General features: G+C 39.1%; 1 protein-coding gene across 1 annotated transcript; it reads right to left on the minus strand.

Annotated features, from left to right (window-relative positions):
- Positions 1-41,648: 41,648 nt before the first annotated feature.
- LOC127082262 (uncharacterized) lies at positions 41,649-45,152 on the minus strand. The gene has a single exon (XM_051022502.1). The coding sequence runs from the start codon at positions 45,150-45,152 to the stop codon at positions 41,649-41,651; it is 3,504 nt and encodes a 1,167-aa protein (XP_050878459.1).
- Positions 45,153-72,089: the final 26,937 nt, after the last annotated feature.

A 72,089-nucleotide genomic window follows, 5' to 3' on the forward strand; every position in this document is an offset into this window, starting at 1 on the left:
ACTCATATCTTCAAGGTTGACAATCCTTTCATTGATGACATCCAAATGGTTTCTCAGGCCAAGGTTAGATCTAGAAGTCATCTCAGGTTGAGACAAAGAGTTCAGGAGGAAACTTTTTGAGATACAAATCTTAGAAAAAAGAGTTAATGAGATGAGATACAAAATGAGAAGAAGAAGGCTCATTTAAATAGTAAAAGACCAACAAAATCCAAGAGATAAAAACCAAAGGATAAAAGAAAGACACAAGCAAATCCACTCCTTTTTTTAAAAAACATATAAAGATATTTTGTAAAGAACAACAAACAACTTAAAGCAAGTTCCAAGGAGAAAATTACATGAATTTACAAGGGAAAGGTTGCAAACAATTTAAAGAGATATGCATCATTACTCCAAAAATTCTACACGCAGTTGTAGAGCATGCATGATAAAGTTTCAAACTCGTGAATTTTTATGTGAGACATATGTCAAAAAGATTTTTCACTTAAGTGCTATTTTAAATTTCTTCTTCCTTTGTTGAGTCTCAGAGTCCGATACTTTTCATAAGTCACACGTAATCAGAGATTATTTCCAGTTTCTGATGAGGCTACTTCTGATCAGCATCAGTCTTTGATACTCTTTATCTAGAACCAGGCTTTTAAAAGATAAAAAATAAAGATATACTCAAATAGCCATAACATTTATCCAAAGGGTATAAATATTATTTTCATAGGTTTGAAAATCCTCACGCGAGTAAGTTGTCTAAACTGGTTATGCACATATAAATCATATACATAGACCAATTGCAGATGACTTATCATGCATAGAAGTTATATAAAGAATGAAGATGATTGACATACCTTTATGTAGATTCTGAAAATTCTTTGTAGGTTCTTGATCATCATGGACTTGAAGTTCAGAAGATTGGAGACAATAGCCTTATTTCCTCTTTCTTCCTTGAGTTAGGATCTAGAAAATATGCTTTCTTCTTGATGTATGTTATAAATTTCCATCATCCAGGCTCCAGAACAAATGCTTCACCTTTTACCTTAGTTTTTGAAGAAACATGGATCTAGAGGTCTTTAGTTTAGGTTTCCTTATAACCTTTGACTTGGAAGTCTTGGGTTATGAATTCCTTTCACCTTTTGACCTACGGATCATAGTGTCTGATTTCTTCAAAAACTACTGACTTTGAAGTATTAGGTTTTATTCTAATCAAAACCTTGTCCTTCTATGTGATTGATTCTGGTGTATTTAGAATCTTGTTACACTCAGCAGTATATACACCAAGGTCTTTATTCCTTTTATCAGCATAGCTTGAAGAAAATGGTTCTGAGGGTTTTTTTCAATGTCAAGATTTTGAAATTAAAACATTTTTTTATGAAAGCTCGGAACTTCTTCTTGCTTATTCCATAGATCATGGATGCAAGCATAGTTCTATTGAGACCTATTGACAAGAAATCTTGGAGATCCATATCTTGCTTATTTAAAGGTTCCTTGGAATCCTTTTTTAGTTTGAGCAACTAGATTTCTTTCCAATGTCTCAACAGTTTCTTTAGAAGATTTCAATTCTTCTTTAAGAAACTCGAGTTATTTCTTAACAACCTTCACATGCCTTGCCTAATCTTGACAATGACTCATGAGATCATGAATAAGACAGAACAAGATAGGTTAGAATATACCTCATATTCCTCACCAGATTCTGAGCCAGAACTTGACTCGGGTTCTGAATCAGAGAGTGTGGGAGCCATCAGTGCAAGGTTGGCTTCTTCAGTTTCTCTGTCTGAATCTTCTTCATCATCAAGTTCATCCCATGTTTCCAAGAGACATTTCTTGAACTTGCTTTTAAAACTCTCTTCCAGAGGACTTCCCTTAAAGGATGTGTCCTTTTGTAGATCAGGACAATCATTTCAGAAGTGACAAGGCTTGTTGCAATTGTAGCAAATCTTCTGATCATCTTCTCTATTTCTGGAACAAAAACCTTTGAAGTTAGAACTTCTACAAGAGAATATCTTGTTTCTCTTAGTCAGCTAAGTTGTCATAACCCAAAATTCTCCCTACTTTTTTTTAATTTTCCTGGCTTATGATTTTGTTCATTTACATACTTTTTCTATTTTTATCATGCACTCATCGACATTTACATATGGTAACAAATTTAGGCCAAAGGTTTGATGATAATGGATTTAATCAGTTTGAGTGAACTTTCGAGGTGGATATTATTTATTAATTATTCGGGTTTATTTCCCGTATTACTTGTGGTGGGGATCATCTCTTTATTTGAGATTCATGGTTATCAGGAGAGATTGAAACAATCATCAATTAATTCATAGGTTTGTTTGGATTCAAAGGAAATGGCAAAGTCAGAATAAAAGGGAAATTTCATTCATTTAGTGGAAAATATAACTTCTCAAAAGAACTAAAATTCATGGGTTAAGCCACTCAAAATTCAAGCCAAAAGTGTTAGAAAAATCAAGGCAAATGAATGAAAATTCAAGTTCAATTACTAGTGACTCTTTCCCTCACATCATAACTTTGTACTTTTGCTAAACTCCAACATCATTGATCTTTAACTATCCTTAACTACCTTTCTCCATAAGCCATCCATTTACCTTATTACCCTTAACTACCATAACTTCTAAACTAACATAAAACCTCCAAACAAACACAAATCTCAACTTCCATTTTTTTCACTCAATCCTATCCACTCTTAACAATTAATCATATGGTTGAAATTAGTGATCCGCAACTTGAGCTTAAATTAATTTATAACCATCGATAAAATCTATTACTTGGATCATAATCCAAGGGTGATCATTCACCTACTAAGTCTATATAAACATGTTATTTTTCATATTTTGGGGGGTTAACTAACCTAACTTAGAAAATTCACAATTAACCATTATTTTTCCATCATTTTTCTTCTATTCTCTCTCAATTTCTCTCTCAATATTCATCTTCTCCCTCACGCTCACTAAAGTTCATATTCATCACCATTTAGAACTTCACATTGAAGTTCTAAAATGGTGGAACTTAGCCATCAACAATTTCTATATTATCATCAACAATTATCAATCAACAATTCAAACATTATCATCAAAAGTTATCCATCAACAATTTTTACAACAATCACCATCAAAAGTTTAGCAAGATTTATCAACAATCATCATCCAAAATTCACCAATTCAAGTTTATTCGTCAATATTCTACATTCATGATTCATCTTCTACATTCATTCATCATCAAGAATAATCATCAAAGCTTGAAAGTTAATTGGATTAATGGAGCTTATTCTTGATGTTTTCCGGGTTTCTTTTCGGCGCTTCGATTTTCAACACTAACCGGAGCAAACCTCCGCTCTGTTGCTAATCTTTTATCTCTTCGACACCTTTGCCATGAATTATTGGATTTTTGCTTGTTGATCAATTTTAGATATTGTTTTGAATGTTGATTATTAAATAAACACTTATTTTGCATAAAACACATAAACTTAAAAATAGTGATTTTTTAATTCTTAATCGTTAATTACGTATGAATTTCTCATTAGAAGTGATTTTTCGTCACAATTCTGAATATGTGATTACTTATTCACGAACCATTATAACAAATGTGAATCGATCTTTTTTTACATACTTTATTTTTCACCTTTTTCGCCCAATTCTTCAAAATTTGTGGCTCATTTGTAAAATTCGCCCGCATATTTGGATTCCTCCCGAAAAATCGAGTCCGATGATATATAATTTGCATATTAATTTTTTGATTTATTAATTTTTAGTATATCAAAATTTAAGATTGTGTGTAATTAATTAATGAACAATTAGTGATTAAACTCAGAACTCCCAGAATCGTGACATGTGTCCTACCTCTTTTTCCTTTTTTTTCACTTATCTAGACAACACCATGTGTCGTAGCATGACTAGTTCAGCATAGCATATAAGACAAAACAACATATAAGACAAAACAGGAATAAGACAAAACTGATTATGTGGGTCTTTTGGGCAATTGGGCCTTATTTTAATTGCTTCTTACACCCCCAATCTGAACTCATTATTCTTTTTGTTTTTGATTCACTTGGTTGCTTTTTGTTTAGTTTTATTTTTATTAATTATGTCATTTAGAGTTTTTTAGGATTAGTTTAATTAAGTTAGATTCTTATGACTAATTAGAATTAGGATTTTTAATTAGAATAAAAATTAGGATTAATTAGAATATTAGTTTTTATTTTTTAGTTTAGTTAGATTTCTAAAAATAATTAGGTTTCTTTGATTTGATTAAAATATTTTTCTTAGAACTTGATTAATTTTTAGGTTTTTGTTAGGATATGGATTAGGACTTAATTTTGTCCTTAAATTGAATATTCATGTGAAATGACCATTTTGCCCCTTAAAGGGCTTATTTTACCATTTTAAATGCATGTTCCTTCAGGATTAGGTTTTGACTTAACATTTTAAATAGTTTTAATCAAGTTTTTGACTAACAAATGCATGTTCCGTTATGATTAGAACTTGACATAGATTTTTTAATCAAGCCATGACCAATTGCATGATCCCTTAGGATAGTTTGGTTAATTTCTAACCATTGGATTAGATTTTAACCTAGTTTTCAAATTATTTCAAACCCTCCGATTCAAATTAATCAAAATAAATTTTGATCAATTAAATCCTTTCATATTATATAAACCCACAGTCTAAATTGAGTGACTAAAAAACCCTTGGTCACTTAATAAGACTTTTTTCTCTACGCTGTGGAGCTCGAAGCCTCAAGTCAAGATCTTCAATCAAGACATTCTCAGTCATACTAAGAAATGGATAATTTAAACACATAAAAGGTGGCATCTTCAAGAGCTTGTAAAATCAAAAGTTAGAATTAGGTGGCATGAGTCTTAAGTCATATAGAAGGAATGGGACTGGAGAATTCTTACCCCCATTATGAATATATTTGGGTATGGGACGACCCAGTACTCATCGTATTCACCTCTATTCATAGAATTTAGCATAATTCAAATCATATGATTGACAAGTCTCTCCCCTCATAAAGCATCATGCATCAAACAAAGGACTACATCAACAACTTATCAATCAAGATTCAAGTTGTACGATACGAGCCTTAAGCAATGGAGAAAGAATGGGACTGGAGAATTCCTACCCCCATTCTGAATATCTCTGGGTATGGGACAAATGACCCAGTTGCTCATTGTATTCACTTTCATTTATAGACTTTAGTACAGTTCGAACCGAACGATTGATAAGATCTTCATCATCACTACAAGAAGCAACAATAAGGATTCTCTTCCAGTCACTTGGAAGTTAGGATGAGAGTTACATGTCACGTGCCTTAAGTAGTAAAGAAGGAATGAGACTGGAGCTTTCTTACACTCATTCTGGATATCTTTAGGCGCGGGACGTTTGACCCATTGCTTATCGTATCCACCTTTATTCATAGACTTTAGTGTGATTCTTATCAAATAATTATCAAATCTATTCCATTTTTTCATTCAATAATTCAATTAATCATCTCTTCTTGCCTCCTTAATCATCTTGCTTTCACCCCTAGTGGGTTGAACTACGAAAGCTCTGATTTCCTTATTGCACTATAAGGATACGTAGGAATGAGAACCCATTTTCTTCGTGAGCTACACTATTTATGAATAAATCATTCTTCATTCATTCAATCAATATCATCTTTTTGAGATCAGATATAATTCTCCTTGGACTCCTTGTACATCCTTTTAGGACGATATAACGACAGTCCACCTCATCAATTGAGAGTTGTTTGGGTCATACCACCAAACATTTAATTCAGTCTTTTGGGTTTAGACACTACCTTGCTCTTCGATGTGGAGTCTATCTCTTCTTGGATCCAAGATACGTCCTTCTTTGATCTCGAACTGTTTGTTCCCTATCCAGTGCTATATTGTTCCTTGTATTCAACAATACTTTCTCTTGGTCCCTTCCTATATACCCTTTTAGGATGATATAACGGTAGTCCGTCTTGTGAATCAAGAGTTGTTTGGCTTGCACCCAGACACTTAATTCAGTCTTTGTTTTTGGCTTTACCCTATAGCGGTAGCTCTGCTAGCCCACGTATTGGTAAATTCCTGTTTACTCTTTGATTCCATGTTTTATCCATTTGTGGGTTTCCTTGATACCATTCTGTTGGTACAAGTCATACTTTTCATCACTCTTCTCTCTCTCTCTTTGTTCTCGTGGTTCCACGAACTACGATTGATCTGACTTTCTCATTGCACGGTGAGAATACATATGCATGAGGATGCAAATCCTTGGCGAGCATACTTATAATTATTCCTCCTTCCTCCTTAGGTAACCATTCATATCTTTCACGATTTATCACCTACCTTCGATCATAAATCGTTCACCCAGTGACATACTATTTCTTTGACTTTAAAACACACTTTCTTTGAAATTCCATATACACCCTTTTAGGACGATATAGCGACAGTTCGCATTTGTACCTAGATTTTCTTGGCTTATACCCAGACATTTAATTCCTTCTTTTTTGGCTAAATATCAGGTAGTGGCAGCCATGCTAGTCCACGTGTCATTTAACGTTGTTTCCCTCTATGGTACAAATCTCATTACTCTTATGGATTCGAATACACTTTCACCTTTGGTTTCAAACAATACTTCCTCAGTCACTTGTTACCAAGTATTCAATTTTGTGAGTTTGGTCACTTCATCCCATTCATCTCCATGATGCACTCATACTCTACCTTCATTCACTCCATGTGATATACCAGTTATCTTTGATCCAAATACACTACCTCTTTGTGCTCCTTCTTGCGTCACTTTGTGAACAAAGAGATGTTTGGGTCATACCCCCAAACACTTAGTTCTTTGTATTTTCGGCATTATCTTATAGAGGAAGCCATGTTGGCCCACACACTGGTAATAGCCACCTTACTCTTGAGTTCACATTTTCACCCTTTTTGGAGTTCAAAACACAATCCTTGGGTTCAGACCATACTTTGATCACAATTCTTTTCATTTCCCACCACTAGTTATTTGAACTACGAAGCCTTGAATTCCTCATTGCACTATGAGGATACGTAGGCATGAGGGCCCCAATCCTCACAGAGCACTTTATCTATTTCCTTTCCTTTCCCATTCTTTTGCGAGTATCTTTAGATATCACACCTATTCGAGCGAGAAAAACCAAAATGGTTTTGATGGAGTACCATGGATGTTAGGGGTGCTAATACCTTCCCCTTGTATAACTGACTTCCTTACCCAACATATCTCTCTCCCCCAGGTTTTATCGATGTTTTCCCTTTCCTTTGGGAATAAATAAAGTTCGATGGCAAATATGTTGTATGTTCGAGCCTGCGTTGCATTCGGGTATATTTCCACTAGCATCAGCTGGCGACTCTAATGGGGAATTACTTCTCGGGGAATTTCCTAGTCGCTAAAAGGAGTCGAGCCTAGTTTTGATTGCTTCTCCATTAGTTTGGGTGTTTAACTTTATGCATTTACTCGCTTTACTTATCATATTTCTTATTGCTTTATATTATGGATATTATCTGTTATACTCCCTGTTGGGTTAGGATAGATTACATGAGAGAAAAGCTTTATACTCGAGCTTAGTATACACACATGATAAATTCATGGATAGTCGTGTACACATGCATTTTGGGTTTTGGGTTGTCACGAGAACCACACCCAGACTAGATTCACTTGGAAGTACTTTTGTCTTGTGAGCATTCACTACGACAAGGTATTTTCATTTCGAGTCGATGACTCTAGGAGACCTTCTAGGGACCATCTTGGAGCATAGAACCTACCTGTGAGGGGGATATGAGATTTTTTTTGCAGGAAACCATAGACTCTACATACCTTTATTCTCATGGACATCAAACTTTTGATCCTGCATCAGGCAGTATATACAAATTCCAGATTATTGGTGTTGTTACCCTATGTTATTGCATTGTTGTGCATATGTTGGAGCTTTGGACTTGGGTTGTTATACCATCAAGGCTTTGAATCTATGGATGATGAATAATTATTTTCATTCCTCACCTAACATATGCATTCATTCATTTGAATTTCATGCATGTTAAATAGAATATTCACCCTATAAATTCCTCCATCAGAAAGACAACGATTCGCTACCACCAGTCATCCAAGGATCATGGAAGAGACTAAGGGCATTGACAGGGCTAACATGGTTTTGGGACTATTCTAGGATAGCATGATAACAGTCTTCTCAAATTAGGCTATGATGGATAAGCAAGCTGAAGATAGTCTGAAGAAAGATAACAAATAGAAGGTGGCTGCAGGTATCCCGCCACTCCTTCCTCAAGAACAGTGTTTGCTACCACATCAGAGGCCTACTCAAAGCAACCAAAAATTGAAACATAAGCAAATCAGTCAGCAGAACAAAGATAAGGAAGGGAGACGTCCTCGCAATGATCAAATTCCTATGAGTTATGCATAACTGCTATCTATACTGGTTAATGTTAGGGCAATTGTGTCTAAACAGAATGAACTTGCTAGATTTCCCTACGATCGTAAGCATGACCCTCATGACATATGTGGATATCATGTCAGACATGTAGGGCATTCTATAGAGAATTATTACTCTTTCAAGACCAAAGTTCAAGAGCTCATCAATCAGAAGCTGTTGAGCTTTACACTTGTGATTGATGAAGTGCCTGTTGAGAAGAGGTTTGAATACAAGGGTCCTCTGATTCATGTGCAAGTTCCTCCACTTATGGTCCAACCTGTTATGCAGTATCCGAATCAAGGATACCACCCTAGAATGTTGTTATCCTATCCTAGGGCATCATCCTTTACTGTTGTTGCACCTCAGTACGCCTATGCTAGGGCACCCTATATCCCATTTGGGGTTCACCATGGTCATACTTCTCATCAGATAGTCAATTCTGGCTTGATGCATTCTGCTCAAACATTTTGACCAATGGCTATTCCTCTGATTCAGCCTCCGTTGCAAGTACCTTTGATGCATATGCCATACTACTCATTCCCACATGGTGTTACATCCCAGTATCAGCAGCCTCCTCAGGCTCAAGCTCTGAAAAGTCAACAAATTGTGCACGTAACTATCAAGGGCAGAGACAGACCAGACAGTTTGATATAAAGCGTCCTTAATATGATCAGATCCCTATGACACATGCTCAACTGCTACCTTACCTTGTCCAGCAAGGACTCATTGAGACAAAGGATATTTCGCCTGCTACTTTTGCATATCATGCAAAGCACAATACTAATGCTTCATGCACCTACCATGTCGGGCATATAGGACATTCTACTGAGCATTGTTGGCCTCTTCAATCAAGGGTATAGGAACTTATAGATCATAAGATTCTGACTTTCACCAAAGAAGGGCCTAATGTCAAGACCGAAAAGGGTGAGTGAAGTCATTGATGAAGAATGCTCAAGAACTGAGGTTGTATCTACAGAAGAATAATGAGGCCAATTATGCCAGCGATCATGTTGCTTTTCAATCTTTTCATTTGTAATGTTTTCTTGTATGTCAATGTACTATTTAATTTTGAATTTGTTTGTTTTTGAATAATGATCATAATGAAATAAACATGGATGTTTTGCTTAAATCCATTCGTGTTCACTCATATTTTATTTTGTCAGTATTAAACCGCTTGGCAAATAAAATTAAAAGAGAATGATGCATTTAAATATACGCAAGATCGTTGCCTGTATGTTTTTGAATAAGACTATGCTAATGATGTAAGGCATTGTTCAATCCCTAAACACCAGAGATATAAGGAAGTTAATCCCTAGTCAACCCCTTTGGGCTTTGAAGTAGGAGTTTCTTTCTTTAAGATATACAACCCTCATGTTTAACTAGGGGCAGGGTAGTTTTCACTTAGTTTAGACTGGCGTTCAAATTTCAAAGGGGGAATATCTCGTCAGGTGATCAATCATATCATATACCTCTCAAGAAGATGGAATCACAAATTCAAAATGGTTATCCCTTATCCATGGAAGGGGTGAGATAGTCACGAATCGTGCAACAAATCGAGAAAGCAGTATCATAGGATTTTCTCCAATACAAAAGAAAAAGATGAAATGAAAAAAATAAAAAAAATAAACGAAAAGCCCGCTAAGTCAAAATCTTGAAGACAATATTGAATTAGGCAAAAGTTAGGGCATCTCGGTGGGCTGTAGACCCAAAGGATCAGCCCAGGAAAAAATCAGGGAATACACAAAAAGAATAAGAGGATCGATATCAAAATCCTTAGCAAAAGCAAATCTTTGTGACTGCAAACAAAAGCAAAAGGCAATTGGTTATCACTCCAAACTCTCAATGGGTTCCTTAACCATCATTGTTGATATTCAAACTCCTTTTCTAAAAGATGAACGCTTGTTTTAAGCTAACTGAACGTAAGACTGGAGAACATCACGGAGAATGAGTGGGTTAGAATAGGTTTTGAGCCTTATATCCTTTCTTTCTGAAATCGTGAACCAGACCACGTTACAACCCTCGAAAGACCTAGTTGAAGCATGGTTTATTTCGAAGGCATACTATGGTAAGGTCGCATTAAGCTGACTCCTAAATATTTTCTTGTCATTTGTATTGATACTGATATGAAATTCTAATCAGTGATTCATTCACTAGATGTCACAATCTTAGTGAACACACTTGAGTTTCAAAACTTGCATGAGCATGACATTACAATTATCATTTTTAAAATGAGCATTTTACATTCGAACAGTCATTTGACATCAAGGATGCTTACATATGGCAAAATGATCAAATTCCTGATATTCCATAGCTCAGATCTCTTCAAGAGTCAGTCAATCTGGGGCAACCACGTCGAGATTCTACAAATCTCTCTTAATCAGCCGGATAGGGCAAAGTTCACTTCAAAGTTCATATTGGGGAAGGCCACCCCAAGAGCATGAGAAGTCAATCACTCCCAAGATGGTTAATCAAGAGAATGCAATTTTAAGACGTTGGGGCAAGCCAGTTTGAGACCTTAAATTGATGATACTACTCCATGACTGGTGATTGGGGGCAATTGGTGCATATACTCAGTATATTGGGGTAGAGACAGGCTACGCAGGTGCAAGCTCTCTCCATGTTTCAGACATAATCCAGAGGTATGACAACAGCGGTTGAGCTTGAAATAGGTGTCAGAGAATCATGTCTTTATGACCATTATCCTAGCCCAAAATTGCCACAGGTCTCTATATGAGCGTCTGGCTTAACCATTGCATAAATTATCATCATATATCCACCATGTCATTTTACTCATGCATATCATTCATAAAGCATGACATGAAACCATGCAAATGAGAAAAGTCAAAAATCCAATTGTTATTGGCACACCTAAAGCCCAATCTTTACTTGGCAAATCACAAAACTCAACTTTATATGCATCATACATATAGTATTCCTTATTGCATTAGTATTTCATCTCTAAAATCATGTGATATATCCATCCAGATGGAATACTACGCCAAAAAATGTATATATGTATAATAAGTCATACATCACATTTGGCATACATATCAGGTTTCCCTTTGCAACTGATCTATTTCCTCAACAGGATATCTCAGTAAATCCCCAAGAGATAAAACTACAAAAAAAAATATTTGGGCAAATTTTTGGACATTCTTGTATTTAATCCTCTTCTACCCTGAATGCCTGAAAAGCTCTTGCAATTCCCGCATTCAGGTCCAAGATGATTAAATAGGGACAACTGTCATACCCTAAAATTTTTCCTACTTTTTTTAATTTTCCTGGCTTATGGTTTTGTTCATTTGCATACTTTTTTCTATTTTTATCATTCATTCATCGACATTTACATATGGTAACAAATTTAGGCCAAAGGTTCGATGATTATGGAACTAATCAGTTTAAGTGGATTTTTGAGGTGGATATTATTTAGTAATTATTCGGGTTTATTTCCCGTATTACTTGTGGTGGGGATCATCTCTTTATTTGAGATTCATGGTTATCAGGAGAAATTGAAACGATAATCAATTAATTCGGAGGTTTGCTTGGATTCAAAGGAAATGGAAAAGTTGGAATAAAAGGGAAATTTTATTCATTTAGTGGAAAATATCACTTCTCAAAAGTAATAAAATTCATGGTTTAAGCCACTCAAAATTCAAGCCAAAAGTGGTAGAAAAATCAAGGCAAATGCATGAAAATTCAAGTTTAATTACTAGTGACTCTTTTCCTTACATCCTAACTTGGTACTTTTGCTAAACTCCTATACCATTGATCTTTAACTACCTTTAATTATCTATTTCTCCACAAGCCATCCATTTACCTAATTACCCTTAACTACCATAACTTCTAAACTAACACAAAACCTCCAAACAAACACAAATCTCAACTTCCATTTTTTTCACTCAATCCTAACCACTCTTAACAATTAATCATATGGTTGAAATTGATGATCCACAACTTGAGCTTAAATTAATTTATAACCATTGATAAAACCGATTACTTGGATCATAATCCAAAAGTGATCATTCACCTACCAAGTCTATATAAACATGTTACTTTTCATATTTTGGGGGGTTAACTAACCTAACTTAGAAAATTCACAATTAACCATTATTTTTCCATCATTTTTCTTCTATTCTCTCTCAATATTCATCTTCTCCCTCGCCCTCACTAAAGTTCATATTCATCACCATTTAGAACTTCACATTGAAGTTCTAAAATGGTGGAACTTAGCCATCAATAATTTCTTTATTATCATCAACAATTATCAATAAACAATTCAAGCATTATCATCAAAAATTATCCATCAACAATTTCTACAACAATCACCATCAAAAGTTTATCAAGATTTATCAACAATCATCATCCAAGATTCACCAATTTAAGCTTATTCATCAATATTCTACATTCATTATTCATCTTCTACATTCATTCATCATCAAGAATAATTATCAAAGCTTGAAAGTTAATTGGATTAATTGAGCATATTCTTGAAGTTTTTCGGGTTTCTTTTTTACACTTCAATTTTCAACACTAACCGGAGTAAATCTCCGCTCAGTTGGTAATATTTTATCTCTTTCACATCTTTGCCATGAATTATTGGATTCTTGCTTGTTGATCAATTTTAGATATTGTTTTGAATGTTGCTTATTAAATAAACACTTATTTTGTATAAAACACCTAAACTTAAAAATATTGATTTTTTAATTCTTAACCGTTAATTACGTATGAATATATCATTAGAAGTGATTTTTTGTCACGATCTGAATATGTAATTTACTTTTTCACAAATCATTATAACGAATGTGAATTGATATATTCTTTATATACTTTATTTTTCATCTTTTCGCCGGATTCTTCAAAACTCGTGGCTCATTTGTAAAATTCGATCACATATTTGGACTCCTCACGAAAAATCGAGTCCAGTGATATATAATTTGTATATTAATTTTTTGATTTATTAATTTTTAGTAGATCACAGTTCAAGATTATGTGTAATTAAATAAAGAATTATTGATTAAAACTCAGAACTCTCAGAATCGTGACACGTGTCCTCCCTCTTTTTCCTTTTTTTCACTTATCTAGACAACGCCATGTGTCACAGCATGACTGGTTCAGCATGGCATATAAGACAAAACAACATATAAGAAAAAACATGAATAAGACAAAACTGATTATGTGGGTCGAGCCTTATTTTAATTGCTTCTTACACCCCCAATCTGAGCTCATTATTCCTTTTGTTATTGATTCATTTTGTTGTTTTTTGTTTAGTTTTATTTTTATTAATTAGGTCATTTAGAGTTTTTTAGGATTAGTTTAATTAAGTTAAATTTTTATGACTAATTAGAATTAGAATTTTTAATTAGAATAAAAATTAGGATTAATTAGAATATTAATTATTATTTTTTTAGTTTAGTTAGATTTCTAAAAATAATTAGGTTTATTTGATTTGATTAAAATAGTTTTCTTAGAACTTGATTAATTTTTAGGTTTTTGTTAGGATATTGATTAGGATTTAATTTTGTCCTTAATTAAATATTCATGTGAAATGACCATTTTGCCCCTTAACGGGATTATTTTACCATTTTAAATGCATGTTCCTTTAGGATTAGGTTTTGACTTAGCATTTTAAATAGTTTTAATCAAGTTTTTGACTAACAAATTCATTTTCCAGTATGATTAGAACTTGACATAGATTTTTTAATCAAGCCATGATCAATTGCATGATCCCTTAGGATAGTTTGATTAATTTCTAACCATTGGATTACACTTTAACCTAGTTTTCAAATTATTTCAAACCCTGCGATTCAAATTAATCAAAAGCAGTTTTGATCAATTATATCCTTTGATATTGTATAATCCTACAGTTTAAATTGAGTGACCAAAAGACCCTTGGTCACTTAATAAGACTTTTTTTTTCTAAGTTGTGGAGCTCGAGGCCTCAAGTCAAGATCTTCAATCAAGGCATCCTCAGTCATTCTAAGAAGTGGATAATACAAACACATCAAAGGTGGCATCTACAAGAGCTTGTCAAATCAAAATTTAGAATTGTGTGGCATAAGCCTTAAGTTATAGAGAATGAGACTAGAGAATTCTTACCCCCATTCTTAATATCTTTGGGTATGGGATGAATGACCTAGTGCTCATTGTATTCACCTCTATCCATAGACTTTAGTACAATTTAAATCATACGATTGGCAAGTCTCTCCCCTCACAAAGCATCATGCATCAAACAAAGGACTACATCAACAACTTATCAATCAAGATTCAAGTTGTACGATACGGGCCTTAAGCAATGGAGAAGGAATGGGATTGGAGAATTTCTAGCCCCATTCTGAATATCTTTGGGTACGAGACAAATGACTCAGTTGCTCATTATATACACCCTCATTCATAAACTTTAGTACAATTCGAATCGAACGATTGATAAGGTCTTCATCATCACTACAAGAAGCAACAATAAGGATTCTCTTCCAGCCACTTGAAAGTTAGGATGAGAATTACATGCCAGAGCCTTAAGTAGTAAAGAAGGAATGAGACTGGAGCTTTCCTACATTCATTCTGGATATCTTTTGGTGTGGGACATTTGGTACGTTGCTTATCATATCCACCTTTATTCATAGACTTTAGTGTGATTCTTATCAAATAACTATCAAGTATATTCCATTCTTTCATTCAATCAATCATCTCCTCTTGCCTCCTTAATCATTTTGCTTTCAGCCCTAGTGGGCTGAACTACGAAAGCTCTGATTTCCTTATTGTACTATAAGGATACGTAGGTAGGAAAACCCAGTTTCTTCGCGAGCTACCCTATTTATCAATCAATCATTCTTCATTCATTCAATCAATATCATCTTTTTGAGATCAACTATACTTCTCCTTGGACTCCTTATACATCCTTTTAGGACGATATAGTGGCAATCCACCTCATCAATCGAGAGTTGTTTGGTTCATACCCCTAAACAATTAATTCAGTCTTTTTGGGTTTAGACACCACCTTGCTCTTCAATTCAAAGTATATCTCTTCTTGGATCCAAGATACATCCTTCTTTGATCTCGAACTTTTTGTTCCCCATCCAGTTATATATTGTTCCTTGTATTCAACAATACTTTCTCTTGGGCCCCGCCTATACCATTTTAGGACGATATAGTGGCAGTCTGTCTAATGAATCAAGAGTTGTTTGGCTTGCACCCAGACACATAATTCAGTCTTTGTTTTTGGCTTTACCTTATAGCGATAGCCCTGCTAGCCCACGTACTGGTAAATGTTTGTTTACTCTTTGATTCCAAGTTCTATCCATTTCTGGGTTTCCTTGATACCATTATGTTGGTAGAAGTTATACTTTTCATCACTCTTCTCTCTCTTTATTCTTGTGGTTATACAAACTATGATTGCTATGATTTTCTCATTGTACAATGAGAATACGTAGGCACGAGGATGTGAATCCTTGGCGAGCATACTTCTAATTATTTCTCCTTCCGTCTTAGGGCACCATTCATATCTTTCACGATTCATCACCTACCTTTGATCATAAATCATCCACCTAGTGACATACTATTTCTTTGACATCGAAATAAACTTTCTTTGAAATTCCATATACACCCCTTTAGGACGATATAGCGGCAGTCCGCATTTGTACCGAGAGTTGTTTGGCTTATACCCATATATTTAATTCCTTCTTTTTTGGCTAAATATCAAATAGTGGCAGCAATGCTAGTCCACATATCGTTTAACGTTGTTTCCCTCTATGGTACAAATCTTATTACTCTTATGGATTCCAATACACTTTCACCTCCGATTTCAAACAATACTTCCTCAGTCACTGGTTACCAAATATTCAATTATGTGACTTTGGTCACTTCATTCTATTTATCTCCATGATGCATTCATACTTTACCTTCATTCACTCCATGTGATATACCAGTTATCTTTGAGCCAAATACACTACCTCTTTGTGCTCCTTCTTGCGTCACCTTGTGAACCAAGAGATCTTTGGGTCATACCCTCAAACACTTAGTTCTTCGTATTTTCGACATTACCCTATAGAGGCATTCATTCTAGCCCATGTACTGGTAATAGACACCTTACTTTTGAGTTCGCGTTTTCACCCTTGTTGGAGTTCAAAACACAATCCTTTGATTCAGACCATACTTTGATCATAATTATTTTCATCTCTCACCACTAGTTCTTTGAACTACGGAGCTATGAATTCCTCATTGCACTATGAGGATACGTAGGCATGAGGGCCCCAATCCTCATCGAGCATTTTATCTATTTCCTTTCCTTTCCCATTTTTTTGTGAGTGTCTTTAGATATCACACCAATTAGAGCGAGAACAATCAAAATGTTTCCCATGGATGTTAGGGGTGTTAATACCTCCCCCTTGCATAACCGACTTCCTTACCCAACATATCTCTTTCCCCCGGATTTTATCGATGTTTTTCCTTTCCTTCGGGAATAAATAAAGTTTGATGGCGACTATATTGTATGTTCGAGCATGCGATGTGTTCGGGTATATCTCCACTAACATCAAAAGCCTTTTCCTCATTATCAGAATCCCAATTAGAATTTTCTCTAACATAAGCTTCTTATGGTATTTTTGACTTTTTAGAATCTGGAAGTTTAATCAATCTTCCTTTCGAACAAGCATATCAAGATTAAACCTTGATTCCTACAACAAGCACATTTTCCCACGAGTCAGTCTTAAAGATTAAAGAATCCTTTCATACTCACAAAGAAAATGACTTAAAGCAGAAAAGGTTTCTTGATTTCTTCAACAAGCACACTTGTCCCATGAGTCAGTCTTAAATATTAAAAATCCTTTCATATTCACAAAATAAATGACTTAGAGTAGAAGCAAGTTTCTTGATTTCTTCAGCTTGTCTTTCTTTACCTTCTGTAGTTTCCATTCTGTGACTAATGGAAGAAACTTCATTGAAAGCTGAAGCACTGACTAAATAGTTTTTCTCATCGGATCTTTTCTGTTTCGTTATTAAGTGAAATAAGCATAGACGTTATTAAGTGAAATAAGCATCGAATCTTTTCTCATCGGATCCATCCAAGTTTGTTAGACAACGAAATATAAATGCAGAAGTAAATAAATAGACACACAATATATCCTAGTTCCTCTCAAACCGAGAGTAGTTCATTCCCCTTGAAGCACAAGAGGTTTTCACTATAATCAATCAGATTACAATATGCTCAATCAAACTAGAAAGAGACTTCTACTTAAGCCCTTAAGCAAGATACTTCATTACCTGAACAACCTGTTCAGGACTTCCTACTCAATCCCACGAAAAGAGACTTCATGCTCAAATAAACCCTAAAATAGACTTCTTGCTCTTCCCTCAAGCATGAGACTTCAATGCTCAACCTATTCAGAAAGAGATTTTTCGTTCTTCCCTCAAGCATGAGACTTCAATGCTTAAACCCTTGGTTCAAGAATTCTTTGCTCAAGCATTCAACAAGTGACTTCTTTGCTCAATCTAACAAAAAGAGGCTTACTCTGAGCATAACGGCTAGAGTCTTCAAATTCTCTTAACAAAAGAGTCTGGTATTAACCTTGTGCTTATATGTGTGCCTCTTAGTTAAGTAGATACACAAGGTTTTACACTCTTGAGGAGAATATAAGTTGATTGCTCCTAAGTATGGAAGAATGGAGTTTTCAATCTTCTTCTCTCCATGCACATATTTTATTCTTAGTTGTTCCTTTTTGTTATGTTGATCTTATTGATCATATTCACTATACTCTCACACACTCTGTAACACCCCATTTTTTATTAGATATTTTATTATATTTTAATTGTTTGAATTATGGATTTTGATGATTTATTTTATGCCTGGGTGTTGGAGGATTATGTATCCTTGAGTTAGGGGTAGAGAGGGATGATAGAAGTAAGTAGAATAATTTAGAATTGTTTTGATAATTAAAAATAAAATTTTATTTATTTTTATTATATTAATTAGTGAAGATAGAATAATTTGGCCAAATATGAGAAATTGAGAAAGTTGGTGGGAGGAAGGAATATGAGATAATTAAGTTTGGGTCAAGTTGGTGATTTAGAAAAGTTTACCCTAAAAATAAAAAGTTAAGAGGGACCTAGGCTTAGGGAGATTTTCATAGTAAGTGACATTTGAGAAAAAGGATCAAAGAGAAAATAGGAAAGATGATCAAGGGAAGAGAGTGAAGGTTTCAATTCATACATTTTACAAGGAATTCAGGTAAGGGTGGAAATTTGTTCCAATAGTAATGGATATAGTAGATGGGTAGAATGGAGGAACCTTTAACCTCTTTAGGGTTGGATGTTTTGATTCATAATTTTGAATTTGGATGATATGATGGTTGTTATATGATGATTATATGATGAATTTTGTGTCCCTTACGTGCGTGTATTTTTCTATTTTTATGATTGAACATATATCCACCATTGTTGCAATTTCGAAGGTTTTAGGCATAATCTTATAAATATGATTAAATGATTTAATTGTGTTAAAACTGTAAATTAATTTTAGATAATTAGAGTATTGTATGGGTTGTAATTTTATGAGCGTTTGGGTTTTTACGGAATTGAAATCGGAGGTCCGGAAGACCTCAAACGATGAAAAACGTATAAAATTATGCATTTTATCCGTCACAGCCGCGCTCAGCGCGAGAGCCTTTTTTTGTGTTTTTTGGTCGAAATCATTTTGGCCATAACTTTTGATCCGTAAGTCCAAATTGAGTGTCATTTGAAGCATTGGATATATGAAACAGAGGGCTATAACTTTGTTTCAGGAATAAAATAATTTTGGGGATTATTTCATGGACGTTTTGGGGGTTAAAGAAGATGAAAATTGTGTAGGAAATTTTAGAAAGCAACAACTTTTTAGTAATAACTTCGTGCACGGTTTTGATCATAACTTTCAACTCGTGAATCATTTTGGGTCGGGGTTTGAAGCATTAGAAAGATGACTCTCAAATATATAAAATGATGGTGATAAGTGAATTGTTTAAGTATTATTCGTATGCCTACTGTATTGGTGAAATTTTTGTTCATACGTTTGATTAATGAATTGTTGACATATCCCACCAACGATTTTGGTCATAACTTTTATTTCGTAAGTCCGACTTTAATGCCGTTTAAAGCATTTGAAAGCTAAAACTCAGACCTATAACATGGTAGTAATTGTTGAGATGTTTTAATAATATTCATATGCCTACTATGTTAATAAATATATTGGTTTATACGTTTGGTTTATGAATCATTGCATTATTGTAATATCACGGTGTGATAATTATGTTGTTATGTCGATGATGTTAAGATGTTAACGAGTTGCTGCTGTTTGTTGATATTATTCATGTGGTAACATGAATTGGTTATTGCATGATGAATGATGTGATGCATAAATGATGAGATGTGTGTGGGGATCCTTTAGGTGAACCTTGTTGTGTTAATGCATGTCATTTGAGAGTTATGCATCTTAGCGTACGGGCTTCGGTCCAATTTTGGTGAGCATCGGTTATATAGTGATGGATCGGGTGCAAGTATCTAATTCTTATTATGGGGGATTATTGAAGCGTTACTTATGTTGATGGTAACTATTTTTGGTGAGTCTCGATCCCATTATGATGGATCGAGTGCGAGTAGCTAATTCCTATTATAGGGGATTAGTGAAGCATTATCTATGGTGATGGTAGCGATTTTGGTATGCTCCGGTTCTAAGATGGAGTCAATCCTATGGTGGGGATCATGGAGTGAGATGAACCTGAGTGTTCATATTTGGTACCATGTGCATGTCGAGTCGGTGTTGAGTATATTGCATAAGTGTTACATTTGTATTGGTTGTTATTGATGTGTTGTTGGATGCGATGTTGTTGCATATGATGTTAATGATAATTGAGATGTGGTTGTGTATGATGTTGATTATGACTTGGATGTAAGAATGTGATATATTGTTGTCATTGATTGTGTAAATGTTGTACTCTATTCTTCTTTTTATATCGTTATTATTGAAATGAATTCTCACCCATTTTGTTTGAATGTTGCCTTTACATGGGCATCATGCAGATACTCAAGAGTAGTATTGTTGAAGTAACTGGAAGGTAGCTCTCGGATTACTTCTTTATTTTGTCGCTTTTACTAGTGGTACCTTGCTCTGACCATGTAACATCGGGTTGGGTTAAACGCTTATTCTATTCCTTATGCCTGATTATGTTAAAGTCATAAGACTAATTTTATTATTGAGAATTCTTAAGATGTTGAGTTGATTGATTATAACTCTCTTATTTTATTATTACAATTGAAACTGAGACTAGATGTTATTACTTGCTTTATCTTCCATAACTGTGATGATAATTCCGCTGCGATGATACTTTAAAATGGAAGTGAGCATGCAGTGACAAGTTATGAATATCTTATTATGTGAATATATAATACTGATCAGATGAGATGGATGTCGTGTAAACATCCCAGGTATGATTCAGATAAGTGGGATATCGTGTAAACATCCTTATTACAAATATGTGTATTAAAATTCACTTTTGAAACCCGTGTTACGGAGTAGGTCATGTGTGTTATGAATGTGTGACACCCTACATGGTTTTATTTTATATTTAATTTACGCGATAAATTATGAGCGGGGTTTAGGGTGTTATATTAGTGGTATCAGAGCAGGTTGGTCTATCCGACCAGGTTGTTTAATTACATTTGTTCAATAGTATACGACATGCGTGTGAGAGCACTGTCGATGGTTGTTTTGTTTTCCATTTACAGATTGGGAATAAAACAAGCGGGGGAGAAGCGTCTAATTCTCTTGGATGTTCCAACTGTATAGAGCTTGTATATCATGTTGCTGCATGCAAGAGTGCAGTGTTTGCTAGTTAACCTATTTTGAGAATGTTGTGCTTGTCCTGAACCCGAAGAGAGGTCAAATTCGAGGATGGTGTCGATTAGCAAAATGGTGTGATCCTTAAGGGAATACAATCAGGTGTTCTCGTTGGTCGCTTCCTTGTGAGGGGGAAGGCGATGTTTTGGCCAGAGATGATCCAGTGGTGTGTTTGTTGGTGTAAGCCCTAGAGGCCAATACTTTTGGTACTTGTATCGAATTATTTATTAATAATAAAAGGCTTTTTTCTTTATTATGTTTGTTTAATAAAGTCCCTAGAATAGCTAGTCCGTTTAATGTATCAAGTATGACTTAATCATGAGATCACATTAAACATAAGGACACTATTCTTAAAGTATCCGTAGTCGAGCTTTATTGTGAAGTGGGATAACATTAAAGCATGAAGACTATTATGTTTATAGACTGATGATCACATCTCATGGATCATGGATAAGGAGTTATCAAGTCTTAAACATAGGTATGAATATTAAGAGTAATATTTATACTGGATTGACCCGCTATGAGAATACTATATAGAATGTTATGCAAAGTGTCATAAGTTATTCTCATGGTGATAATGGTGTATACCACCCTTCGACCTGAAACCACTATGGACCCTAGATGTAGAGTCGAGTGCCTTATTGTTGATCAAACGTTGTTCGTAATTGGATGACCATAAAGACAGTTGATGGGTACTCCACGAAGCATGCTAAGGGACATGAGTGACCTAGATGGAATTTGCCATCCTGCGTAACAGGATAAATGTCTATGGGCCCAATATTGAACTGGACAAGGATGACACGGTCTATGCCTTGTGTTCAATATAGACATAAGGGCAAAAGGGTAATTGTGCACATTAGTATTATCACATAAGGATTTGTCATATCACATGACATTTTCGTGTCTTGGGTAGCAGTGATGTGTTGCTAGATACCGCTCACTGTTTATTATTTTAAATACGTGATTTAATATAATTGCCAATGCCGCGAAAACCTACAGGGTCACACATAAAGGACAGATTGATGAGAGATAGAGTAACTAAGGAACACCGTAAGGTACGGTGCACTTAAGTGAATTGTAGAACATCGTAAGATACAGTGTACTTAAGTAGAATACGAAATATGGTAAGGTATCACGCGCTTAAGTGAATTTGGCATATTATAAGATATGGGCCACATACACTTAAGTGGGTTTTTTAGCTTGAAGCCCACACAAGTGGTTCTATAAATAGAACCCCTGTGTAAAAGCATTTAGCAGTTGCAATTTCGGTTCTCTCTCTCTCTCGCTCAAAGCCTTCATTCGTAGCATCTAGCACTGAGATTGAAGGAATCCGTTCGTGTGGACTGAGTAGAGGCGTTGTCATCGTTCAACGTTCGTGATCGCTCCGTAGATCTGCATCAAAGGTTACAATCGCCACAAGAGGTAACGATTTTATCACTGATCATGCCCATTCGTAAGGATCAGTAAAGGAGAATTTTTAAATTCCGCTGCATTTTGGATCGCCCTTCTCCTTCAGTGTTGAGTATCGTGACGTGTTCCCTGAGGATGTGTATAATTTGTATTTTGTTAGAACAAGTTAACGTTATTCTTAGAATAAATTGGTTAGAGTTAAACCAAGTTTTTACCAATTATTTTGATAAGTTGGTGCGGTGTGCTGCTGATTGCAAGAGCTCAAGCGATGGTACAAATGTTTTGTTCCTAACACTGAAGATGTTGTGGATTCGAGATTACTGTCTGTCGGTCAAGTTGGGAAGTATTTAGGGAAAACGATCAGGTATTATTAATGTTATTTCTCAGAGAGTAGTGAGCAATGTGATTACTAGTGTTATGCCAGTGGTGTGTGATTCCTGATGTTTTCCTGAAGATATATATGACTTACCTCCAGAGCATGAATTTGAGTTCGATGAACGACAAGAGTTGACGTTTGTATCAGCGAAGCAAGTGAGAGAGTCCTTGAAGGATATGGCACAAGTGTTTGTGATGTTAGCTTCGTTACAAGCTAGAGGAAAGGGAGTAGTTCGTGATCTTCCCGGAGTGTGTGAATTTCCTGAAGTGTTTCTTGAAGACATCAGTGATTTGCCTCCATAGCGCAAAGTGGATTTTTCTATAGACTTAGTACCTGGTACTAGTCCGGTGTCGATGACTCCTTATAGGGTGTCTACTTCAGAGTTGGGGAATTGAAGAAGCAACTAGAAGATTTGCTTGAGAAGAAGTATGTTCAACCAAGTGTTTCTCTGTGGGGTGTGTTGGTGCTGTTATTGAAGAAGAGGGACGGTAGTATGAGGTTATGAGTGATCCGAGAATTGTATTGCAGAAATTGAAAGAGAACCATTTGTATGCAAATTTTTTCCAAGTGAGAGTTATGGTTAAAGGAAGTGAGTTTCCTTGGTCATGTGATTCTAGTAGTGGTATAACTGTGAATCTATCGAAGATAGATATCGTGTTACAATGGGAGACTCTGAAGTCTGCCACTGAGATTAAAATTTTTTTTTTGGATTGACTGGTTACTATAGGAAGTTCATTGAAGGTTTTTCAAATTTAGAATTATCGTAAACTCAGTTGACTCGAAAAGGTCAAGCGTATGTTTGGGATGTTCATTATGAAGATAGTTTCCAAGAACTCAAGAAGAAGTTGACGTCTGCTCTAGTTTTGATTTAGACGAATCCAAGTTATTCCTTTGTTGTATATTGTGATGCTTCGAAGATGGGTGTGGGAGGTGTGTTGATGCAAAATGGTCAAGTTGTGGCTTATGCTTAGAGACAATTGAGATTTCATGAAAGGAATTTCCCTACGCATGATCTTGAGTTGACAACAGTGGTATTCATGTTGAAGATTTGGAGGCACTACCTATTTGGCTCCAAATTAAAAGTGCCCAGTGATCAAAAGTGTTTGAAATATTTATTTGATGAGAAGAGTCGAATATGAGGCAGGGGAGGTGGCTTGAACTTCTGATTTTGATTTGAGTTACCATCCGGATAAAGCTAACGTTGTAGCTGATACGATGAGTAAGAAGTATTTACATAGGTCTATGCTTATGGATTGAGAGTTAGAACTGATTGAGCAATTCAAAGATATGAGTTAGTGGGTGGAGAAACGCCTAACAATGTGAAGTTGGGTATGTTGAAGCTGACTAGTGATATCCTTGAAGAGATCGGAGAAGTAAGAGATCTGATTTGAGTTTGATAGGTCGTCTCACATTAATCAACCAAGGTAACAAATATGATTTCCGAGTTGATGAAAATGATGTGATGATGTTCAGAGATAAAGTTTGTGTTTCTGATGTACCCGAATTTAAGAGGAGGATTCTTGAGGAGGGTCACATAAGTGGATTGAGTATTCATCATGGTGCTACGAATATGTATCAAGATTTGAAGATGTTTTGGTGGCCAGGAATGAAGAAAGAGGTTGCCAAATTTATGTATGCTTGTTTGACCTGTTAGAATTCAAAGATCAAACATCAGAAGTTATTGGGTCTGATGCAACCATTGAATATTCCATAATGGAAATGAGATAGTATTAACATGGATTTTGCAACAGATTTACCAAAGACTTCAAAGGGATGCAATTAAGTTTGGGTGATTGTGGATAGATTGACCAAATCGGCTCATTTTGTACCGATGAGGATTTATCCTTTGTAGAAGATGGATGAATTGTATATTAATGAGATCGTGAAGTTGCATGGTAATCCTTCAAGTATTGTGTCAGATAGAGATATGAGATTTACATCGAGGTTTTGGGAGAGTCGATTGACTACTTTGGGTACTAAGCTAAAGTTGAGTTCTTCTTATCTTACGTAAACGGACCGTCAAATAGAGAGGACTATCCAGTCTTTGGAGGATTTGTTAAGGGCTTGTGTGCTAGAACAAGGAGGTACTTGGGATAGCTACTTGTCGTTGATTGAGTTTACCTATAACAATAATTTATATTCTAGTATCAAAATGGACCATATGAGGTGTTGTATGGTAGAAGGTGTAGAACTTATTTGTGTTAGTATGAGTCGGGCGAACGTGTTGTGCTCGGACCTGTCGCAGAGTCGTCAGAAAAGTTACCATGACAAGAGGAGGAAAGCTTTTGAATTCCAGGAGGGAGATCATGTGTTTTTAAGAGTTACGCATGTAACTGGTGTTGGGCGAGCTTTAAGGTCTCAAAAGCTCACGTCGCATTTTGTTGGTCTATACCAGATTTTACAGAGGATAGGAGAGATGGCTTATCAGATTTCTTTGTCGCCGTCGCTTACTAGTCTTGATTATGTGTTTCATGTGTCTCAGTTGAGGAGATATATTTCGGAGCCATCTCATGTGATCCAGGTGGATGATGTGTAGATGGGAGATAATCTGACTGTTGATGTATCACCTGTGCAGGTAAAGGACCGGGGAGTGAAGCAAATGCATGGTAAATAGATTGTCTTAGTGACGGTAGTTTGGGTGGACCAGCTTGTGAGAGCATGACTTGGGAGCGTGAGAAGCAGCTGAGGGAGTCATATTCGACTCTATTTTCCTCATGTAATTTTCGAGGACGAAAATTTCTTAAGTGAAGGAGAGATGTAACACCCTATTTTTTATTAGATATTTTGTTATATTTTAATTGTTTGAATTATGGATTTTGATGATTTACTTTATGCCTGGTGTTGGAGGAGTATGTATCATTGAGTTATGGGTATAGATGGATGATAGAAGTAAGTAGAATAATTTTGAATTGTTTTGATAATTAAAAATAATATTTTATTTATTTTTATTATATTAATTAGTGAAGATAGAATAATTGGGGAAATATGAGAAATTGAGAAAGTTAGTGGGAAGAAGGAATATGAGATGATTAAGTTTGGGCCAAGTTGGTGATTTGGAAAAGTTTACCCTAAACATAAAAAGTTAAGAGGAACATAAGTTTAAGGAGATTTTCACAGTAAGTGGCATTTGAGAAAAAGGAGAAAAGAGACAATAGGAAATATGATCAAGGGAAGAGAGTGAAGGTTTCGATTCAGAATTTTTGCAAGAAATTCAGGTAAGGGTGAAAACTTGTTCCAATAGTAATGGTATGGTAGAAGGGTAGAATGGAGGAACCTTTAATCTTCTTAGGATTGAGTGTTTTGATTCATAATTTTGAATTTGGATGTTGTGATGGTTGTCATATGATGATTAGATGATGAATTTTGTGTCCCTTATGTGTGTATATTTTTCTATTTTTATGATTGAACATATATCCACCATTGTTGCAATTTTGAAGGTTTTAAGCATAATCTTAAAAATGTGATTAAATAATTTAATTGTATTAAAACTGTAAATTAACTTTAGATAATTAGAGTATTGTATGGGTTGTAATTTTATGAACGTTTGACTTTTTACGGAATTGAAATCGGAGGTCCGGAAGACCTCCAACGATTAAAAACGTAGAAAATTATGCATTTTATCCGTCACGGCGCGTTCAGCGCGAGAGCCTTTTTTTTTGTATTTTTTGGTAGAAATCGTTTTGGTCATAACTTTTGATCTGTAAGTCTAAATCGAGTTCCGTTTGAAGCATTGGATATATGAAACAGATGGTTATAACTTTGTTTCAGGAATAAAATAATTTTGGTGATTATTTCATGGACGTTTTTGGGGTTGAAGAAGATGAAATTTGTGTTGGAAATTTTAGAAAACAACAACTTTTTTGTAATACCTTCGTGCACGGTTTTGATCATAACTTTAAACTCGTGAATTATTTTGGATTGGGGTTTGAAGCATCAGAAAGATGACTCTTAGAGATATAAAGTGATGGTGATAAGTGAATTGTTTAAGTATTATTCTTATGCCTACTATATTGGTGAAGTTTTTGTTCATATGTTCGATTAATGAAATGTTGACATATCCTGACGATTTTGGTCATAACTTTTATTTCGTAAGTCCGACTTTAATGTCGTTTGAAGCATTAGAAAGCTAACACTCAGACCTATAACATGGTAGTGATTGTTGAGATGTTTTAATAATATTCATGTGTCTACTATATTAATAAATATATTACTTTATACTTTTGATTTGTGAATCGTTGTATTGTTGTAATATCATGGTGTGAAATGTGTTATTCAATTCTAAAAATACAAAAAATATAATGGTTGAAAATCAAACTCATGATGATTAAGATTTTTTCTCAGTGTAAGAACAACTGATGTCCTCTGTTAGAGATAGAAAATCATTTTTAAAATGAAAATTAAAGCATCACCTATATTTTGAGACAATTTTTTTATTTAATGGTGGTCAAATTTATGACAGTTAAAAAAAAATCATTTTTTTAATTCTGTCCGCTAAAGCCGTTACATTCTTCTATATTTACAATTTATGCGATTTATTCATTAATATTAATTCTTAATTTTTTTTTCAAACTTAATAAATCTAATAACTATTTCATAAGATGCATGCATAACCATAAATGAAACTTTATAGAACAAGATATTTTCTTCTTACTAAATTATAAAAAAATATTATGAGAAATAATTTAAGAAATGCAAAAAAAATTGTATTACTTTAAGAAAGTTAAATGAGACTAACTATTTCTTTAAAATCTTGTGATTTTATAATTGCTTAAAGTGAGAACATTTTTCAGAAGCTTCTCTAAGAAAATTTATTTATCATTCATTTTTAAAAAATGATTTGCATTATGTAAAGTAACACAAAATATTTTTTTTTGTAAAGTTAACCGTTGCATAACTAATTTTCTTTTTTGTAATTCCTATAATATGGAAAGAAAAGAAACATTCAATTGCGCCGAGAGAAAGACCCAAACTCGGTGCCATTTCAAAAGCCAAGAAACTTTCGTGCTCATGGTTTGACCTAATGAATGTAGGGAAGAAAACTCTTTCTTCTAGGGTTTACTCATTCACCTTTTTAAGTCAAATGATGACAAAATGGGAAGCCACTTGTCTTTTCCTTGGGATCATGACAGCTACATGCATACCCCAATATAGAGACTTACATCATCATCATGGCCTACAACAAATATACATGCAACTTTGACATAACATGGCTACGAATATAAAAAGAAAATACAACAAATAAATATGTATCACTATATAACAATAAATGAAACGGCCAACTGCCCTGAAAATGAAAAGGAGAGAAGTTGAAGTTTGAAAAAGAGGATAGCATCTAGCGTCTGCCAAAAGAAAATTAATGGATATGGTCCATTGATCAATCCTACAAATTTTATTTGAGTGATTCTTGGACAGCATAATACTACTTTGATTATGAAGTATGAACACCTAATTGGAACTCTGGCCAGAATTTGACCTCCTTGTCTTCTACCTAGTCTTACTAAAGGTGTGAGAATTTGACTATGGGCTTATTTAAAATCCTTGAACATCATAATGTTTGAAATGATTTTTAAGAAAATAATATTTTGACAATCATATGTTTCTTTTACATCTTGTGATAATGAGAAATAAAAAAAGTTACGTGATATATTGGTGATGTAGTAATATATTGACAAAGAGAGAGATGTTTCAGCTTAGTGAGGAGAGGGATAGATAGATTTAGTTTTATTAGTCAATTAGAGATGAAGACTCTTAATATTCGCTTGGTCTTTGGGTCAATATCTTTTCTGTCTGATATGATGCTTCTTTTGTCTCTTTAGTGTGTGGGGGTAGGTATGTGGGTTGACACTCTGTTTCCTCTTGGTGAAAAGAAGTGACTTTCCTCGGTTCCAAAAAGGACGATCCTCTGGATTGGTATGAGAGAGAGCTTCTTAAGAAGGTGGGATCAGGTCACCTGACATCCGTTTGGGAGGATCCTTGGATAGCGCTAATACCTCTTGAGATAAGGTTTCAAAGACTTTTCACTATCTTTGAAATCCAAGATAGATTTGTGGATGAGATAGGGAGATGGACTGAGGGAAGGATCTTGTAGGGCCGTAGATGGAGAATATCCTTCTTCGTTCATGAAGAACATTTGGTTTTTGATTTCTTTGTTGTTCCTTAAGAGTTTCAGTTTAGTGAGGAGAGTGATAGGTGGGTGTGGAAGCATAGTAAATATAGAATTTATTTTGTCACATCTTCTTATAAAGCCCTAGTTTATCTCATCTTTCCCAATGATACTCGTCTGATTAGGTCAAATCTATATCTTCCACTTATTTGGGATAGTCGGGCCCCATCTAAGGTGGTGGTCTTCTCCTGACAACTTTTGTTGGATAAGTTCCCTTCTAGTGAGAATCTATTCAAGTGAAAGGTCATAGGTGACCATGATTGTATCTCTTATATCTTATGTGAGGAAAGGCTAGAATTTGTCTCTCATTCCTTAGTTATAGTATGGCTTCTAGTGTCTGGTATAAGATCTTTCAATGGTTGGATGTTCAGCCGACTCTTCCTAGTGAGCCTATGGATCTTTTGAGTTTTTCTTATCTGTAGGAGTTAAGATTAAATTTATAGGAGGTTCTATTATGATCTGGTATGCAGTGGTTCAAACCATTTGGTTTGTGTGCAATGATAAGTTATTCTCTGGTTGTCAACAAACGTGAAAGAGGTGGAGAATAAGAGTATTTTTGCTTGGCATTGGCTTTTCGATGGATGAACCGTTAACTCTTTCTCCTTTTTTGACGGGCTTCTGAACCATAACATTTGTTTAAACCTCTAGTGGATCAAATGTTCTGATTTGAGCCAGAGGTATTCCATGGTTTTGGTGTTGCTTTGTCTCTCTTGGTCTGTCGATGGTAGGTCTTGCATTCCGAGATCTAGTTGGGTGATCAGTTTGGCTGTGAATACATTGAGTGTGTATTTTGTAGGAGATTTTTACTCTTCAACTGGTTTATGAGATGGTCGTCGGTGTCTTATTCTTTTTTGCCTTAAATACACGTTTGATCCCCTAATTTGAAGGTTTTTAACTTTTAATCCTTTTATTTTAAAAATCAACTTTTTGGTCCCTAAAATTTATATCACTTAAGATTTAGTTTGTCCCCCTCCAATTTTGCAAACATGCCAATGATGATTAGGAAAGAAAATATATTTTTAATGAGTTGCGAATATTGACTAGGATAATTAAATTATTAATATTTTTAAGTAAGATTTTTTAGAAATTTATTTAAAAGTTAATTAGTTCAAATCTTAAAATGAATTTTATTGGATCTAAATCCAGATTTTTGTAACATTCCAACAATCGATGTGGGACTTATGAGAAGCAAAACCAACAAAATCCTGCACTGCATTCTAGAAGGAGACCTTGAGGAAATCATTTGTTTCAACTTTATCCTACAGTGCATCCAACAAGAGACAACATAGCATAAGTTCCTAATGTTTCAACTTTATCCAACATTAAAAATTAAGATTAAAAGATTGTGTAGAAGTAAACTCACGGTAAAATCTTTAGGTAGTAGTTCCATATTATGAGTAAGAAGCAGTTGATATATACATCAGATTCCATCTTTTGACTTGTTAAACACAATTCATCAGTTAATTCGGATACCATAACCCCGAGGACATGTACATATTTTATATGTAGATCATCTACTCGTGTTCTAAACTTTATGGTTACCTGCAAAAGAAGCAACAATGTTTATTGGACAATATGAAGACAACTGAAAAAGGAAAATAACTAATTAAAGAACACAAACAAGTTAGTGGAACTCATACCCAAGATGCTGGTATCACTTGGGGAGACGGAAAAGGTAAGATTCTCAACAATGGTCAGTTTCTTACTTTATCTCCAGATAGAATCTCAGGCTCTAGCTTTCAATTCATGTTGGCTTACTTTTAGTTTATGTGTGGGATGCAGTGCAGGATTTTGTTGATTTTGTTTCTCATGCGTCTGACATTTATTGACTTACTTTTAGTTTAAGTGTTTATAAAGCACATACTAGCTTACAATATTGTCAACTTGTGGGTTGTTGGAACATTGCAAAGATATGGGATTAGGCCCATCAAGATTTATTTTAAAATTTTAACTAATTAATTTCAACTAAATTTCTAGAAAAACTTAATTAAAACTATTAAAATTTAATTAATTAGTTTATTAAAACAATATTAATGAATTAATTATCCTAGTCAATAATGAAAAATAAAAATAGGTATGTGATATATTGGTGATGTAGTGGTGTATAGTCAAAGAGAGATTTTTTAGTTTAGTGAGGAGATGGATAGATGGATTTAGTTTTATAGTCAAACGGAGATTAAAACATTTAACAGATTGGTCTCGTCTTTGGATCAATATCTTTTTCACCCGATATGATTCTTCTTTTGTCTCTTATGTGTAGGGGGTAGGTATGCGGGTTGACACTGTTTCCTCTTGGTGGAAAGAAGTGACTCTTCTCTGTTCCAAAAAGGACGATCCTCTGAATTAGTATGAGAGAGAGCTTCTTAAGAAGGTGGGATCAGGTCACCTGACATTCTTTTGGGAGGATCCTTGGATAGGGCCAATACTTCTTGAGATAAGGTTTCAAAGACTTTTCACTATCTTTGAAATCCAAGATAGATTTGTGGATGAGATAGGGAGATGGATTGAGAGAAGGATCTTGTGGAGCCTTAGATGGAGAAGATCCTTCTTCGTTCATGAAGAATATTTGGTTTTTGATTTCTTTCCTGTTATTTAAGAGTTCCAGTTTAGTAAGGATAGTGATAGGTGGACCTAGAAGCATAGTAAATATGGAATTTATTTTGTCGCGTCTTTTTATCAAGCCTTAGTTTATCTCATCTCTCCCAATGATACTAATCTGATTAGGTCAAATCCATATCTTCCACTTATTTGGGGTAGTCAGGCCCCATCTAAGGTGGTGGTCTTCTCCTGACAACTTTTGTTAGATAAGTTCCCTTATAGGGAGAATCTGTTCAAGCGAAAGGTCATAGGTGGCCATGATTGTATCTCTTATATCTTATATGGAGAAAGGCTAGAATTCGCCTCTCATCTTTTCGTTAGTTGTAGTGTGGCTTCTAGTGTCTGGTATATGATCTTTTAGTGGTTGTGGATTCAGTCGGATCTGAAGGTAGAGAAAAACAAGAAAGGGGGGTTTGAATTATTTTCACAGTAGTCAAAAACTTTTGCAACACCACACACACGAAATTAAAAGCTATCAACACAAGAAATTTATCCTAGTTCACTTGAAAATCAAAACTACTCCAGTCCACCCGACCAAAGTGATTTCACCTTCAATAAGGACTTAATCCAATAATTCAATTGATTATAAAAACGTCTAAGAGTTCAACAATCGCTTAGCACTCTAAAGTCTACATACTTCAACAAGTCACTTGAGAAAAATAAACAACTTTAAAGAGTTACAAGTGTTTGCCTTAGTGCTTCTAGGTAAATAGTATGAACACAATTAAGAACAATGATCAATGATCACACACTGTAGCGGGGTATTCGTTACCTTTAGATTTATTTACTAAATCAAAAGTAAATCATACAATTCAAGTCGCCACCGCACTTCTATTTATCCAAAGGAAAGGTTAGAAAGCGAACAAAAACCGAGAAGTTTTATCAAATCAAAAACTAATAAAAATGTCAGAGATCTGGGTAAGGGGGTTGGTTATGCAATGAGAAGGTTTTAAGCACCCAAAACATCCTTAGTACTCTAAGGGAGCCCTTTTTACGAATGTTGTAAGGTAGGTTGGTATTTGTGAAAATATTTGTGCAAACATGATTGGGGAGATGAGAAAAGAATATACAAGTTATTTACAATTTTGTGTTTGAATGGATAAACCCATTGCCTACGTACCATCTTAAAAAGGTAGGATCAAAACCTCGTAGTTCGGGGTAAAAATCTCAAAATAAGTTGGTGAATTGATTGGTCAAAAGCCTTAAGGTCTTTTGTTATCAAAGGGAGAAAACTCAACCTAAAACCACAAATACACCATGTGAGGAGAGCTTCAACATGCCAGCGAGGGGTTAACCCTATAATAAGCATGGAAGACTTATAGTCCATCACTAAGGATATAGGTGAGTATTATATCAACCTCTAAGATAACTCAAACCTAATAGCTAATGTTTGTGAAAATCTTTAACACAAATGGTCATTGGAACCATAAAAACAATTGAGTGAATTGTATTTACAAATGAAAAGTATTCACAAAATAAGGTCAAATTTGACTTAGAATTCAATTCAAAATAAGTGTTATGAAAAGAGTTTGGAAAAATCAAAGGCATAATGCCTAGGTTTCTAAATTTGAAAACAATGTTAATGTTTGCACAAAAGGTTTGGCTTGGGTTAGAGTGGAGAGAAGAAGAGAAGGGCTAGGTCCTAAACATGCAAAGATGAGGGAAAAGAAATAAAACCACATGGAGTTCCCTTCTTGAGATCATAAAGATGATCCAAGTTGCTCTACTCCTTTGGACTTAGCAAGCAATAAGCAAATAACTTAAGCAATCAAGCAAATATCAATCAAGCTCCTAGGAATCTTCCAATTGGCTTTTGTATCTCTTTATCTTGGATGTCCATGACAATGGTTCTTCTAATTGGCTCAAGTTTAGGATCCCTAGCATACAAGAACACACAAATAAAAAAGTTCCACAATGCAATAAAAGAATGGACAAGAGTGAGTTTAGAATTAGGGGTCCTTTCAATGTTGTCTTCAAGATTAAGCATTCTAAAGGCATGAGGCCTAGTTGCTCTTTGACAATTTTAGCATTCTAAAGACATGAAGCCTAGTTGCTCTTCAAACTCCCTTAGCATAGGTAAGGTCCTAAATCTAAGTCCTTTCTCCATTTGCATTGGGTTCACATAAACAAAACAAAACAAGCACAAGACAATAGTATATACACAATAATGTGCTCAAGTGAGCAAAAGGCAAATTGCATTAACATAAACATGAGCTCAAGTGAGCAAAGGGCAAAGACAAACGAATTAATGAGCAAGAAATTAAATTGCATTAAAGTAAATTGCAAGAATTAAATGCTTGAATTAAAAGTTAGTCATTAGTAGTTAGTGTTAGTGTGCCATAAGGAAATTTAGCGCTATGTTAAGCAATCGTAAGTGGACTAATGTAGTATTCACACCTATCTGAGGCCGGTCAATAAAACTCTAGGCAACAAACACAAGTTAGAAACCATGACTAGTAAGCCAAGCTCCTACAACTTGCCATGCCAAAAGAAAAGAAGAGTGATATTGTATAGATTTAGGTTTTTTGCTTGACCAAGAAGCAATCTATCCTTAATGCAAAGCAATTCACTTGATCTTTGATCAAGATGGATTTTATTTGAATCAAGGAAGGTTAAGCCCCTCATATGTCAAGGCTAACCCCCAATCTTTAACTCATTTATCAAAAAGAAAAAGAAGAAGAAATGGAATGTACATGAATGGAATTCAAATGATACAACCAACACACATTGATCAAACATGAATGGAATCAATATCAATCAATGGTAAACAGAAGTGAGATGAAGCTTAGAAGTCAAGAAACAATAAAAATATTTTTGGTATTTTTGAAATTAAAATAATACTTGAATTAAAATAAACAAATATAGGTCAAACTTCAAATCCAATTCAAATCAACTTGGAAAAGTCCAATTGGATCATCATAAGTTCAACATGGTCAAACAAGGTCTGACAAAAAATTTCATCATTTTTGGAAAACAGAAACTAATTTTAAACAATTAAAAATGAAGAAAAATAACATAATTGAACTAAAATCTCAAATGAATCTCAAATCAACTAAGAAATTGATGAGAATATTTTTCATAGATTCATCATCATTCAAAGATGTTAAAAAAATATTTTTGGCATTTTTGAATATGGAAAGTATTTTAAATGAATTAAAAATAACCAGAAAATAGAAAATTCACAAAAAATATTAAATGGAATCATAAAAAATATTAAAAATCATTTTCAGAAACTAGAATTAAAAAGAAAAATATTGCAATTGGTCCCATATTTTTATGATTAAAAATAAAGTTATGAATTTTTAAAATAAAATGGAATTAAAGAAAATAGAATGGAAAATCAGAAAATGGAAAAAACATGGAGCGTCTGATGTTGTCTCATTAAATGACATGGATCATCACATGTCCAGGAAGCGCGCACTCACCATACACATTAGTCAAACGCGTGGTAGGATGCATTAAATGAAGTCATAACATTCAAAGGCTGTGATTAAATTTGGAAACAACATCCAATGGTCCAAAACTCATCCACGTGGGGACGGTGGCGTACACCACCGTCTTCTCCAGCGAGATTCACAGTTCCGGCCAAAACATGCAGGTTTTAAAAACTTCACCAAAATGCACGATCTATATATCTTTAGAAAGCTGGGGTGATGTACATCACCCCTGTGACCTTGGTTTCTGATCTCACCTGATCAGGAGGGCCTTCCAAGGTCTTGGTGAATGGGCCGGAGAATGAAATGAGAGGGGGGTGTACCTGCAAGGTGCTCCAACGCTTAAGTCAGAAAAGGTACAGAATGAGATTATCAGAGTGTGAGTTAGTATATCTGCCCCTTTGCCATGAAAGGGGTATTTATATTGAGCCCCCAGCGCTGGGCCAAGGCTCCTAATGGGCTGGATTAGCTAGGCCCAAGGAGGAGCTGCCAGGGGACGCGTAAGAAGCGTTAAGACCTAGACCAAGGTCTGCCCCCTGGTCCAACTGCCCCTATCCCTAAGGAGACAATATAGGGGAGTTGGGTGACGTGGTGAGTGAGATGCCGTTATGGCTCTGCCCGACACAACTTAGGTGCCCGCGGCGTGGGTTGACGATGAGTGGATGGAGATCATATGAGGAGGACCCGCTCGTTGTCCGACACGTGTTTAAGGGGCCGGGGAGACATTCTCCGGGCGGACGGTCGTTCACCTGACGTGTCCTCGTGGTCGCTTGGATACGGTCGTTTGGACGTGGGCTTGGCGAGCATTGGGCCGTGCCGTGCTAAGTGTCGTGGCCCAGTCCAGAACAGGAGCCCCCCAAGTCGAGTCTCTGAGCCAGAGAGATGACTTATGCTTCAACTAAGGGTTCCCCGAGACGATGGGGAAGCTTGATCGTTAGACAGGTGAGGTCGTAACAGACCTATTCATGACTGACATTTCTCCGGGAATGTCGGGGATGGAGGTGATCGGTTGATCTGCACCTTCCTTGTAGTAAACGTGGGTATGGCGCGGGGAGGAGGCGTCTTGGTGAGTCGAGGAGACGGACAGGTGCTCGGGTCGTTTCAGCTTCTTATCTTTGATAGACGTGTCTCACGATTAGTGGCGTCGCTTCGTTTCGCGCGCAAAGACGGCGTAGGCAGGCTAGGCAATGATGACCTAGCGTGTTGGTCCACGTGCCAAGCCCTATAAAAAGGGGTTGAGTAACTTCATTTCTACCTTTTTTTCTCGCTCATACGTTCACCGGAGATCTCCACCTTCTCTCTCGTTTGCTTGCTCAACCGTCTGGACCGCCGTCTCCGCCCGTCCTCCTATCTGAACCACCGTCTTCTGCTCGGACACCACCGTACCCTTTCAACTTAACTATGTCAGGTATGATTTTCCACTGTGACCCATTCTTTTTCCTTGTTGTTTTCTGTCAAACGCATGATAATGTTGTAGAAATGTGGTTAGGTTTAACTTGGGAACAGTGTAGTGGACTGTAGGTGTATATTAGATGGTAGAAAATAGGGTTGGGATCCTACTGTACCGGGCATAAACTTCATATGCTGGGCAATACTTGCATAGGCTGTATGAAGTTTATGCCCGGTATCCATAGAATGCGCGCGCCACCGAGTTGAGCGCGGTTAGCGCCCGTCGCCGCTACGCCCTTTCACTTGACCTGCGGTGGAAGGGTGGATTTGATATGACGTCGAATTCACTCTTTCTGTCTGCGTTTCAGGTGCTACCGGGCGCTTACGACCGAGGAAGGAAGATTCTGGGTCCTCCACCGAAGACGCGACAATCGCTCGTCTCCCTGTCGGGGATGGGAGTGTCCGAGATGGTACCGAACACGCCTCCTCTTCCGGGCAGGTCGACTTCTCATGGGTTGCGGACGAGCCCTTGGAGGAGGAATCAGACTTCTGTGACGAGGCCATCACTGCTCACGCTATGGTCGAGACCATAAGCCGGGAGGATCCACCAAACTGGTATTGCTGCGCCCCCAAGGAAGAAGACCGCATTTGTCATCATTTCCCGGGGAAGCAGTTCACCATGTATGAATTTGCTTTTCGTGAGGCGGGGATTAGACTGCCCTTCAACTCCTTCCAGATGTCGGTCTTCAAGTGGCTCCGGCTGGCGCCGTCCCAACTACATCCTAATGCTCTCGCATTTATGCGGGCATTCGAGTTAGTTTGCCAGTTCCTCGGCATTGGTTGCACCCGGGCTCTCTTCTTCCACGTTTTTCATCTCCAGAGGTCCGGTTCCCGTGGTCGCCACAGTTGGGTTTCTTTCAAGCAGCCCGTGCGTCTGTTCAAGACGTACGAGGATTCTGTTCGCCATTTCAAAAGCCGGTGGTACGTGGTGATGCCGATTACCCGGGCTGCCCTTCACTCTCTCTACTACTATCAACGGGAACCCAACGGGGAGGAGACGCTGATGTCGAAGATACCGCTGAGGTGGCAGCGTGATCATTTCGATCTCTCCACGGCGCATTACCGGGTCAAGTACGCGATGCTCGGCGAGGAGGATAGGCTCGCGTACAAGAAGCTGGTCGATTACGTGCAGAGCTTCAGCTTGGCGTTCTGGGCGAATCGACAGGGCGTGCCCTACCTGGATGAGGCCGGGGAGCTAATCACCGAGACGCGTTATATCAATACGAAGGCTCTGCTCGAGTGTGATACCGAGGAGGAAGCTCTGGCGTTATTGAGTAGGCAGACCTTGTTTAGCTTTTTATTTCTGTTTATGACTTCGGTCGCTAATGTTTGTGTGTAATTTATTTGCAGGTGCCATGCCCAATGCTCGTGATCGGGTGCTGAAGCTAGCGAATCAGGTCGGCGCTCCTGACCGGGTGCCCAAGAAGAAGAAGAAAACTGTGGCCCGTGTCTCGGAGACTGCTGGCGATGCCGGGGTCGGTCCCTCGCAGGCGGCGAGCGTGATTCCTTCCTCTCCTCCTCGATCTAACCCGATCACCATTCCTGATAGCAGTCCGTCGCCAGCGGCTTCTCCCCTCCATAAACGGAAGCGTCCGGCTGGGGCCCTTACCAGGTCGTCTCCAGGAAGTTCGCATGGACCGGGCAGCTATCTTCTGCCTCCCTGCTATGTGGAACGGTCGTTCTTCAAGGCCGAGGAGTCGATTGCTGTGCCTGCGCCTGAGGCCAAGGCTATTCTGGACCAGGATGTTGCTGCCCGGAGGAAAGATCTGGCCAGGGATATTGCTGCCGTCATCCGGGTGATGGAGACGGCCATGGTTCTGACCGACACTTCGGTCTCCACCGCCTCGCTGGAGGAAGCCCTTTTGCAGGTTCGGACAGAGAAGGAAAGACTATCTCAAGATCTGTCGGACTACAAAGAAGAGCATCAGCTGCAGGAAGGGCTGAGCCAGAAGCTGGAGGAGGTGGAAAAGGAGAGGGACCAGTTGAAGGCTGCTAAGGCGAGCCTGGAAGAGCAGGTGGTCGACCATCAGAAGCTGACCGAGGACAACGCCTACCTACGGGCTCAGGTTGAGTCTCTCGAGGGAAAGGTCCGTCCTCTGGCAGATGAGACCGAGGAGGAACGCGCCCTTGGTTCGCGCGGTGAGCTGCTAGGGCATATTCGGACTCTCAACCAAGATCTTGTGGCCTGCTTCAAAGAGGGTTTCGACAATGCTGTCGAGCAGCTCGGGCTTCTGAACCCTGAGTTGGTGACAGAAGGGTCGGCCTATAACTGCTGCGTCCGGGATGGTGAGATTATCTGCCCGTTTGAAGCGGAGGAGGAGCTGGGGGGAGAAGAAGAAGAAGAAGAGGATGAAGAGGTGCTCCGAGCGGAGTCTTAGTTTATATGTTTTAGTTATCATGGCCTGCGTGCCTTATGTATTTTGGCCTTCGGGCGTTGTAATATGGCCTTCGGGTGTACTTGGCTTCGGCCGCTTTTATCGTTTCTAATGTATGAATATTTTCGTTATCATTCATTGTGCTCGTTTGTGTTTGATACTTGTTTGTATGAATTCGTACTCTGCTCGACTTTGTTAATCTCCTCGGTTTAGGGAACCGACGAAGTGTCGGGCTTTGTGCCCGTGGGTATCGAAGCCCGGGTCCGTTGTTCGAACCCTGGTCCCGAGGCTTGGGTCCTCCCATCGCGAGCTGGGTGCCCTGCCAGTCTTGGTACTTCGACGTTGAGTCTTGGTCAAGATCCCAACCGTCGGGGAGGGTTGTGTTTGTTACGTGACCCCGGATCGTTCCCGGGTCCCGTGGTTCCTCCCTGGGGTTTTGGGGACGAAGAGCGTGGCCGTACCTGCCACGTCTCCCCGTGGTGTACTTAGCTGTAATATTGTCTAAGTTTTTTGGCGTTCCATGGTCGAGCGAGTTGTTCTCCTTGTAGGTTTTCTAGGTAATAGGCCCCGTTGCTCGTTTTGCCGCGGACGCGGTAAGGGCCTTCCCAGTTGGCCGCCAGTTTGCCCTCTCTCGGGTTTTTCTGGTTTCTTCTGAGGACCAGGGTGCCGACCTGGAACTCTCTTTTTATGACTTTCGCGTCATGGCGTAGTGCTATTTTTTGTTTGAGGGTTGTTTCCCTGAGAGCTGCTTCGGAACGTATCTCCTCGACTAGGTCGAGCTCGGCTCTAAGGGTCTCATCGTTCATTTCCTCGTCTAGGGGCTCCTCTGTCCTCCTCGTTGGCGTCCGTATCTCCACCGGGATGACTGCCTCGGTGCCGTAAGTTAGTCGGAACGGGGTTTCCCCGGTGGTAGAATGTGGTGTCGTGCGGTAGGCCCATAGGACGCTATGTAGCTCCTCGACCCATGCCCTCTTTGCCTCGCCGAGTCTGCGTTTGAGGCCGCGTAAGATTACCCTGTTGGCCGCCTCTGCTTGCCCGTTCGTCTGCGGATGCTCGACAGACGTGAAATGCTGCGTGGTGCCTAGGCTGGCGACGAAGTCCTGGAATCCTCCGTCCGTGAATTGTGTCCCGTTGTCTGTGACAAGTGCCAGGGGTATACCGAACCGAGCGAGGATATTGCGTTTGAAGAACCGGAGAATGTTCTGCGCGGTTATTTTAGCCAGTGCCTCCGCCTCGATCCATTTGGTGAAGTAATCCACCCCGACGATGAGGTATTTATTCTGATATGATCCGGTGACGAAGGGCCCGAGGATGTCCATGCCCCACCACGCGAAGGGCCATGGGGAAGACAGCGATTTGAGGTCGTTCGGGGGTGCGAGGTGCATGTCGGCATGTCGTTGGCATTTGTCACATCTTTTGACGTGCTCTTTCGAATCGTTTTGCATGGTCGGCCAGTAGTAGCCCGCTCGAAGGGCTTTTCGTGCGAGCGATCGTCCGCCGAGGTGTTGAGCGTTAATTCCCCGGTGTATCTCTCCAAGTATGTCGGGGACTTTCTCTTCCTCGACGCATTTGAGTAGTGGGATGGAGAATCCTCTCCGGTAGAGTTTGCCTTCGAGGAGTACGTACGAGCATGCGCGTCGTTTGACAGTGGTCGCCTCTTTCGGGTCAGCCGGGAGTTCGTCTCGTGTGAGGTAATTGTAGATGGGCGTCATCCAACAGTGGGCATCTCCAATAGCGTTGACCTCGAGTGGAGGCGGTAGTTTGTTGATGCTGGGCCGAGGGAGGATTTCTTGGATTACTGATTTATTCCCACCCTTTTTCCTCGTGCTGGCTAGTTTGGAGAGAACGTCTGCCCGTGTGTTGTGCTCGCGGGGTATGTGTTGAACTTCCCATTTTTCAAATCTATCAAGTTTTTCTTTGACGAGGGACAAGTACTCGAGGAGGTTGTCGTTCTTGGTTTGGTATTCTCCTCGCACTTGTGAGGCCACGAGCTGGGAGTCGGTGGATATTTTTACCTCTTTTGCTCCTAGGTCCTCGGCTAACCTCAGGCCTGCGAGGAAGGCTTCGTATTCGGCTTGGTTGTTTGATGTTGGGAACGCTAGCGCTAATGATACCTCTATCAGGATCCCTTCTTCATTTTCGAGGATGATCCCGGCCCCGCTGCCTGATGTGCTAGAGGCGCCATCGACGAAGATCGTCCATTTGTGGGCGCTTTCTGCTGGAGTCGGGCAGTGGGTCATCTCCGCGACGAAGTCGGCCAGTGCCTGAGCTTTCAAGGCTTTTCTATTTTCGTATTGTATGTCGAATTCGGAGAGTTCTAGTGACCACTTGAGCATCCTCCCGGCCATATCCGGGCGCCCGAGCAGCTGTTTGATTGGCTGGTCGGTCCTCACCTTTATCGTGTGTGCGAGGAAGTAATATCGTAGTCTCCTTGCTGTGTTGATGAGGGCCAGGGCGACCTTTTCGATTTGCTGATATCGGAGCTCGGGACCTTGGAGGGCTTTACTCGTAAAATAGATGGGTTTTTGTCCTTCGTCGGTTTCTCTTATTAGAACGGCGCTGACGGCCTCGGTTGCCACGGATAGGTATAAGTATAGGGTTTCCTTTTCTGATGGCCGTGATGGAGTAGCGCTTGCTCGCATTCATCGGTCCAGTCGAAGGTAGCCTCTTTGCGAAGGAGTCTGAAGAACGGCAACGCGTGCTGGGCGGACTTGGCGATGAAACGGGAGAGTGAGGCGAGCACTCCATTGAGTGACTGGATCGATTTTTTGGTTTTCGGGGTCGGAAACTCCGAGAATGCCCGGCATTTGTCGGGGTTGGCCTCGATCCCTCTTTCGGTGAGATAGAAACCGAGGAACTTGCCTGCCCGGACTCCGAACGTGCATTTCTCGGGGTTGAACCTCATTTTACACTGTCTCGCCTGCTCGAATACCTTCGTAAGGTGTCGAGCATGGGTTATCTCCTCGTGTGATTTGACGATCATGTCGTCCATGTACACTTCGAGCATGTCCCCTATTTCGTCCTTGAAGACTTTGTTCATCATGCGTTGGTATGTAGCGCCAGCGTTCTTGAGCCCGAACGGCATCACGTTGTAATAGTAATTGCCCGTTGGGGTCATGAACACTGTGTGTTTCTTGTCTGCGGGCGACATAGGGATCTGGTTGTATCCGCTATATGCGTCCATGAAGGACAAGAGTTGAAAACCTGCAGAGTTGTCAACGAGCGAGTCTATATTAGGGAGGGGGAAAGCATCTTTCGGGCAAGCCCTATTAAGATCAGTATAATCAACACACATACGCCATTTTCCATTATTTTTCTTAACGAGGACTACATTAGAGAGCCAGGTTGTGTACTGGGCTTCAGAAATAAAATTTGCCTCTAAGAGGTCTTTTACAGCTCGCTCGGCAGCCTCTGCCTTTTCGGGCGATTGCTTGCGTCTACGCTGTGCTATGGGCTTGGCTGCCCGGTCTACAGCTAGCTTATGACACGCTATCTCGGGGTCCAGCCCGGGCATTTCTGCGGCATTCCACGCGAAGAGGTCGGAGTTCTCTTTGAGGCATGCTACCAGCTCTTCTCTTGTTTCCTCGGGTAGTCCCTTACCTATCTTCACCGTCCTTTCCGGATCGTCCCCAAGAGGAATGAGTTCGAACTCTCCGTCAGGGATTGGTCGGACCGGGTGTTCGAGAGAGCGTTCCTTGGGGAACCTCCCCTCTTCGGTCTCGTCCAGCCCGATGCGACAGTCGAGGTCGATGGCGTTGACTCCTCGGGCAGGATCCTCGGTCTTGAGTTTTTTGTTGTTGCAGTTGCTCTTCGTGCTGACTACGGCCTGTCCTTTTACTGCGGCGTCGTAGCATCGTCGGGCTGCTTCGATGTCACCATGGATGGTGACCACACGTCCCAATTTGGTGTAGTATTTCATCTTCAGGTGGACGGTGGATGGGACCGCAGTGAGTTCGGCCAGTGTCGGGCGTCCAAAGATGCAATTGTAGAGAGATGGACAGTCTACGACCAGGAATTGGATTTTGACTTCCCTGGCCGTTTCTTGTTCGCCGAAGGTGACGAGGAGCTCAACATATCCCCACGGTCTGGTTGTTGCTCCGTTGAATCCTTGGAGATCTGATCCGACGTAGGGGGCTAAGTTGGTCTTGTCTAGCTTCAGAGTCTTGAAGAGGTGGACGTACATGATATCCACTGAGCTGCCTTCGTCGACCAGGATGCGTCGTACGTCGAATCGGGCCATCTTTGCTCTTATCAATAGTGGGATGGCCGAGTTCGGGGATCCGCCCGGGAGTTCCTCCAGGAAGAAGGATATTGGGTTGGATTTTCCCCGGTATTTTGTCAATGTCGCTTTCTGCTCGGGGGCAGTCAGTAGGAGTTCGTCGAACTTACGTTTGACGGAGAGGGCCGCGGATTCCCCGTTAGTTCCTCCTCCTGATATCACCAGTGTGGTAGGGAAGTCTTCCCAGGGGCTGAGTGCAGTGATCTTGCCCTCGGGCAATGGTTCGGGGAGGAAGAAATCTTCCGGTCGTGACACGCAGAGGGCCACTTGATAGGGAGAGTTGTCAGGGGGTGTGTTTTCCCGGGGTCTCTTCTTCTCTGGCTCGTCGTGTCTGGGAGCTTCGTTCTTCCTCGTATACTGCTTCAGGTGCCCCTCTTGGATTAAGATTTCTATCGCATCCTTCAGGTGGACGCAGTCTTCGGTCACGTGCCCGTGACTTCTGTGGAAACGGCAGTACTTTGATTTGTCGGTGTGGGGCTTTGGTGCAGACGGTTTTGGGAACCTGACCCTGCCCTGCTTAAATTCAGAGTTGATACATTCTGCGAGGATGCGCTCTCGAGGAGCTGTCAGTAAGGTGTACTCGCTATATCTGCCCGCGGGGCCTCTTCCTTCCCGGAGCTCGCGAGGTCTTTCTTCTCTTCGTTTGTCTCCGTTGCGACGGGAAATGCTCGTGTCCTCGCGTTTTGAGTGCTCGGTCTCCCCAGCGTTACGTCCGCTGCGGGCATTGTGTGCCACCTGCTTTTCCTCGTATCTGATGTAGGCTTGGGCTTTATGCAGGAGCTCGTTTAAGGTGCGGGGAGGCTCGATCCCTACGGCTCTGCTAAGTTCACTGCCGGGCAAGAGACCTCTCTCGAGGAGATACTTCTTCATGTGCTCGGTGGTATCTACCTCGACAGCTTCCTGGTTGAATCGCTCGATGTATGAGCGCAGTGTTTCATTCTTCTTCTGCACTATGGCTTCAAGGGTCGCCTCCGTCTTGGGGTGACGACGGGAAGCTGTAAAGTGCCTGGTGAACATGGACCTCATGACTCTCCATGACGTGATGGACTCAGGGGCCAAGCTTTTGTACCAAGCCATGGCCCCTTTCCTGAGGGTCGTTGAGAACAGTCGGCATTTGAGGTGCCCGGTTATATCATTGCGGTAGTCGAGCATCGCGTTGACGTTGTCGACGTGATCGTCGGGATCTGTAGTCCCGTCGTACACAGCTAGATTTGGTGGTTTCTCCATGCCTTTGGGGAGCGGGGCTTCCATTATTGCCCGAGATAGGGGGCAATGCGGATCTTCCTCGTCGCTCCTTAAGGGAGACAGTTCGTCGTTGTCGGGGCTGTGCCCGCGCCTTGGTGATGTTCTCGCTCGACCACCGTCACGACGGGCGCGTGCCCTGCTGGCGTGGGGTTCGGGAGAGCGACGTCCTCGCTTCTTCGTTGGCTCCGAACGTTGTTGTATCCTACTCACCGGCTGGGGCCGGGCCTCTTGTCGTTCGGCTTCGAGGGCCATGATTCGTTCGTGCTGCTGGTGGAGCATAGAACCGGCCTGATTGAGGGCATTCACCATGGCAATCATTACGGCGTCTCCTTCAACGGGAACGGGAATGGGATGAAATGTCTCTGCCCCTAAATTGTGGGCGTGAGAGGCATCTCCGTTGTTTTGGGGCTCTGGAGACGGGGTGGATGGATGACCGTCCCGACCGTCCGCTTCATGGGATGGCGGGCCGTCGTCCATATTGTAGTTGACGAGGGGACGGCTGTGATCGCTATGTTGTTCTCCGGCCATGTTGGAAGGACAGAAACAAATGAGCTTTTGATCCTCGTTTGATGAAGATGGGGATAGCTATTTCCCACAGACGGCGCCACTGATCTCACCTGATCAGGAGGGCCTTCCAAGGTCTTGGTGAATGGGCCGGAGAATGAAATGAGAGGGGGGTGTACCTGCAAGGTGCTCCAACGCTTAAGTCAGAAAAGGTACAGAATGAGATTATCAGAGTGTGAGTTAGTATATCTGCCCCTTTGCCATGAAAGGGGTATTTATATTGAGCCCCCAGCGCTGGGCCAAGGCTCCTAATGGGCTGGATTAGCTAGGCCCAAGGAGGAGCTGCCAGGGGACGCGTAAGAAGCGTTAAGACCTAGACCAAGGTCTGCCCCCTGGTCCAACTGCCCCTATCCCTAAGGAGACAATATAGGGGAGTTGGGTGACGTGGTGAGTGAGATGCCGTTATGGCTCTGCCCGACACAACTTAGGTGCCCGCGGCGTGGGTTGACGATGAGTGGATGGAGATCATATGAGGAGGACCCGCTCGTTGTCCGACACGTGTTTAAGGGGCCGGGGAGACATTCTCCGGGCGGACGGTCGTTCACCTGACGTGTCCTCGTGGTCGCTTGGATACGGTCGTTTGGACGTGGGCTTGGCGAGCATTGGGCCGTGCCGTGCTAAGTGTCGTGGCCCAGTCCAGAACAGTTTCCACTCAAGATCTCTATGGAGAGAGAAATCTGAGATGGAAATTTGTGGTGTTCAATCTGAGTTTGCTCAATTCATGAAATTAAATGCACAAATCAATTGCCTCTCACATGAGGACTTCAGAGGTACCAACAAACACAAGAAATGATCAGTATTCAAGGAGTTTCGAATCAAAAAAGTTTGAACAACAACCTTTGAAGTGCAACTTTACAAGACTTGATCCACTCCAATTCTTTGATGTAGTGTGTTCTTGAGGTAACAAAGAAGCTAGGCTAAGGAATTGAAGTTCAGAGATCAACCAATGAAGTTGAAATCTGAGCTTGAAAATTCGAGAGAAAAATCAAAATTCCTTTGAGTGAAGGTTAGGGATTCAATTGTGCAACAGTTCAGGCGCCTTGAGGTTGGATTTTGAAGAGGAACGGAGCTTCTATTTATAGCCAAGCATGATGCAAGCAATGAAATACTCATGTGCATGTGAAGTTGGGTCCTCCATGCATGGGCCTGTACAGGCGCATGGGATGCCCAAACTTGATTGGTTTTGCATGCTGATGATGAAACAAATGAAATTGGACCTGTACATGGCAAGGCAATGTGGTGTGCAAGCAATTTAATCATGTTATGCATAATTGGAACCAAAACTTCTCCTCTTCGAAAATGCCTTTTGCCAAATTGAAACATAGCCATGTGGGTAATGGTTGGAAAGGTCTTGACATGAGGAAAAAAAATTTTGTTGAACAAAAATCCATTTGGAGTTGGGAAAATATTGAAAACTGATCATGAAGTTCAAGGTGCAAAACATGTATATGGAAATTTTGCCAAAATGGACCAACTTCAAGCCCTTCTGCTTTAAGGATGCAAGCCTCAAATGACAAAACCTTCAACATAAAAGTTGTATATATTTTCAGGACAATCAATTTGGACTTAAATTTTGAATCATTTGGATTCTTTATGAGGAAGTTATGGACACTTGAAGTTGGACTTTTTCACATTTCAATGACTTTGGTCCAAAGTGACCTATAATGTTTTGTATTATCACATGTATTTATTTTAGGATTATGAAATTTTGTTCAACATAACAAATGAATTATAAATCTTAAAATTTACAATTCATTTGGTCCCACCTTAAAATCATAAAAAATGAATGAGTTAGGTCCTTGGGAAGTTGACCCAAAATTAGGGTTTCAGTCAAAATGACCTATAATGTTTTGAAATGAATGATAACCTTCCAAGTTTTAAATGGATTTTGGATGAACATGAAAGTTGTTAATATTGTTCTTAAGAACATTTTTTCTCTTGGGGTCATCTTCATTTAACAAACACATCAAAAGTTAGGTCTCAGTGGATTTCAAAATAGTCTGATGATTTGAGTTATCAACTTCTCAAAGCCAAACTTCAAATCTTGATGAATTAATGATTGAGGACACTCACATAAGCTCAAATATGCATGAAATTATGAATGAAAGAACTTTCCTTAATTGTATTTGATCATGAGTTGAGGTTGCTTCATGAGCAAGGCACAATCAATGCACAGTTGAATTAGGGTTTCCTTGGGAAACAATCCTCAAGCCCTTTGGTTTATCTTGATCAAATTGACAAATTGAGATACTTTGGAGGCATATATGATGATTGAGAGCTTTGGGAACCATTTCCATGCTTGCTTTCAACTTCATCTGGCCACATCAATGAGCATATGGGGCTCCTAGGAGCCTTGGATCACATGATTGCTGAAGCTTCAAAACAAAACAAGTTAGTGAAATATTTTTGTGCTTTTGGTTAGTAAACAAAATAATAAAATCAATAATATACAATTCAAGCATGCTTGGTGGTCTCAAACCACTCACGCAAGTCTCACCCTAGGGTTAAGGAGTCAAGATGCTATGATCCTTGAGGCAAATGCAATGAGCAATGAAATGATGCCATGAGGGATCTTAGGGTCAAAATTAGAGTCTTATAGATGCCCCTAATTAAGGTCATTCTAGCCGGAGATATGAAGGTTAAAATCTTCGTCTCGACGAGGTAGAATGGGCTTAAATAATAACAAAGAGACGAATTTTGGTCCCTAAGAGACATCATGAGGCAAATGTATGTATGCAAAAGTTAATACTCTATGGGGATATGTGTCCATAAAGGAAAAAGAAATTGGGAGAAACTGAAAATCCATATGAGTAATACACTCATAAATGGGACAGAGACTTTGGGGACTTTACTGGGGAATAAAAGGGATAAAATGCGTGAGCAGGTCACGACTTAGAACTTGCTGAGAGACATGAAGGGATTCCATGAAAATAAATTAATGGAAAGACTCGAGCTGACGCAAAGATCATGTATTAGGGAATATGCCAATACGGAGAAACTATCCATAAAGGATACTTCGGATAAAAATCCGGACTTGGACGAGGAAAATCCACTAAGGGACTCGGGCTGATAACATCCACAAAGGACTCAGCTGAGGAAGAAACAAATGAGGTATTATCGGTGGTAATAAGCTCAAAGAGACATGTGATTAAATCACCGGTATAAGGGTGAGAGAACAACACGCTCAGGGAGAGAGAATATCTAAGACCGGTATAAGGGTGAGAGATATCAATCGTCCAAAACAACTGAGGAAAACCTAAAAGGTATATTTCAACTCAGGAAAATCTGACTCCACATGGGACACATAATCATAATAGGGAGCAGAAGGAAGGAACACCAGGGATACCAGTTACTGGGTATATAATAGGTGACCAACCATGCGTGAATTGGGGAATATTTCCAAGACACTCATCATCCGAAGGGAGGGATGAAAAAGAAAACTCAATTACAGGATGGACATTCGATTCCATAAGGAAATACGAATCTTACTCGACTGGGGAAGAAAAAGACTGAGACTGAAGAGCGCATGAGATATATTATCTATTACCGTCAGAACGTAGATAACATACTCGCATGGAAGATTATCCATAACTGGCTATTGGGTTAATAAAGGATAAATCGACCGAATAGAAAGGACATCGGGATACCGGCTACAGGGTATAAAATGATGACCGATCAGGGAGAGAAACGATCATTACCAAACAAGGGTAAATGAAAGATGACTCGCTAGGGATGAATTGCTTGATTAGAGCAACCATCCAAGAGATATATCACCAGTTACTGGGTGGTACACTAAAAAACAAAGGAATATCAATACCGAATATTGGATAAAGATAACCAACAAATAGGGGATTACATCTACCGGTTACTGGGTAGAAAACCACGGAAGAGAGTAACCGTCATCGGTTAGGATGAGCAAAATCAAGGGTTAACTTTGCAAGGGGATAAAATGGGGTTTACAACTACCGGTTACTGGGTAGTAAACCATAGAAATAAGACTTACAACTACCGGTTACTGGGTAGAAGGCCACAACATCCACTGGGGAGAGAATGAACAGTTACCGTTTACTGAGTAATTGATCATCTAAACCACAAGGAAGGGCAGGGAAATAACAAGAGTAGTCAATCTAGGAACAAACTAGAGAGACACAATGAAACAAGACTCAACCCAATGAGGATACAAACTCAGGGGATTCATCCCAATACATACTCAGGGAGGAAACTGAAATAATAATCATCCACGAGGACATATCTCAGTGGGGAATATGGAAGAAAGGATAAACACTTTCTGCCTATGGGGTTGACTCTATATGGAGAGATCGGACCAACATCTGCTTGGGGAAATATATATCACCAAATAGTAGGAGATAACAAACAAAGATATATGGCAAAAAATGCAACATGAATATCTGAATGTTATAATTATGCATGTATATGCGTGGTTTATGTATGATTAATGCTGACAAACAAACATATCTAACACAAACAGGTCCCAGAATCAATGAACAGACATTCGGTACTACATCTCAAAAGAGAAAGCCAGGACCACAGGAGAACATCCAATCTGGTGGGGGCAACAAATACCAGGAAACTAATCATCACTGAGGATCGAGCGAAATTGCTGCCAGGGACGGAGATTACTGCTAGGGGGACAAGCAAAGGATCACAAATACCAAAGTTGGGGATCTTCCAACAGTCCGCAGAGATAAGGATAAGATCAGACAGAGAAGGAATCTACTGGGGATCTTATCAGGAGGTGATGTGGAATTCTGTAGGGAACAACCACCAATAGAAGCACATCAAACAACATTCACTTCTAACCACGGAAGGAAACATCTCTGATGTGGAGAAGGAGAAACAGTCACTCCGCATGGGGAAAAAGATAACACGTCCTCCTCAGAAGTTCCAACACCAAACAAAGATCAGGAAGAGCCTTAGCTGGGGAAGCTATCCAAGGATAAGATCCACTGTAGAAGTAACTCTACTGGGGAAAAACCAAAGGAAGATATGAAACTTTGTGGGGGAAAACAACCAAACAAAAGTTCCAATAACCAACACAATTCCTCATACTGCTAAAGAAACAATCTCTGCCGAGTAGAAGAGAAATACTGCTCCGTCGAGGATAGAAAAAAACGTTTTCATCACTCGCTCTGCTAGGAGGAAACTATCCGAGAAGGAGGAAGTAACAACAATCAGGCTCTGATTAGGCAACTCCACTAGGGAAACAACTGCTGATGACTGAACCGAGAATAACCTGTGGGCGATCGGCTGGAGAAAACCTGTTAGTGACCTAACTGGGGAAGTCTAAGATGAACAACCCTGTTGAGGATGAACGGTAAGCAAACCTGTTGGAGATCAATGTAGGCGAATCCATAGGGGATAAGCTACAAACCGACTTCCTCGAAAAAAGATATCATGTCAATTTATCAATCTATAAGGGATTTTAGGTCAATCCACACAAGGGATGACAACCATATAATTGATAACACAGATGCTAGATCCAGACTCACTGGGGAGCTAGAAGACCGAGACCAAACTCCAGACTCTCTGGGGCTCTTGGTGGTGTATCACTTTCTCTTGCGCTCACTGAGGAGACAATCTTGAAAGATGAAGAAGAGGGTAACAGATATGCTAGGAATATGAACCAATGTCTTACCCTTTTGGAGATCATACTATCTTTGGGAGAGCACTGAAGATGTCCCAATTATCCTTTCAGTCATTGTGAATGTTCACTTTGTTTAAAAACAGGTTATAGAAACTTTATTTGTTTAAAACAATGACATTTATCAATTAAAACATGCAAACATTTGTTAACCAGAAACAAATAAGAGTGCAAAGAATTGGATAAAGGCTCAAATTTATTTGATGGAATGGTAGTCTACAAATGGCAAGACTCCATGGATCTTTACAAACTTGAAATTGGTGATATATATTGGAAAAGGGCTACATTGAACATAATGACCATTTCTCTACCAACTCTGAATCCAATGTATTTGAAGCTTCAGTTGACGATGACTGAGCGAAATTCTTTGACAGATGACAGTTGTAGGAACAAAGTCTTGTCAGGATGCAATTACTTGCCAAATCCCTAATTTTTTCCTAGATTTCCCCAGGGTCAGATGTGTCCATAAAGGAAAAAGAAATTGGGAGAAACTGAAAATCCATATGAGTAATACACTCATAAATGGGACAGAGACTTTGGGGACTTTACTGGGGAATAAAAGGGATAAAATGCGTGAGCAGGTCACGACTTAGAACTTGCTGAGAGACATGAAGGGATTCCATGAAAATAAATTAATGGAAAGACTCGAGCTGACGCAAAGATGCATGTATTGGGGAATATGCCAATACGGCAAAACTATCCATAAAGGATACTTCGGATAAAAATCCGGACTTGGACGAGGAAAATCCACTAAGGGGCTCGGGCTGATAACATCCACAAAGGACTCATCTGAGGAAGAAACAAATGAGGTATTACCGGTGGTAATAAGCTCAAAGAGACATGTGATTAAATCACCAGTATAAGGGTGAGAGAACAACACGCTCGAGGAGAGAGAATATCTAAGACCGGTATAAGGATGAGAGATATCAATCGTCTAAAACAACTGAGGAGAACCTAAAAGGTATATTTCAACTCAGGAAAATCTGACTCCACATGGGACACACAAGGTCACCTTCTCGGAACACACGAGGCTTGACCTTCTTATCAAAGGCTTTCTTCATCCTTTGCTGATACAACTGACTATGGCACATGACAGTTAATCTCTTCTCTTCAATTAAGTTCAACTGGTCATAACGACTCTGAACCCATTCAGCCCCAGTCAACTTGGCTTCCATCAAGACTCTCATTGATGGGATCTCAACCTCCACGGGGAGCACAGCCTCCATGCCATATACAAGGGAGAAAAGGGTTGCCCTTGTTAAAGTGCGGACAAATGTACGATAACCATGCAAAGCAAATGGCAACATCTCATGCCAATCTTTGTACGTAACAACCATCTTCTGGATAATCTTCTTGATTTTCTTATTAGCAACTTCAACAGCCCCATTCATCTTGGGTCTATAAGAAGAAGAATTATGATGTGCAATCTTGAACTCGCTACACAGCTCTTTCATTATCTTGTTGTTCAAGTTAGATCCATTATCAGTAATGGTCTTGTCTGGCACACCATAACGGCATATGAGTTGATTCTTGATAAACTTCACAACCACCTGCCTGGTCACATTTGCATATGATGCTGCTTCAACCCACTTGGTGAAGTAATCAATTGCTACGAGAATAAATATGTGACCGTTGGACACCTTTGGCTCTATCATGCCAATCATGTCAATTCCCCACTATAGCACCTCAAATTTGCACCTATCATTGTACATACATTCTCATATTAGGTCATAGCATATCATGATACATTGCATAGCATTGCATTGTCCCCAGTTGCCTCAAGAGCAAGCAAGCCAAGAATTAGGTCAAATTGATCAGGAGATCAGTCAACCAATCAAGCAAAGGTGTTTCTCAAGGAATCAAAGCCCTAGGGTTTGTCCAACAAGTTCACATGACTTGGAGGTTCATTTGAAGTGTTCAAGTCAAGGGTTGAAGGCTCAGAGGTCATCAGTCAATGCACAGCCAGGCAAAACCCTAGAAAGTCAACAATCAGTCAAAGCAGTGGATGGTGGCCATTCTTGTGGAATTTGGGCACCATGATCAATAATCAAGAGTTCACACAACTTGGGTCATCATTTGAAGTCAAAGTCTCAAGGAATTAGGGTTTGGAATTCATCAGAAGTGTTTCAGTCATCCAAAACCTTAGAAAAGTCAAACTTGGTCAACTGTTGATTTAATCAAGGATTTGATGGATAGAATTGATTTGAAGAAGCTCATTCATGCTTGTACAAGCCTCATATGTCATGGCAATCAACATCATTGAAGAATTCGAAGCCAATCAGAAAATTTCCCAAAATAGAAAGTGGACCTGTAATTTCAACTGCCAAAAATAGAAACTTCTTGATCTTCAACTTGCATCATGATACAAGCTTCAAATGAATTTTTGCCCAACATGAAAGTTGAAGGTCTTGTTCTTCCATTTTCAAAAAGTCCAAGAACTCTCAAATCCCTTGTGTGGTTGTCAAGATATGATCAATTCAATTTCAGAAATTTGTGAACTTCAACAAGCCATAACTCATGAACCATAAGGCCAAATTTGGTGGGGTTTTTTCCTACAAACCACATTTTTCCTCCTCTTTCCAAAAATGTAAACATCATGTACCAAAACCTTGCCAATCAAAATGGCATTTTTTGACCTTTTTCATTTAAAAATCAAGTTTGACCAACCATTGACTTTTTGATTTAAACTTTTTTTACACAATTGGCCAATTATGATGTGTTTTATATGTCATTTGCAAGATGTTCCAAGCCCAAATTCAAGTTGCTTCTTGGCATACCACCTCCATGTGCATATTTTGGAATTTTGGCAAATATGGCATTTTGGTTCATTTAAGTGGAACAAATTTAACACTTGATCAGCAAGCTTAAAACAGCAAATGAAAGGATCATTGGCAGCCTGTTCTTGAGGCCCAAATCGTGCAAGGCTACACCTCCACTATCCACTTGACCAAACTTAGCATTTTTGCATTTTGGTTCATTAAGTTAAAACTGGATTAGCATGTTATTAGGCAAGCTTAAACAGTCACATATAAGTGAATTTTCTGTCAATTCACAACCCTAGCTGCAGCCAAAAAGATCAGAAAACTCATATCCTTTCCTTCTTGCATTTTGGCTCGAGTGACATTTCTGCTCAAAAATCCCAAAGCACCACGAGCTTTCTTGCTTGTTTCATGACCTGGACATCATCTTGAGCTCCTTTCAAGCATCACACACCAGCTGTAACTTCATCTTCCCCACTGTTCCATCCAAGCTCTCAGCAATGGCAGATCTCGAGCTGGACCAAGCTATGCATTCTTGAGTTAAATTTCTGCAAGCATTCAACATTTGGAAGCTGTGAGAGCACCTGTTTCAAGCCAAAACATCAAATCCCGACTGTTTCATCTTTGTCTTCAAAAACAAGTAAAAATTCGAGTCTCTCGTTTCTCTAAATTGTGATATGCATTAGATAGAGTATACTTTGCTGATCATCATGAGCTTTGAATCGTGCATTTTGATTGCTTATGCTGAGAGAAATCTGGCTTTAAAGATTGATGCTCAAATTTGTTTTGCTTGATTCTTCTTTGATACTTTGATTCAATGACTGTGAATGTTATAATGTTAATGAGTGTTCTTAGATATTTCGTTTGCTATGCTGTTTTGTTATTTCTGGGCACGATTTTTTGTTCATGAGTTTGGAAAATGTTGATAATGAACACTGTATGCGCATGCCCTGCTGTTTTAAAAACCCAGAAATTTGCATGAATTATATTGTTTGCTGATATTTGATGTTGCCTGGACATTCCTCTATTAATGCCATGCTGTTTGTTTGATCTTGTTGAATGTCGTTTTGGTGATTACATGAAGATGAATGTTTGTTGCATTTCCAAACCCTAAGGGTTTCTAAACCCAGAAAGTTGAATGATGATTGGCTGTTGTTGCTTGTGTCACTATTCCATTGAAAATGAGCCAATAGAAACATTTCCCGTGCCCATCCAAAACACAGTCGTTTTGTTAAGTGGGGCGCGTAATTACAGCATTGCCACTGGTCAACCCTTGTTTGACCATTCCTTCATACTATGTGTTCATGTTTTGTTCCAATTATGTCTCAACTTCCATAATTCATATTTAATTCATTTTAACTCCAAAAATTGTGGGATTTCTTGCATCAAACTCATGAAAGTGTCTAGTTTTTTATCATTATTTTTACAGATTTTTTGGATCATTGGATTTTAATTGGCCTTAGGGTTTTTGAAATGTGACAAAAAATGATACATATTGCCATTCCTTTTGTGAAATAATGATGATGCATCCATTGAGCCTGAAATTTTTTGTGAAGAAACTAGACACATTCACCTTTGTTTTAGTATAAAGTTTGTGCATTTATCATATGTGATGTGTGAGCTTTGAATTTTTGAAGTGAAGTGTTACATTTGGTGCTACATGAATGATGTGCATTTTCCCAATTTTGGTTCATATGCTTCATGACATCCAAATGACCCCAAATATTGCATGATCCCTCTCTTACATGTCTAGTTCATGTGTGATTTTTCCTGGAATTGATTGTGCTGTTTTCCATTTATTTGAGAATTTTCTTCCCTGCCTAGTCAATGGTTGACTTTTTGTGCTACATGTTGCCAAATCATTTGGGAAATTCTCATACCATATTGTATGATCATGAAATTTCATATGTGATAACTAGACATCTCAAGCTTTGCATTGTTGTTAATCTCATTCATTTCTCATCTGTTTTCAATTTGATATGATTTTTTGAAGTTGACCCATGTTTGTTGACCTTCATTGTGCATGTTTGAAATTGTGTTGACTTCATGATTTTAATTGACTGCCTTCCTCTCATCCAAATGCCATGAAATTTGACATGCTTACCATGTTAGATGTTAAGATTGAATGTGATTTATATGATGATTTTTGAGAATGTTTGGGTTGACTTTTGATGCAAGTCATTCTGTTGACTTCTTTGAGCTTTCATTTGCCTTACTTTGACTTCAAATGTTCATGAAATGATAATGATGCATGATTTGATTATGAATCCAATTGAGATAGCTTCTTAAATGTTTGACCTTGACTTTGGTTGACTTTTCTTTGCTGTTTTGACTTTTTCTTTCATCCTTGACCCTAGGCTAGTCCTAGTGGTCTTTTGAGCTTACAATTGAGTTCCTGTTTCAGGTTAAGCACCAATGCCTCAAAGATCATTCAAACTTGTTTGAATTTGATTGTTTATCATGTGCTAACCTTTGTTTTGTAGGTGTGACTCATATGGTTTGAGTCTTGTGTTATGCACTTTGGTCCTTCTGTGGTTAACTGTTATCCATTCCTTTTGATTTAAACCTTTGAACTGTTTGCTAATTGGTTTGACTTTTTCAGGTACTTTAGTTGCTTAAGTTCTTTGAACTTGCTTGCTTTGCTATTTAGCATTTGCTTTGAGGTATAATTACTTCTTCATGTAGTCTGGAGACCCGGTCTGTTATTTGACCGGGCAAACTGTCTGAAGTCCTCCTTAAGAGGCAATGCCTGTGTGTGTTTAAAATTGTCCCAAGCAGGAAAAGTCCTTCAAGTAAGGCAATTGGTGGAAGGTAGGGATAAGTAGCCTATCCCCCACTATTCAGTGAGTCATCTCATTGCTCCCATTACATGGTTGAAGCATTGAGATAAAAGCCCAAGATCTATCGAGTCAATAATGTGGAAAGAGCTCCATCTTTCTGAGCTCCCACACTTTCTAATGCTCTCCCTGATTAGGGATAGAAGCAATGAGGCACACCCCTCATCTCCTATTCATCTGCTTCACCTTAGCCTCTCAATGGCAAGGTTAAGAGCGACCTTCACCCATTACAGTGGACTTTCATAGTCAAACCCTCTTGTGTGAGCCCCCTTGTTTGGCTATAGAGTGTGCTGTTTGATTCTCATTGACTGTTTGAGTGCTTCATATGCATCTGTTTGCTTGTATGTTATGCATTTATCATCATCAATTGCCATTAATGCATGAGCATCTCTTTTGTCTGTTTGACATCATTACTGTTGTTTACCCATTGAGGACAATTGTAAGTCCCACAAGTTGGCATTTGTTCCTATGATATGGAAATGAGTATAAGACCATCACATTGGCCATTCATTTTATCTTTGCTTGTTGTATTGTTTGTATGTGAGGACACAATTGTAAGACCCACAAGTTGGCATTTGTTTTCCTAGGATCATACTGTGTATGTCAGAGTAAGCCCATACAAATTGGCATCTGACATCCTTGTTTGCTTTCTTTGTTTGTGAGAGGATGCAATTGTAAGTCCCACAAGTAGGCATTTGCTTTCCTATGATCATGTGTGGAGTTAACCTAAGTCCCACAAGCTGGCAGTTGACTTCCATATTTCATCCTTGTTTTCTTTTGAGGAGATTGGTATAAGACCAGTGATTGGCATCCGGTATCCGCTTTCTTTCCTTTTCTTTGTAGAGGAGATTAGTGTAAGGCCATCGAGTGGCTTCTGATATCCCAGTCCATTTTTAGGAGATTGGTATAAGACCAGTGATTGGCATCCGATATCCGTCTTTCTTTTGCTTTGTTTGTTTATTATTAATTGGCTATTCCAAAGGACACACTTGGATCATCTCCTATATGATCTCAAGAAGTGAACCTCTTGAGAAGTTTTACTTTCCATCCTCATCCATTCATCCTCATTGTGTCCTAGAACCTTTCCACACTTTGATCTTAAACTTGACATAGACATTGTGCAAACTTCTTCATGTTTTCAAACTAAAAACCTGGACTCAAGTCCTTGACCTTTTTTCAAACCCCATTTCATAATACTCCTTTTGAATCAATCTTAATCATACTCTGACTTCACTTTTCATAATCACAATCAATTAACTTCACTCATTCACTTGTTTTGGCTTTGTCCATTAATCTTTTCATGCATTAGCCATAGGTTTCAATTATCATTGTGGTTGATGTAAACCTCACCTTATCTTTAGTAAGTCGACAGTAAGACTTCCGTACTGAAAACAGGGTTAACCCCTTTAGTGCGTCGAAGCTATCCTCACATGGTGGATGTTGGTCTTGGTTGAGTTTTCTCCCGTTGATAATGAAAAACCTCAGTGCTTGTGTTTAAAATTGAATCCAACTCACTTTTGGAAATCTTTTAGCCGAACTACGGCGTTTTGATCCTTACCTTTGATGGAAGGTACGTAGGCAACGGGTTCATCCGTTCAAACCCAATAAAACTTGTATATTCTTTTCTCACCATCCCAATCATGTTTGCACAATGTTTATGTCTTAACAAATAACAATTTAGTACAACAAGTGTGAAAAGGGCTCCCTAGGAGTACCTAGGACGTAGTGGGTGCCTAACACCTTCCCATTGCGTAACTTACCCCTTACCCAGACTCTCTGATCTTTTATTAGTTTTCTACGTGTAAAACTTCTTAGGCTTTTGTTCGCTTTTTAGCCAGTCCTTTGGATAAATAAAAGTGCGGTGGCGACTCGAAATTTCCTTGTATGCTTTGCTTATGATTTAACCGATAAATCATATAGCGACGAATACACCGCTACACCCACATAGAGAAAGGCCATGGTGATGAAATAACATTCAGAAGTGTCGGGGGAATATGAATCTTATCCGCATGAATCTGACACTTATGGCATTTCTTCACGTATTTGTAGCAGTCAGACTCCATTATCAGCCAATAGTAGCCTGCTCTTATCATCTTCATTGCCATGGCATGTCCATTGGAATGAGTATCAAATGAACCCTCATGGACTTCATTCATTAACAGGTCTGCTTCGTGTCTATCCACGCATCTGAGCAGAACCATGTCAAAATTCCTCTTATAAAGCACATCGCCATTGAGGTAGAAACTGCCCGATAATCTCCACAAAGTCTTCTTATCTTTAACAGATGCCCCAGACGGGTAAATCTGACTCTGAAGAAAACATTTGATGTCATAATACCATGGCTTATCATTTTTCACTTCTTCAACTGCAAACACTTGAGTTGGTCTATCCAAGCGCATCACAGTGATATTGGGGACTTCATTCCAAAATTTTACCACAATCATCGAAGCAAGTGTAGCAAGAGCATCTGCCATCCGATTCTCATCTGGAGGAATATGATGGAAGTCAACCTCAGTAAAGAAAGTTGAAATCCTCCTCGCATAATCTCTGTATGGGATGAGGCCAGGCTGATTCGTCTCCCATTCACCCTTAATCTGATTAACAACAAGGGCCGAATCACCATAAACATCAAGATGCTTGATCCTAAGATCAATACACTCTTCCAAACCCATAATACAGGCCTCATACTTCGCCATATTATTCGTGCATTTGAAAGTTAGCCTTGCTGTAAAAGGAAAATGTGTTCCCTGAGGAGTAATAATCACTGCCCCAATACCATTTCCATATTGATTTACAGCGCCATCAAGCACCATGCTTCATCGGGAACCAGGCTCTGGCCCTTCATCGAGCGTAGGCTCATCGCAATCTTTCATCTTCAAATACAGAATCTCCTCATCAGGGAAGTCGTACTGAACAGACTGATAATCCTCAATTGGTTGATGTTCTAAGTGGTCAGCCAAGATACTACCTTTAATAGCCTTTTAAGCTCGATACTCAATATCATACTCAGACAACAACATCTGCCAACGGGCAATTCTCCCAGTTAAAGCAGGCTTCTCAAAGATATACTTGATTGGATCCATTTTGGATATCAACCAAGTCGTATGATTCAACATATACTGGCGTAAGCGCTTAGCAGCCCAAGCCAAAGCACAACATGTTTTCTCGAGCATTGAGTATCGAGACTCACAATCAGTGAACTTCTTACTCAGATAGCATATAGCATACTCTTTCTTCCCAGATTCATCTTGCTGACCCAATACACAACCCATAGAGTCTTCAAGAACTGTCAAGTACATAATCAAGGGTCTCCCTTCAACAGGCGGAGACAGAATCAGAGGCTCAGACAGATACTCTTTGATACTGTCAAAGGCCTTCTGGCAATCCTCGGTCCAATCATGACTCTGATCTTTCCGGAGGAGCTTGAATATTGGCGCACATGTGGAAGTCATGTGGGATATAAATCTGGAAATATAATTTAAGCGACTAAGAAAACCTCGGACTTGCTTCTCAATTTTGGGTGTAGGCATCTCTTGTATTGCTTTGACCTTGGCAGGATCAACTTCAATACCTCTTTCACTGACAATAAAGCCCAATAACTTGCCGGAACGGACTCTAAATGTACACTTGTTAGGATTCAGACGGAGTTTGTACTTCCTTAAACGCTGAAAAAGCTTCAACAAGTGCTCTACATGTTCCACTTTCGTTCTCGACTTTGCAATCATATCATTAACATACACCTCGATCACCTTGTGCATCATATCGTGAAACAAGGTAGTTATAGCTCGTTTATACGTGGCTCCGGCATTCTTCAAACCGAAGGGCATCACTCGATAACAGAATGTTCCCCAAGGTGTGATAAATGTTGTCTTCTCCATATCCTCGGGTGCCATTTTGATCTGATTATAACCGAAAAATCCGTCCATAATTGAGAAGACATTGAATTTAGCTGTATTATCTACCAACATATCAATATGTGGCAGAGGAAAATCATCTTTCGGACTAGCCTTATTCAAGTCTCTATAGTCCACACACATTCAGACTTTTCCATCTTTCTTGGGCACGGGCACAATATTGGCCACCCATTGAGGATATGTAGAAGTCACTAGAAACCCCGTATCAATTTGCTTCTGAACTTCTTCTTTAATCTTCACTGACATATCAGGATGAGTTCTTCTGAGCTTCTGCTTCACAGGCACACACTCAGGCTTCAAAGGTAGGAAATGTTGCACGATATCAGTATCCAGACCAGGCATGTCTTCATATGACCAAGCAAAGACGTCGACATATTCTCGTAGCAACTCAATCAACCCCTTCTTAACATATTCTTCCAGGAGTGCCCCAATCTTCACTTCACGAACACAATCCTCAGACCCTAAGTTGACTGTTTCTAGATTCTCAAGATGTGGCTGAATGATCTTCTCTTCGTGCTCAAGTAGACGGGTAATCTCGTTAGGAATCTCTTCAACATCATCTTCTTCGGCCTCAAATACAGGGAACTCAAAGTTGGGAGATGGTGTTGGATCATTATGTTCAATGGGTTTGATCAACTTGCATAATGATTTTGGATATAAAAGAGATTTTAGAATTCAAACAAGATAAATCATTATGCAAATAAAAAGATTGATTTTATTCTATTTTTAGGGTTTTTTGGTGATCACCAATTTCATGCAAAAAAGCAAAAAGCGAAAATAATTTGGAAAAACAAACATTTAACATGAATTTATTGAATGAATATCATTGTATTTATGTGCCAACAATGTCATCACTTCTCCTTTTGGCATGGGAGAAGGGTTTTTAAACAAAAATGAACATTACGTGGACTTATGGACAACTGTTGGAACATCAACAGCGACCCAATTATTGCAGACCCCTCCAGGGATGACAAAGTTGCCAGAATCTTCCTCTGCATCATCCTCCACTACAACAGCTGCTTCTTGGTCTTCGACCGTGTGGATGAAACCACCACTCTGAAACAGACCGTGCTTGTTGAAAGTGACTGAAGAGTACCCTATGCCATCCCGGGATTTATTGTCTTTCAGCTTGATCATTTGTCCTAAACCAGTAGTCGCGCCATGCTCAATGGCCAACTTCACAACATTGTAGGACGCAAATGAAGAAGTTCCTTTCTTAGAAGGCTCAACAATAGACAAGGCTTGGAACAGCGTCCCAACCTCATCCTCAACATCAATATAAGAAAAGGAAGACATATGGCTAACCAAGAGAGCCTTCTCTCCCCCCCCCCCCCACCACCAACTTTTTGTCCTTGACGAACTTCAACTTTTGGTGTAGGGTGGATGTCACAGAGCCTGCCTCGTGAATCCATGGTCTTCCTAACAAACAACTATATGATGGGTGGATATCCATGACCTGGAAAGTGATCTGGAAATCACTAGGTCCTATCTTGATTGGGAGCTCAACCTCGCCAATCACAGTCTTGCGGGATCCATCAAAAGCTTTGACGACCACTCCACTCTGCCTCATGGGAGGCCCCTGGTATGAAAGTTTGGCCAGAGTGGATTTTTGGCAACACATTCAGCGATGATCCTGTGTCTACCAGCACATTAGACAAGGTGTTATCCTTGCAGTTCATAGAGATGTGAAGTGCCAAATTATGGTTCTTTCCCTCCTCGGGAAGATCAGCATCACAGAAGCTCAGGTTGTTACAAGCAGTAATGTTTGCAACAATGTTATCAAACTGTTCTATGGTGACATCGTGATCCACGTACGCCACGTCTAACACCTTCTGCAAAGCTTCACGATGTGGCTCAGAGTTCATCAACAAAGACAACACTGATATCTTTGAAGGCGTTTGTAGCAGCTGATCTATAACATTATACTCGCTCCTTTTGATGAGCCTCAGCATCTCATCACAGTCCTCTCTTATCATGCCATTCTGGCCATCAAGGACAGGAGCTCTAGCAGTTACGGCAGGTCTGTCAACAACAAGTGTCGGATTCAGAGAAGGAGAAGAATTCCCAAAAGGATGGGTGGCACTATCAGCAGCATCAACTCTTCTGGTGTCAGCCTGGGGTTTCGGCGGCGCCGAGAAAACACGACCATTACGGGTCAAACCACTAACATTAACAATGTTGGTAACAGAAGTGGAGGGTAAGGGCACCTCCTTCCCATCTTCTAATGCAACTGCATTATAACGATAGGGAACAACCTTGTTGGAAGAGTATGGAACAGGGCCAACTAGCTTAATAATGAGAGTAGGAGAAGCCTTCTGCTTGCTGCCATCGTATCTGACGATAACAGGCTCAGGTATCTTGAAGACAGGGGATATAATATTAACCTCATCCTCATCACGATTCTGAAGTATCTCGATCACACCCTGATCCAGCATTTCTTGGATGTCTTTTCTAACTTGACGACATCCTCTCTCATTGACAGTGCATACACGGCAGCTATCGTGGTCATGCTCATAATGACTGTATCCACACAACCGTCTATGTATCTTGACCAGTGATTGTCGGATATGGCTGACATATCTGACCTTATATTTACCAGGGAAACCCTAAACCATATTAATAGCAGATTTCCCATGCTCGGGCAATGGGTTCTTCTTCACATTAGGACCTACATCCTCGAAAAATAGAATACCACTTCTAACAAGGTCTTGAACCTTGGTCTTGAGAGGGTAACAGTTCTCCACATCATGTCCGGGAGCACCAGAATGATAAACATAGTGAAGCTCGGGCTTATACCACCACTGAGGGTTGGTCGGTACAGCAGGTGGGTCACGTGGAGTAATCAGCTTCCTTTCAATCAGTGAAGGATATAATTCAGCATAGGTCATTGGAATAGGATCAAAAGTGACCCTCTTCCTATCATAGCTTGTGTTGGTTTGATTGTTGTTTCGAGGCTGGTAGGCCTGCTGTTGAGGACGATGTTGTTGTTGCTGATACTGTTGATGTTGTTGTTGTTGGTTCTGATGTTGATAATGTTGATTCTCTGTGAAAGCAGGTGCTATATGAGCCACCTGGTGCTGGTTACTGGATGGACGCACAGTCTTCCTCTTCACAGAGGGTCTTCGTTGTTTGACATGGGAGGACACAACATGTGCCTCTCCATCTTTCTTCTTGGCAAATGTCATATAACGTTTGGCAGAAAATCCTTCTTCTCTAGTCAGGCGCCCTTCCTTGACTCCTTCTTCTAGACGCATCCCCATGTTCACAATCTCGGTGAAGTCAGAAGGAGCGCTAGCAATCATCCGCTCGTAGTATTAAGAGCTTAAAGTCTTGAGAAAGATCTTCGTCATCTCCTTCTCTTCGAGCGGGGGCACAATCTGTGCAGCCAATTCACGCCACCTCTGGGCGTGCTCCTTATATGTTTCTTTCTCCTTCTGGGACATAACCCTCAATTGGTTCCTATCGGGAGCCATATCAACGTTGTACTTATACTGCTTGACGAAAGCTTCGCCAAGGTCGTTGAAGGAGCAGATGTTCACACTATCCAGACCCATGTACCATCTCAAAGCGGCACTGGTCAGGCTGTCCTGGAAGTAGTGGATCAGGAGTTAATCGTTGTCGGTCTGGGTCGACATCCTGCCTGCATACATCACAAGATGGTTGAGCGGGCAAGTGTTTCCTTTGTACTTTTCAAATTCAGGCACTTTGAATTTGACTGGAATCTTGACATTGGGTACGAGACAAAGCTCAGCAGCAGATTTGCCAAAGAGGTCCTTCCCTCTGAGAGTTTTAAGTTCCTTGCACAGCTCAAGGAATTGATCATTCATAGCGTCCATTTTCTCGTACACATCTGGGTCCTTAGATGGCTCAGAGTGATAAATGGTGTCATCTACTCTCGACAAAGTATGCACGACTAGAGGTGGCACAGCAAGGACCGGGCTAGATGCCGGCAGAAAAGCAAAAGTAGGGGCAGGACCCTCTGGAATAAAATTAGCGGGCATCCCACAGGGAAACCCGACTGGCATAGCAGTAGGAGCAAAATGGGCACTATCAGCAGGCACGGTAGAGGAAGCAACCTCTGAGATGACCGTCCTCTAGGGAGGAGTTGAAGGAGTTGGAGAAGACTGGATTTGGGTGGCCAAGAAAGACTCCATCAGGGCAGTCAATCTTGCCACTTCCTCCTTGAGTTCTCTGTTCTCTTGCTCTAGGTGATCCATTAGCTTTGATGAGTTGGCTCTGGTATAGTACCGGTGCGTCAACTTGTCTTTAAAATAAATGAAAAACACAGAGTTAGACCACTGAACAAGAAGCCTGGAACAAAACCTGCTTATGCACATGATGCATGCAATGCTTGTGCATATGATTTATTTTTAATTAGAGGAACTTTTAGAGTTCTATTTGCAAACATTTGGAAATATTAATCATTTAGACATATATGGAAAAATTATATCAAAAATATCTGGAAACATTTTACACCAAAGAAGTACAATCTTGGTAACCAAATACAATACAAGAGAGAAGAAAAATGAACATCCTATGGAACCCTAGAAACAATCGTCTAAAGCTCTCGAGACCGGAAGATAAGTTGCACGAAGCCTCTTCATCTCTCTCTCATAGGCTGCCTCCATATCTGCCTTCTCTTTGGCGAGTCGATCGTGCTTCCTCTTCCAAAACCTGGAAGACTGAGGAAGAAGAGAAGTAACCACATCATCAGGCTCGTCGATAATCTGATGCTCAAGAAACTCTATCAACGCATCCTTATCTCTAAGCTGCTGAAGTAGCTCTTCTCGCTCACGAACCCAAGCACGCAAACGGTCTTCATCTCTCAACTCCTCTACTCCTTGGTTAGGGAGGGTTGAAGGCCCAACCATAACCATAGGTGTAGGTCTCGGGTAGTCATAGGGCATGCGGTACTTAGAAGCTCTCCTCCTAACCCATGAGGTATAGAGTTCCAAAGCAATACAATTCTTCGGACCATGCTCTTTCCTTCCCTTCCTATGAATCTTGCGCCAAGTGCGGACCATCTTGCCCTTCAAGTTTTGGGGATCTTTACCCTCTTTAAAGAACACACCTTTTAACAAAATGTTATTAGGTTTATCCTTTAAGGGGAACCCAAGTTGACGACGTGCCAAAATGGGGTTGTAGTTAATCCCACCACATGTACCAAGAAGAGGCACATTGGAGAATTCACCACAAGAGTCGATAATCTGCACACCATCATACACATGGTTGTACCAAAAGATATCATCATTAGTAAGAGACATAAGTCTCGTGGACCACCGTAGACATCCTTTGTTCTCCTTGAAGGCGGGCGTCTGTGGCAAGTGCGAAATAAACCACTTGTACAACAGAGGCAAACAACACACAATGGTACCACCACCCTTTGCATTCCTCACATGCAAAGAGAAATAAGTGTCACCCAACAGAGTCGGAACGGGATTAAGAGCAGAGAAGATCCTAATAGCGTTCACGTCCACAAAATGGTCGATGTTGGGGAATAACACTAGCCCATAGATGAGAAGTACAAATATGGCCTCAAAGGCATCCTCACTCATGGCCTTCCCATACATAGTAGCTTGAGCAATGAGGAAATCAGATGGGAGACCTCGAATTCCATCTTTGGTATTCATATGAGCACCAACAATAGATTCATATATATGCAACAGATCAGCAATCTCTTGGGAAGAAGGAACTCTCTCCAAGCCACTGAACGGAAACTGATCTAGAATAGGTATACCCACAAAATAAGAATACTCCTCAAGCGTAGGCAAAAGCTAGAAATCCGGAAATGTGAAGCAACGGTACAAGGGATCATAGAACTGCACCAACACACTCATCAGACCTTCATCCACTCGAGTAGCAAGAATAGACAGAAGCTTCCCATGACGAGCCTTGAACTCCAAGGGATCTAATACATAGGATGTCAAACTCCTTAACTCTTTCAAGTCGGGTTGTCTGAAACTGTACTTCTTCGTATTCCTTCTTTGCTTATCCATGTCTGAAAATTTGCAAATAGACCTCTTAAGTTCCTTGAAAATTTTCTCATTGTTGATGATATGGATGTGTATGAATGCATGAATGCATGGATGCAATAATCACACTCAAGGATCAAGCAAATCACACCACACAAAGGTCACGGGATGGATCAAGTCATCCTTAATATCAATCATCCATTTTGGTGGATTATGGTTTACACCTTATCAACACCCAAGTTCCATTGATATTAAGGATGTACAAGAACGGATCAACCATGAATCAAGGGTTTGTTGCAAGTCATGAGCATGGAGTCTCAGTTAAGAACCACCCAAAGGGAGTGTACTATGGTTAAACCTGACAATCATGTTCTACAAGAGGTTCCCATAGTCATTATCTCATCTTTCAGATATTATCGGATAAACGACTACTCGTATTCCAAAAATATTCTCAAGAGAGACTCTTATGAGTGTAGTATCGCCTAATAATCGTATCAAATCTTACACTTGAACGAACTTCGCACTACGTCCTAAAATAGGCCAAGATGGGCTTAGTAAACTAAGGTCCTTGGCTTCTAAGGCATATATTGGAAAGAGTAATTCCTAACCACGACTACTCGTGTGACATTATTGATCCCAACATAACCTCCACCAAGTGAATGGGCTTGCAAATCAACTTTCTAAGGAATAACTCCATACAAGTCAACAAGACTATGTCATTCTCCTATCATAAGTGCACTCGAGTTCGGGTATAGAACTCATTTCACAAGAGACCACCAAGCGCACAAGCAATTGATATATCAAGCAATTCATACATTACAAGCAATACAGTCATCCCGAATTTGCACAAAAATATGTCACAAATAATATAAACATACAATACAACAAAGGTAAAAAGTAGGCAAAACCCATTAGGCAAATCATTCCCCAGCAGAGTCGCCACTTTTCTGTAGTGGGGTATTCGTTACCTTTAGATTTATTGACTAAATCAAAAGTAAATCATACAATTCGAGTCGACACCGCACTTCTATTTATCCAAAGTAAAGGTTAGAAAGCGAACAAAAACCGAGAAGTTTTATCAAATCAAAAACTAATAAAAATGTCAGAGATCTGGGTAAGGGGGTTGGTTATGCAATGGGAAGGTTATAAGCACCCAAAACATCCTTAGTACTCTAAGGGAGCCCTTTTTACGAATGTTGTAAGGTAGGTTGGTATTTGTAAAAATATTTGTGCAAACATGATTGGGGAGATGAGAAAAGAATATACAATTTATTTACAATTTTGTGTTTGAATGGATAAACCCATTGCCTACGTACCATCTTAAAAAGGTAGGGTCAAAACCTCGTAGTTCGGGGTAAAAATCTCAAAATAAGTCGGTGAATTGATTGGTCAAAAGCCTTAAGGTCTTTTGTTATCAAAGGGAGAAAACTCAACCTAAAACCACAAATCCACCATGTGAGGAGAGCTTCAACATGCTAATGAGGGGTTAGCCCTATAATAAGCATGGAAGACTTATAGTCCATCACTAAGGATATATGTGAGTATTATATCAACCTCTAAGATAACTCAAACCTAATAGCTAATTTTTATGAAAAGCTTTAACACAAATGGTCATTAGACCCATAAAAATAATTGAGTGAATTGTATTTACAAATGAAAAGTATTCACAAAATAAGGTCAAAGTTGACTTAGAATTCAATTCAAAATAAGTGTTATGAAAAGAGTTTGGAAAAATCAAAGGCATAATGCCTAGGTTTCTAAATTTGAAAACAATGTTAATGTTTGCACAAAAGGTTTGGCTTGGGTTAGAGTGGAGTGAAGAAGAGAAGGGCTAGGTCCTAAACATGCAAAGATGAGGGAAGAGAAATAAAACCACATAGAGTTCCCTTATTGAGATCATAAAGATGATCCAAGTTGCTCCATTCCTTTGGACTTAGCAAGCAATAAGCAAATAACTCAAGCAATCAAGCAAATATCAATCAAGCTCCTAGGAATCTTCCCATTGTCTTTTCTATCTCTTTATCTTGGATGTCCATGACAATGGTTCTTCTAATTGGCTCAAGTTTAGGATTCCTAGCACACAAGGACACACAAATCAAAAAGTTCCACAATGCAATAAAAGAATGGACAAGAGTGAGTTTAGAATTAGGGGTCCTTTCAATGTTGTCTTCAAGATTAAGCATTCTAAAGGCATGAGGCCTAGTTGCTCTTTGACAATTTTAGCATTCTAAAGGCATGAGGCCTAGTTGCTCTTCAAACTCCCTTAGCATAGGTAAGGTCCTAAATCTAAGTCCTTTCTCCATTTTCATTGGGTTCACACAAACAAAACAAAACAAGCACAAGACAATAGTATACACACAATAATGTGCTCAAGTGAGCAAAAGACAAATTGCATTAACATAAACATGAGCTCAAGTGAGCAAAGGGCAAAGACAAATGAATTAATGAGCAAGAAATTAAATTGCATTAAAGTAAATTGCAAGAATTAAATGCTTGAATTAAAAGTTAGTCATTAGTAGTTAGTGTTAGTGTGCCATAAGGCAATTTATCGCTATGTTAAGCAATCGTAAGTGGACTAATTTAGTAGTCACACCTATCTGAGGCCAGTCAATAAAACTCTAGGCAACAAACACAAGTTAGGGACCATGACTAGTAAGCCAAACTCATACAACTTGTCATGCCAAAAGAAAAGAAGAGTGATGTTGTATGGATTTAGGTTTTTTGCTTGACCAAGAAGCAACCTATCCTTAATGCAAAGCAATTCACTTGATCTTTGATCAAGATGAATTTTATTTGAATTAGGGAAGGTTAAGCCCCTCATATGTCAAGGCTAACCACCAATCTTTAACTCATTGATCAAAAAGAAAAAGAAGAAGAAGAAGAAATGGAATGTATATGAATGGAATTCAAATGATACAACCAACACACATTGATCAAACATGAACCGAATCAATATCAATCAATGATGAACAAAAGTGAGATGAAGCTTAGAAGTCAAGAAACAATAAAAATATTTTTGGTATTTTTGAAATTAAAATAATACCTGAATTAAAATAAACAAATAAAGGTCAAACTTCAAATCCAATTCAAATCAACTTGTAAAAGTCCAATTGGATCATCATAAATTCAACATGGCCAAACAAGGTTTGACAAAAAATTTCATCATGTTTTGAAAACAGAAACTAATTTTAAACAATTAAAAATGAAGAAAAATAACATAATTGATTTAAAATCTCAAATAAATCTCAAATCAATTAAGAAATTGATGAGAATATTTTTCATAGATTCATCATCATTCAAAGATGTTAAGATAATATTTTTTGGCATTTTTGAATATTGGAAAGTATTTTAAATGAATTAAAAATAACCAGAAAAGAGAAAATTCACAAAAAATATTAAATGGAATCATAAAAAATATTAAAAATCATTTTCAGAAACTAGAATTAAAAAGAAAAATATTGCAATTGGTCCCATATTTTTATGATTAAAAATGAAGAAGTTATGAAATTTTGAAATAAAATGGAATTAAAGAAAATAGAATGGAAAAACAGAAAATGGAAAAAACATGGAGCGTCTGATCTTGTCTCATTAAATGACATGGATCATCACATGGCCAGGAAGCGCGCGCTCACCATACACATTAGTCAAACGCGTGGTAGGATGCATTAAATGAAGTCATAACATTCAAAGGCTGAGATTAAATCTGGAAACAACATCCAATGGTCCAGAACTCATCCATGTGGGGATGGTGGTGCACACCGTCGTCTTCTCCAACGAGATTCACAGTTCCGACCAAAACTTGCAGGTTTTAAAAACTTCACCAAAATGCACGATCTATATATCTTTAGAAAGCTGGGGTGATGTACATCACCCCTGTGACCTTGGTTTCCACTCAAGATCTCTATGGAGAGAGAAATCTGAGATGGAAATTTGTGGTGTTCAATCTGAGTTTGCTCAATTCATGAAATTAAATGCACAAATCAATTGTCTCTCACATGAGGACTTCAGAGGTACCAACAAACACAAGAAATGATCAGTATTCAAGGAGTTTCGAATAAAAAAAGTTTGAACAACAACCTTTGAAGTGCAGCTTTACAAGACTTGATCCACTCCAATTCTTTGATGCAGTGTGTTCTTGAGGTAACAAAGAAGCTAGGCTAAGGAATTGAAGTTCAGAGATCAACCAATGAAGTTAAAATCTGAGCTTGAAAATTCGAGAGAAAAATCAAAATTCCTTTGAGTGAAGGTTAAGGATTCAATTGTGCAGCAGTTCAGGCGCCTTGAGATTGGATTTTGAAGAGGAATGGAGCTTCTATTTATAGCCAAGCATGATGCAAGCAATGAAATACTCATGTGCATGTGAAGTTGGGTCGTCCATGCATGGGCCTGTACAGGCGCATGGGAGGCCCAAACTTGATTGGTTTTGCATGTTGATGATGAAACAAATGAAATTGGACGTGTACATGGCAAGGCAATGTGGTGTGCAAGCAATTTAATCATGTTATGCATAATTGGAACCAAAACTTCTCCTCTTCGAAAATGCCTTTTGCCAAATTGAAACATAGCCATGTGGGTAATCGTTGGAAAGGTCTTGACATGAGGAACATATGTTATGTTGAACAAAAATCCATTTGGAGTTGGGAAAATATTGAAAACTGATCATGAAGTTCAAGGTGCAAAACATGTATGTGGAAATTTTGCCAAAATGGACCAACTTCAAGCCCTTCTGTTTTAAGGATGCAAGCCTCAAATGACAAAACCTTCAACATCAAAGTTGTATATCTTTTCAATAAAATCAATTTGGACTTAAATTTTGCATCATTTGGATTTTTGATGAGGAACTTATGGACACTTGAAGTTGGACTTTTTCACATTTCAATGACTTTGGTCCAAAGTGACCTATAATGTTTTGTATTATCACATGTATTTATTTTAGTATTATGAAATTTTGTTCAACATAACAAATTAAGTAGGCATCTTAAAATATACAATTCATTTGGTCCCACATCAAAATCATAAAAAATGAGTGAGTTAGGTCCTTGGGAAGTTGACCCAAAATTAGGGTTTCAGTCAAAATGACCTATAATGTTTTGAAATTAATGATGACTTTCCAAGTTTCAAATGGATTTTTCATGAACATGAAATTTGTTCATATGGTTCTTAAGAACATTTTGGCTCTTGGGGTCATCTTCATTTGACAAACACATAAAAAGTTAGGTCTCAGTGGATTTTAAAATAGTTAGATGATTTGACTGATCAACTTCTCAAAGCCAAACTTCAAATCTTGATGAATTAATGATTGAGGACACTCACATAAGCTCAAATATGCATGAAATGATGAATGAAATAACTTTCCTTGATTGTATTTGATCATGAGTTGAGGTTGCTTCATGAGCAAGACATAGTCAATGCATAGTTGAATTAGGGTTTCCTTGGGAAACAATCCTCAAGCCCTTTAGTTTATCTTGATCAAATTGACAAATTGAGATACTTTGGAAGCATATATGATGATTGAGAGCTTTGGGAACCATTTCCATGCTTGCTTTCAACTTCATCTGGCCACATCAATGAGCATATGGGGCTCCTAGGAGCCTTGGATCACATGATTGCTCAAGCTTCAAAACAAAACAAGTTAGTGACATATTTTTGTGCTTTTGGTTAGTAAACAAAATAAGAAAAGCAATAATATACAATTCAAGCATGCTTGGTGGTCTCAAACCACTCACACAAGTCCCACCCTAGGGTTAAGGAGCCAAA

Source organism: Lathyrus oleraceus, chromosome 5 (genome assembly GCF_024323335.1).
Source record: "Lathyrus oleraceus cultivar Zhongwan6 chromosome 5, CAAS_Psat_ZW6_1.0, whole genome shotgun sequence".
Lineage (NCBI taxonomy): Eukaryota > Viridiplantae > Streptophyta > Magnoliopsida > Fabales > Fabaceae > Lathyrus > Lathyrus oleraceus.

What these genes read in the sequence shown, in the direction of transcription:
- LOC127082262 (XM_051022502.1), bottom strand. Translation starts at nt 45,152, where the DNA reads ATGGCCGGAGAACAACATAGCGATCACAGCCGTCCCCTCGTCAACTAC.